Raw genomic sequence first — 72,089 nt, 5'->3', positions numbered from 1 at the left:
AACAGTGGGCTTTCATAAGTGACCCCCTGCTTCACCCTCACTTGAAGATGATGCAGTCTCTTTGCATATAATTTTTCTTCAACTCTGGTCCACTCACATCATAACCCAACTGGGGGAGGACAAGGATTACAAAGAAAGAAAAAAGAATACACACAAAAACAATGTGTAGGCGATAGCCAAAAGTAACTGGTAGGAGCCAGAAAGACATATTGATCTGAGGAACTGGATTAAAGATGGGCAAAGAGAAAGGTATATTTTAATTTATTTTATGTTATTATTTTTAAATATATGTTAACAGTTGTATTTGGCATATTGCTTTATACCTTAAAGATGTCCTTTTACCAATCTCTGCAATATTTTATTTTACAATAGAAAGCAGAATTTAGGTTGCCAGTAGTGGGCATTGTGATGCTTCAGATTAAATTGCTGCTTTGGATGCCAGCATTTCACATATCTAAGTGCTGCTTTAAATCCTCGCTACTCTGATTCTGATCCAGCTCCCTGTTAATGCACCTGGGAGACAGCAGATGGTGGCTCAGGGACTTGGATCCCTGTCACCCTTTTGGGAGACCAAGATGGAGTTCCAGTCTCCTGGCTTTAGTCTGGCCCATCCTTGGTTGTTACAGGCATTTGAGGAGTGAACCAGCAAGTAAAAGATCTCTTTCTCTCTCACTGTCTCTGTCTTCTATCTTCCCCTCCTTCAGTCACTTTGTATTTCAAATAAATAAAAGTACAATTTTAAAAATTACCAAACTTTAATATAAAAAATTTCCTGATTTATATGTATTGTTCCAATGTAATTATAAATGTTCTTAATGTTGGAAAGGGTAGATAGGAAGAATGGAGTTAGAAAAGGAGATGCCACTGTGATATCAGTGATGCCCTGTGACACGAATTCCTTTTACCATGCTCATTTTGAAAACAGAAGAGAGGCCGGAAGCCAAAGATTTGGTACACCCTTTAGAAGCTGAAGACACCAAAGATCAAAACAAAATTCAAAAATCCACATCCACAATAACGAGTGCTACTGTATAGAATCCAGAGGTAATTCATTCCTGGATACTCCTTGATTTCAGCTCAACAAGATCAGTTTCAGACTTTGATCTTCTATAAATATATCATGATAAATTTGTATTGCTCCTTTTTGTTTTGGAATTTGTTACAGTAGCAATAGGAAACAAATGCAGTGATATAGAATACAGCCTCTTGACAGAGATTCATTAGTTGGTGCTGATATTGTGCTAAAAGCATGGATAAAACAATTACCCACCCTACCTAAAGTGTTTATGCCCAATATGCTGTGGCTTACAGCTCCTGGAAGGGTAATGTTTCACTCTTCAAAGGGAAAGTGGGCTGTACATCCCAAAGTCTTCTAGAGTCCACCCTGTGGCTGTCAGGTATACTTCCTTCATGTGTTTTTTTCTCCCTCTAAATAAATCTAGGATTCTGCTTAGGAGTGTCAACTGCAGATGCCTTGCTGTTGATATGTTTTCTAGGGATTGCCCTTAAAAGAAGAGTGCTGCTTACTTATAGTCAGCACCCTAATCATAGGAAGTTTTAAAGCATGCTGGATAATAAGGGACACAGACTCAGAACCATATCCTCAACTTGGGATCCTGATGAAAGATAATTGCAACTTCAGAACTATGTGGAGGTCATTTGAAATGTCTGTGAAAACATCATTGTATTTAATCCTCTCCATCCACTCTTATATCTTATTCCTCCGGGTATTATTTATCAAAAGCACTCCTTATGAAACTTCCTACATGCAGTTCTCCTTCTTGAAGTTTGTTTTCCTGAGAATTCATCTGAAGTAATAGCTTTCTAAGGAAATAAAACCACTTTTCTTTCCCTATTGAAATAAGCAGAAACCTAAGTAACGAGTGAAGCATAGAATCTGCACTACAACATGACCTGAAATTTCCAGAAAGTCAGAAGTGGAGCTGAACTTAGAGTATGAGGCTTCTCATAGTGAGATAAAGAAATCTTTTATTTATTTCACTTATCCCAGGGGTGGAATAATAATGTACCTCATTTAAGAAGCAGTCAGCAAGAGTTTAGTGTTGGGCAGATAGTAATGCCATCAGTGGCTTTCTGGCATGGGCTGAGATGGTCTAGATTTATGCATAGAAGGCAATCACTTCACTAATTTATTCACATTAATTAATTCATCCAACAACTGTTTTTCGATAGCTTTCTAAATATTTGACAGACACTGTTTGCACCAGTTCTGAAAGGATATTGCTCCTGATTTCCAATATGGGGTACAGACTTACAAACAGGTGCTTTAACAGGGGCTGACAAGGTCTGTAATGTGGAAATAGCATGTCCCCAGGCAAGAGAGGGGGTGAAATGATACAGGCAAAGCAAACATCAAATGCAAGAGTCCAAACTTCAAAAAGAGGATAACATGGTATGTACAGTGACCTAAAAGTATTTCAGCATGTCTGGAAGATAGAATTGGAGGGAGAAAGATGAGAAAATGGGTAAGCAGGAGCCAAATTGTTAAATATCTTCTAGTTGGGTCAGATTAAGAGTTTAGACTTTATTCTGAAGGTTATAGGGAGAATTGCAAGATTTTAAATAAGGTGTGATATGATCAGATTTGCTTTTCAAAAATATCAGTGTGAAACTCTTAGAGAGCAAGGCTCGGAGGGCACAATCTGTGGCAGTTCCTGTTGCTGGCAAATTTGATAAGATCAGGGCTGTCTAAACTTTGATCTCTCAGTGCTCCATGGAGATTTAATGATATGGTTCTGGCTCTGATACCATTTATTTATAGGACGCAAGTGAATAAAGCACATCAAGAAACTCGAACCAATAAAACACCATGGGGATTATGGAAGGCAAGAACCATAGCTTCTAAACTACAACTGGTGATATAATTTGTGGCATAATTAAATTTGACGTCAGACCATGGGACTGTTGTTTGACTATGTGCTATAAAATAGTGAGCAATGAATCTTATGTTAATTTCCATCAACATTTTGAATAATTTTGTTCAAAGACTGTTAAGTATAACATTTGGTAATATTTCAGCAAACTATTTTTTATGCTCTAGTATTTTTTAGACAGCAGACAAAAAAAAAGTCCTTGTCTAGAGTTTTCTTTCCATAAGCTTTAGTAAAACTCCTAGAATTTTTTTATATTTCAGAAGCTTTGTTATTAAACCTTAAAAAGTGTTCATTTTTTCCCAGTAATAGAAAATTTTGTAACTTCTGATATCATGAATAATCAAATAGGTTGTCTTACCTATAGCTCAATGTTGCAGCACTCAATTTAGACTTACATTCTCCAGATCAAGTGGTAATAGTCTTATCCCAAACTTTTTTTTTTTTTTCAGATTTCTGATCTCCTTGAGTCTTACTCATCTGATTGGTTGCTTTATAAAACTTTTCAGGCTCTATCTGTCCTGATAATGCCAAGTGAGAAAGTGAAGGCTTGATAAGAAAAAGATATTATGAAATGTTTGCTCAATAAATCTAAAATATAAGTTAAATGATATATACTTGCCAAGAGCCAAGATCCTACTGTACAGCACTTGAGCAAAATATTAATATTGAGTTGAAGAAGTTAAAGTCGAGGAAACTGAAACAAATGACCTTCTATGTGTAAAACAGTGCCTGCTTATTAATCTATATAGTAACACATATAATAACCAATTATACATGATATATATGTTCCTAAGTATATTCTTAGACACTATAGGGAGGTGAAAAGTAGACTGATAAAATTACTAACTCAAAATAGTGAAATTTTGGGAGAGAAATAAAAATGCTTCCTAGGTTAGTAAGATTTTGAGCTATTTATTTAAATTAATGTTCAATGACTACATAAATTTTATTGACTCTGCAATTTCAAAAAGAAGCTATCAATATAGAGCAAAAACTGCCACTACATTCCCTAAATTTATTCCTGATTGAATATCTAATTGAAATTTATTTTAAAATGTAGGAATCTTGCTGTAATTCACCTTTTAAAATGCCTTTCTATGAATCATTATTTTCATGTTCAACTAGTAAAGTCTTAAATATTTTATTATAAGCCCTTATTTTTACTTATTGTATGCATCTCTCCTAGAGTAATAGCATTCACTCTATATTTTCTATGGTGCTTTTTCTATGTATCATTCATTCCAAGTCTATTTCTCTGAATCCATTTATTCTGCCAAACCTTAAGCTTGCTTATTCAACTGTCACCCAGATTTGTCCACAATTGAATTTTTATAGACTTTCATTTCCTACTATCTGTGTTGTTTTAAGTTTGGTAGAATGTATTATTTCATATATTATTTTTTAAAAGTACTGTTAGGAAAAAATGCCAGCCATAGTTTTTTAATTTTATATTTTTATTAATATAAAGAGAACAGATATCATGTACATCATAGGTTCATACTATTTTAATCATACTTCCCTCCTCTTTCTTTCCTTCCCCCAGCCCTCCTCCTTCCATCCTTTCTCTTCATTAATTTTTGCAATGATATAATTTTAATCTACTCCATAATCACAGCTTCATTCACCACTAACCATAGTATTCAACAAGTGAAAAGTAGAAAGACAATAGCTTTGGGGACAGTACTGCAGCGCAGTAGGTTAAAGTACTGGCCTGAGACACTGGCATCCTATATGGGCACCATTTCTAGTCCTGGCTACTCCTCTTCCAATCCAGCTCTCTGCTATAACCTGGGTTAGCAGTAGAAAATGACCTAAGTCCTTGGGTCCCTACACCCACATGGTAGACTCAGGATAAACTCCTGGCTCCTGGCTTCAGATCGGTGCAGCTCCAGCCATTGTGGCCATCTGGGGAGTAAACCAGTGGATGGAAGACCTCTCTCTGTCTCTACCTCTCTCTGTAACTCTGTCTTTCAAATAAATAAAATAAATCTTTAAAAATAAAGAAAGATAATAGCTTCACAGGGGTATAAATAAGGGCTAAAAATGACAATCATATCACAAGATGCCCATTTCATTCCTATACACTTTTTTTTATTCTATAATAACTGCACATATCAGAGAAAATATATGATATTTATCATTTTGAGACTGGTTTATTTCACTATCATAATGGTTTCCAGTTGCATCTATCTTGTTGTAAAAGCAGGATTTCATTCTTTTTTATGGATGAGTAGTACCCCATGGTATATAAGTACCACATTTTCTTTATCGAGTCATCAGTTGGTAGACATTGGGGTTTATTCCTTATCTTAGCTATTGTGAATTGAGCTGCAATAAGAATGGGGGGCGGGTACAAATAAATCTTTCTTATGCTGACTTCCTTTCCTTTGGGTAAATTCCCAGGAGTGGGATGGCTGGGTCATATGATAGATTTATTTTCAGATTTCTGAGGAATCTTCCTACTGTCTTCCTTAATTATTGTACTAGCTTACATTCCCACAAACAATGTACAAGGTTACCTTTCTTCCCCTCATTCACCAGAATTTTTTTTTATGTTTACATGATACCATTCTAACTGTGGCAAGTTATAAACTCATTGCGATTTTGATTTGCCTTTTCCTGATGGCTAATTATCCTGAGCATTTTTTCATGTCTCTTTTGGCCGTTTGAATTTCATCCTTTGAAAAATGTCTGTTCATGTCTTCTGACCATGTCTTAGCTGCATTGTTTGCTTTGTTGTTGTTGAGTTTCTTGAGCTCTCTATTGAGGCTCAATATTAATCCTTCTCAGTTGCATAGTTTGCAAATATTTTCTCCCACTCTGTTGGTTGACTCTTCACTTTATTGAGTGTTCATTTTTTAGTACAGAAGTTTCATAGCTTGATGGAATCCCATTTGTCTGTTTTTGATTTTATTGCCTGTGCTTCTGAGGTCTTTTCCCAGAAGTCTTTGCCTATGCCAGTGTCTTGCAGTTTCCCTGATGTTTTAATTTTATGATATCAAGTCATAGATTTAGATCCTTGACCCATTTTGAGTTGATTTTTGTATAACGTTTAAGTAGGGGTCTTGTTTCCTACTTTTGTATTCATAGATCTAATTTTTCCAATACCATTTGTTAAGGAGACTGTCCTTTCTCCAAGGACTGATTTTAGCTTGTTTGTTGAAGATTAATTGATTGTAGGTGTGTGGATTAATTTCTGGGGTTTTCATTCTGTTCCATTGGTCTACATGTTTATTTCTGTGCTAGTACCGGATTGTTTTGATTATAACTGCTCTATAGTATGTCTTGACATGACTAATATAACTGTCATTAATGTAATGTGTGATTCTTGTGCATTCTGTGATAGTGATGAAATAATCACCCAAGATCTCTAATACTGTCCCCTAAATGTTCCCGTAGAAAAATTGATTCAAGACGTATGTAAAGTATCAGGAAAAGAGAACTTACTCAGCAAGCATATTGGCCACTTTTAAAACAAGGAATGTGATAACCAGAACAAAGGCAACAATCAAAACAACCCCTATATTAATAAATAACATTTACTGAATGTTTGCAATGCTTCAAGCACTAATCTAAGGCCTTTACATGTGTTTATCACTAAAGACACTAAAACCTGTGTTGCAGTGAGTAATACTATTTTGTGGATATGAAAATGAAACATATGAAGAAGAGGAACTTAGTACACTAGAGAGAAGAAACAGAATCGAAGCTCAGTTTAGTAACAGGATCAAAACTCTTAAACACACTAAACCGTATTCCTGCTCAGGTGTGATTTTGTGTTGCAGATGGTTCTCACCCTAATGTGCTTCTTGCCACTGTTAGTCATACCTCATGTTCCCACCTAAAAAACAGGGCGTAGCCATCAGAAAGAGACGAGTATCTGAGGGGACATAAATATCTTTTCTTGAGACAGGAAGGCAATATGTGATGATATTGATTGGCAGTCTTTAGAGCATATCATTAAAGAATTATTTTCAGTTCATGTCAAAATGCCCGATGTTCTCTAGTGGAAATATGTGGTGAAGTCTTAGAATCCTGCACTCATCTTTCTCTCTTATCAACTTCTCTATTGCACCTCCTAAATTCCCTTACGAACGATTCTATTTTCATTCTCAAAATATTGTTTCACAAGACCTTTCTTCTGATTTGTTTCTGCTTGGTCATGCTTGGATCTTTCCAACGGTGACCTAAATTTCTCCAAGGGTAAAAATGTACATCTTGCAAGGTGATTCTCTGGAAACACTTGAACATTTCCTCATTTCTGAATGAATAGTGTATTTTTGTATAATCTAGACTCTGGTTGGCCATCTGCATTCATTGTTCCCACTTTCCAGCTCAAATTTTTAATCCAAATACGGCAAACTTCACAGATCTTTCATTGTATCCTTGTGCTCTTGTCTATGGATTTTGGCTCATTCATGTATACAAAAACTATTTAAGATTTTCAGAATAGTTGTTGAAGAGCCAAAGTGACTCTATTTTGAAACAAAGCAGCCTCCGTTTCCCATAGCAGACCGGAGTTCAGGCATTCCAGAGATATCCAAGCTTACCAAGGACAGCTCAGCAGACCAAGGGCAGCTCAGTAGAGGTTACCAAATGCGGTAACTTCCTGAGCCCAAGCCAAACGGAGACCCCCCCCTTCTCCCCGTTTGTCTAAGAGCAACCCGGAGCAGCCTTATCCAATCACCGAAAACTCCATACTGTAAGCCCCTGATGATGTAACCTTGTTATTTTTTCCTTTAGAAGTGCTCCCAAACAAAGACCAAGGCCTTCCTCTGATCTTTTCTGTGTCCTCTGGTCAGGTGAGGTCCCTGCCGCGGCTTGTGCTTTCCAAGTAAACCTTGCTTTTGCATTTCGGTGTGATCCGGTCACTGATAACTTTTTGGGGATCCACTTATCTGAGCATTACAGTTGTAAATTATTCACTCAGCTCCTCCTAATGTTAATAACTTGCACAACCTCCACACAATCATTAAAACTATAAATTAACTTTGGAATGATACTATTAGGGAAGCTACAATCATAATGTTCTTTTCACTGGTTTTTACCTCTGTCTCTTCCTCCTCCTCTTCCCTTCCCTCCCCCCCTCTCCTCCCCTCCCCTCCCCTTCCCTTGTCTTCTCTTCCCTTTCCCCTCCCCTCCCCTCTGCTCCACTCCCCTCCACTCCCCTTCCCTCTCCTGTCCTCTCCTCCCTTCTCTCTTGAGGATCTGGTCTAGATTTTTACATTGCATTTAAAGGTCTTGTTTCCTTAGCTGATGTCTTCCTGCATCTTTTAACTTGATAATATTGGTGGTGAGTATTTGCCAATTCCTTTGTGTAATTTCCATCAATTTAGGTCTTCGGTATATGTCATGATAAGATTGAGGTTATGTATTTTTTTTTTTTTTTTTTTTTGACAAGAAGAGGTACTGGTGTTGCAGTACATCAGATTAAGCTGCTGTCTGGGACACTGGTGTCCCATATAAGTGATTAAAATCCCTGCTCCCTGTTAATGCTCCTGGGAAAGCAGTGGAAGATGATCCAAATTCTTGGACCCCTGTCACACATGTGGGAAACCCATATGGAGTTCCAGACTTCTGGCTTTGGCCTGGCTTAGCTCTGGCCATTGCAGCCATTTTGAGAGTGAACCAGGAGATGGAAGATCTCTCTCCCTCTCCCTCCCTCTCTCTCTCTCTGTAACTCTGCCTTTCAAATAAATATTTTTTAAGTTTAAAACAGACTGTTACTGCAAAGAGGTGTTCTTTTCAGTACATCACAAGAAGTGTTCATGAAGCTAACATGCTTCATTAGTAACTTTGACTACTATGTTTAGGATTTTTCAAATATAAAGTGACTATTTTTCATTGATAATGAATATATATCTTGAGAGAAATACTTTGAATCTATGCTAACACACTCATGCTCCTTAAAATTTTGTCTATTAATGTTATTCTTGCTTGAAAAATACTATTGTGATATTCAAATGCAATGATCATTCTCCCTAATTCTCCCAGGTTACTTTTCAACAATTTGTATTTGGGGTTGGAATTGTGGTTGCAGCCGCCATTTGGGACCCTAGAATCAGCATCTCTGCTTCTCATCCAGCTTGCTACTCATGTTCTTGCCACCCACATAGGAGACCCAGATGGAGTTCCAGGCTCTTGGCTTTGGCTTGGCCCAACCTTGGACATTTTGGCTATTTGGGGAGTGAGCTAGTAAATGGAGTATCTCTGTCTTTCCCTCTCTCTGTGTCACTCTGACTTTAAAATATATGAATATTTTGAAAATAAAATAAAAACTTGCATTTGATAGTTAGAAAGAAAGAAACACACACACACACATGCACACACACGGAGAGAGAGACAGAGACAGCTCTCATTTAATGGGTCACTCCCCAAATGCCCACAGTGGCTAAGCTTAAATGAAACACTTTTTATCCTTCACAAAACTTCCTCAAAAATTCCATCATTCACTCCAAAAAGAGAAGGAGGAATCTGGTCTCATTATGTGATTCCTCATATTCTTCTCTCATGGCACTGATTTCACTATCATGATTTCCGGTTCCTCAATCCATACCTGGTTCAAAATTGAAAAACCCATGAAGAAAACAGCTTGCTGCACTGACAATGCCTATCACCCATGATAGCCATTTGTTAAGCAGAATTCCACTCTAAAAGAGAACTTCAAATATCTGCCCAACACCTTGCATCATTGTAACTCCCAGAGGAGGACTCTAAACATCTGGTCAATTTCTGCTAAGGTTCCTAGATCTGGCAAGAGGCTGTGCACAATAACAGCTGCTAGAGTATGAGTGTGGTGGGACAGAACAAGTCCTGCTAAGCAACTTTATTACTTATAGATAGACAGCGAGAAAGAACAGAGCTAGTCTCCCATGGCTCAGAAAATCTGCCCAGGGCATATAGTGTCTTCTTTGGCTATGTGATCCTTCCATAGTGGCTGAGGCACTCTGAAGCAGTCACTTTGGGAATTTTATATTCCAAGATCCACTCACTGAGCTAAAGTCTTGCAAGATATCCTGTTCTAAGAGGGCTACAGACAAAGCTTCAATTGTTCTAGGAAGATCCTCCCACCTCAAGACCCTGTATTCTCAACACACTTAACAGTTTTCCTGATTACTGCAAATGCTAGGAGAAAGAGCTGGGCTGGCCAAGGCAATTCAGAGTTCCATCTTCCTGCAGCGTTTGACAATCACGTCTATATTAAAGGTTTACTATGTTGTAAAATACAGATGGTTTAAACATGAGGCATGATATCAAGGAAGAGACACTAGTTCAAACTAGAACCCAAGAAGTCTTGAATGTTAAGTCAAATACAAGTTGCTGTCAAACTGCTGCCTACTCCAGAGAAGTGGGAAAATTCATGGGTAGAAGACAATAGATTATAAAACCAATGGAGGAAGGAATGGATCTTCCCACCCTGCCTTGTTTATGTGTTTCCATCTTCAAGTTGCAGCTGAGGAATTGTGAAAGCAGTGCACTTCAGCTTATTATACCCCAGAGGCCACTCGCTGGGCTCAAATGGTGCAGAAACAATTATTATGGATTTAACTGGAAATTTTTAGAGACAAGAAGCAACAAAGGAAAGAAAAAGAGGAATAAATACACACTTGTTATGGAAACATAATTAACATTATTAGATTTTTAATTTTATTTAAATTGTATTCATTAATATCAGTAAGGAGCTCTGTGCTACACCCTAATAAAATCCCAAATAAACTTTATATTTTGTGTGTTTCTCCAGACTTTTGCAATGATTATAAAATATTCAAGTACCAGAAGAGATGCTTAGGGAAAGGTAGATAAACTTCACAGCCAAGGAAGGTATGGTTGTCACCTGCAGGTTACAACTATTGGGACAGTCAGCAATCCAGGGCTCACAAACAGGAAACCGCATACCTGGCCCCAAGATGCATAGACAATTGGCAGCTTCCTGACACACTCCAGCATATTTCCTTAGGGAATGCATTTAATTACTGTACTAGTAAAATCAATGGATATTCGTTATTTCCCCTGAGAATTCAACATTTATTCAACATTTACACAAGAAGAACGAAGAAATCCTTCATTGCCTTCTGCTCTGAGCCACTGTTAATTGCAGTTGAACTTTCTTAATTTTTAAAATATATTTTTAATTATCATCATGAAAACGGACCTAAACATTTTAACATATCAATGCAAAACTCATAAGGCAGCAGCCTCTTCCTAGCATTTAATTGTACCTAAATTCTCATTTGGCTACAGAGAGGAATTTCAATGAATCTGCAAATATCTGTAAATACAAACTTAAAGCTCTCTGCTTTTGGCAATAAATCACACTCTCCAAAAATTATAAAGAGGAATGTGCCTATAAAACAAGGTAAAAAGGGAGAAATAAACAGGTGAAGGAGAAATAGAGAGACGGGGGCAAGGAGAGATGGGTTATTTACCCAAGAACTTGGAATTTTCCGATAGTATTGAAAGATCCAAAATAATTTTCAAAATCAATATTCATTTGTGATCTTTCGTTACCTAACAGATTGAAACTGGATTTCTGGAAACAGAGTTATCAAGGAGGACAAATATTTTAACACCGTACAATAGTCCCTAGCTGTATTTGTGAATACAAAGCAGCTTGAATAACTCCCATTACTCTTATCCCTGTCTCTGTCTCTGTACAGCCTTTCTCTTTGCATCTGTGCACATGACTGCAGAAAAGGAGGCAGTGTGTCATAGTAATTTAGAGCAAGGGATTTGGAGTCGAACTGCTTGTGGTTAGAAACCCCGCTGTGCTTAACAGATTTGTGGCTTCCAGACTCCTACAAGATCACTTTATGACTGGCTTGCTCATTCCTAAGGGATGATACAAGCATGTACTGTATAAAGTTGTTCTCACAATTAATGAAATAATTCATCCAAAGTGATATATATATATTTATGTGTATATATATTTATGTATATATATATGTACATATATATAGTGTGGAATATACAGTGACTACTCAGTAAACATTAACTGCAGTAATAATGATCCTTATATCATTAAAAGTCAGAATTGCACTATTTGAAACTTCTAAATTAGCAAAAGCAAGTCGTCATTTTCTTTCTGCAAGTGAAGAATTTATAGGAATGAGTCATTATAATAATTGTACCAGGATATAAAGGCACTTTTCCTTTTTTTTCCTAATGTCCCATCTCCCTCATAAAATCAAAAGAAAGCTACCCCTTGATGTCTTTTTTTTTTCTTATTCACTCTGCACAAGCCCATTCCAATCAGTTACCACAGGACAAGATCAATATCCCCCAATCCCTAATGGTGCCCTACAGAGAAAATCTTTCACTAGTTAATTCTTGATCTTATTGATATTTTACTACTGGTGAGAGGCTTAGATTATGCAAAAAGAACAAAAGTTTGGAACCTGATAAACCTTTGTTTGAATGCTAGAGGTGATAACTATAACCTGTATAAATCAGAAAAAAATAATCAATTTCTGCATGTTTTTATTCTGTAATGCCAGGTTAACAACATGTAGCTCACAGGGTTATTGTAAGGATAAATGATTAATAAGAACTGCGCCAATTTCATAAATGGCATCTGCTACCATTTTCATTCTGCTTTACTAAGTAATAAATGTAAACAGAAAATTAGCAAGGATTAAATTCTGCTTTTTAAACTAATTTATAATGCAAATAACTGCAGTGATTAAAAAAAACATTAAGGAACTCCTTACAAAATTATTTCTGATATTTCTTTTAAAAACCTAGAGATAGTGGCTATGGAATTTCATCAAAAATTTTTTTGAGGGAGAAAGAAAATTAAGCCAGATTTTTCAGCCTTTCCTTAGTTGTACCTCTGAAATGGTTCTGTTCAATCTATTTTAATTTTCAACCTCATTTTCAACCCTAAAATTGTCATATTTGATGGATTCAAGGATCAATACAAAAATTATTTTTTTTTTAAATATGAAGCATTTCAGGCACATGAGTAGATAATAGAATGAATACTTCTTTGCTGGCAACCCAGAATCACAGTCTTCCATATTTAATTGAAGCCAGTGGATACTTGCTATAGGTACAACTGTTCTTTTCCCTACTACTAACAAATGATCTCAAAATGATTTCCAACCTGAATTTGATGTTGTATTCATAGAACTTAACCCAAAGTTGGGTAACTTATGTGACTTTTATGAAATACTTACTTTTATTTTGGCAATTACATTTTACAACAAAATTTAATTATTATAAACATAACAATATTGAACACTGTTTTCTGGGTCTTTACTGTCTTATTTTTAAAGTAAATAATAGTACATGAATTCTCACCATTGCTAATAATTCCATGGCAGGAGCAAGCATCAAGGTCGACTGTGTCATCAAGATAAATGAATATGCCTATCTTTTATGGGAAAAAATGGAATAGCATGTGAAAATAATCTATTCAAATAAAACAAACATGAGTAAGACGTGATCCTTATTTTATATTTAGAAATAGATTGCAAAATAACTACCCACATACTTTTGCCAAATAATTTACAGAAAGATCTTGGTTTATTATTATGTACAGCCATTTTAAATGCTTGCCATTCTGAGCAAATTGGTAATGACCTTGTGTAGCTCTATACCAACCTTGGAAAGCATAATATCTTTTCTAATCTTCAAAGAATACTCTAAAAATGTTTAAAAGCACATTTGCTTAAATATGCTTTTTAAAGTGGATGCCTTTTAAATACCCTCGAGGAATTATGGTAAAGGAAAAGAGTGATAAAATGGACTTTCTTATCAGACAATTTTTTTCTGATTACAAGGAAAAATATTCTTTTATAATCAAACAAAAACTAATATATTTTTGTTTGTTAATTTAATGCTTTGGTTTCATTCATATGGTGCCATGCTCAGGTACAAAGGGGGAATGATGAGATGCATACATAGAATATAGTTAGTTGTCTCTGAATGACTTGAAAATTGCAACCACTAGCATGATAATTAAGAAAGGACAAGAATGTTTCCAAGAAAAACCTTGTAACTGGTTCCTTGCTGTTTAGAAATGCCTCAGGGCCGGCGCCGCGGCTCAATAGGCTAATCCTCCGCCTAGCGGCGCCGGCACACCGGGTTCTAGTCCCGGTCGGGGCACCGGATTCTGTCCCGGTTGCCCCTCTTCCAGGCCAGCCCTCCGCTGTGGCCAGGGAGTGCAGTGGAGGATGGCCCAGGTGCTTGGGCCCTGCACCCCATGGGAGACCAGGAAAAGCACCTGGCTCCTGGTTCCTGCCATCGGATCAGCGCGGTGCGCTGGCCGCAGCGCGCCGGCCGCGGCGGCCATTGGAGGGTGAACCAACGGCAAAGGAAGACCTTTCTCTCTGTCTCTCTCTCTCACTGTCCACTCTGCCTGTCAAAAAAAAAAAAATAAAAAAATAAAAAAAAAATTAAAAAAAAAAAAAAAAGAAATGCCTCAGAGAGCCAAACTAACCATTTCCATGTCATGAAGCACCTGTCCAGATGGATCGGAGAAGACAACACAAATAAAATAGTAAAGAAGGTGAACATGGTGTCAAGGAGACTTATATTGGATCCTAGAGCATTTTAGCCTTTATATTTTAGTAGTAAATAGAGAAACATTCTAATTTTTTTTATTGACGCATAACATATGCTTTTATGCATACTAGGTTAGTATTACAGCTCATGTATTCCATGTCTTCACTGATACAAGTCAGAGATTCATGCAAATTAAAGGATCACTCCAGCTCACAGATTTATACCAAGGTATGCCTGAGAGACATGGCTTATTTCACCTGCAATATTCCAAGTGTTTGAGATAGGAAGCAGAACTAGTTCTAGATTTAACCTATTTTTGATTTATAAATATATTTTATAAATGCTTTTCAATAAAGGGTATTGATATTCCTCACAGTCACTTGTAATTCTTTGTTCAAAATCTCGATTGTGAGAATATTCACTAGAAGTTGTGATTTAATATCTGGTATGGGGCTTGGGTAAACACGAGTTCTGGAAAGAAACCATTTCTAGGATGAGACACACATGTTTGGAGTGTCTTCAAGAATTATGATGAACAACAGCTCAGCCCCTGAATTTAGTTGCAGTTCTAAGTTGTCCAATGCTATTGACTAAACTTCTGCCCATGGTTTATTGGCCTGGACTGAAGAGGCTCGGTCAGATTTTTCTCCCCTGGAAAGTGGCTAGGGGGTTATGGATAGGAGGGTATATAATGTATTGAGGAGATGTAATGTGCAGCCTCTGTTGGATTCTTTTATGCCCTAGAGAAGCAGAAAGAATCAGTATGCAGAAGTAAAAGTGAAACAAGTGCATTAGAGAAATCAAATATGAAAAACAGCAGAATTTTTTGACTTTTTTGACTTCACTGCTAGTCTATATACATAGACTAGCTATATAGTCTTCACTGCTAGACTACATATAAATAGTCCTAATCTTTGGAATAATCTCTATGTCACACAGTGGTTGGCACTGAGATTATCCTCTGAAGATAAAAAATGTGCAGGTCTGTGGAGCCTGTAAGCAGGGTTCACTTTTCGCCACTTCTTCATGTTTGAATTACCACTCTGAAGCTAGAAAACTATTTTACTCGTCAAATGAGGATCATTTTTCTCTAAGTATGCCATATCCTAGAACACACATCTGATTAATTGTCCTGGCCAGTATAGAGATTTCCTGTAAAATATTCTCTAACAAATGGTAAGCTTATAAATAGTTCTGGTGATTGGGATCTTTTCTGTTTATGAAGGAGTATATTGTATTATTGTTATACAGTTGTGATATTTAAAAAGTTCTGTTTATATTAAAATAAAGTATTTCTTTTAATGAATGACAGACTGAAAGTTCAGAGAAAGTTTGCCAGTATCTTTACAAAATGAAGGGTTTGCATTGTTCTTGATGTCCAGTTATTGTTTTCAGAATTGCTTTCAAAAGTCTCAAAGGATTAGAATGCAGTTACAACAAATTATGTGACATCATGGGCTCGTGGTGGGTAGGACATGAAATTAAGTTGTGCAATGCTGTGAATTTAAATAAAAGTGAAAGCAATGTGGAGATGAAAATATTGAAAACTGAGCTTCTGCTCATTTTGTTGGCCCTAACTTGCTGTTAATATGGGAATATTAAATTGGGAAACTGTAATCAGAAATACAGCATTCTCAGTCTTCCCATGTTTAAGCAATCTGTCTAAATAAAAATCTCTAGGGGCCCCTTTGCATTCTAACATCCCATGGATCCATAAAAAGATGTATCACAAATCCTTAATGTTGAAACTATACTAATTGTTGTGGCATGCAGTACTCATGGAACAATGAGTAGAGAAGAGCACTGCAGTGAAGTACTTCATCTACTCTGGATTCTAACCCCTCTGTTCTTCCTGTGATCCAGGATGCCCAGATAACAGAGAGTTTCAATAAGTTATTTCTCACATCAGCACCTGTAACTTGACAGCTGGATTACAACCAAAGATCCACCAATTGATGTATCACTTTCCATTCTTAAAGTAGTACCACCTTAAAAGTGATGCCTTTGCCTTTATCCACACTGAACTTTGGATAAATCTTAACTTAGTGGTTGGCAGTGAGCTAGAAAAGTAAGTGAATAGTAAATCACTGTTACTGACTGTGACTTTTATCATTTAAGTGAAGAAGGGCACTCAGTTATGCCTTGGAGATTGTAAAGTAGAAAAAGCACACTGCATGTTTTATTAGCATGACTCCATCCTTCTCTGTGTGATTCCCCACTCACTCTTCTGTATATCCCTGTCTGTTGTATCAGTAACCTTTTCTGATGTACTTTTCTCCCATTTTGGCCTGTTCTTCCATTCAAGACTCTTCTTCATTCAGACTATGCTGCCTTGTGTCTCATATCCTTTCATTCCTGCTAAGTGACTGGCAAGTTTCAGCAGTAACTATTACACGATAGGTTCTCAATGGCTAACAAGGAATTTAATGTGTTGCTATTTAATTTAAAGCCAGAAAATGTTTATTTGGAACCTATTATTTATCAGAAACTGTATCTGAATATAGAATTTAGAACTTTCTCAAGTTGTTGGCAATCTTATTCTAAAGATATAAAAACTGAGCAAATGTCTAACATGATGTGCAGTGGGTTCCTTAATGTATATGTGAAAATGTATGTTGAAAGCATAGAAGGAAAACTTGTCTCAACTTGGAAGCAAAGGATATGAAGTAAAAATCTACAAGGAAATTTATGATTGTACTCTCCCTCTGAAAGAGAAGGGGTGACAACTGATAAGGTAGGATATCTCTCAGGAAGGAGAAAGATTATATGCAAAGCGTTGGGAAGAGGACGAGTACAGTAAGAGTATATGAATGGAAGAATAAAAAGACAAAAATACAGAAAGGACTTTCATTATTGGGCATCATATTTGTCATATTAAGGTATTTGAACACTATAATAACATAGAATATGAATAATGGAAGCCATTAGAATGGTTTCCATGTTTGCAAGTTTAATTTGATGATAGTATAGATAATGAGCAAGAATCAAGGAGAAAGGGGGCACTTGGCAGACAGAGAAAATAGTTTAAAAGCTGTTGAAATAACAAAGACCAGAACTAAGCAATGCAAATAGGAGAAGGAAACACACCCCCCGATATTTATTAGTACAACCCTTTTTAAGGTATAACTATATGGAAGAGGGGGATAGCGCCTAGAAGCCGGGTGGTTTTGAGAGTGAAAAACTGAGGATGTCACTGAAGTATTTGACTTCATCAGGCTAATTGGTGGAAAGATTTGTGGCAATCAGGATGAAGTGGAGATGCAGGGGGTAGCTAATGTGTAAGAAGGTACACAGTATTTCTTTTTTTTTGAATTTTTTTATTTTTTTGACAGGCAGAGTGGACAGTGAAAGAGAGAGAGACAGAGAGAAAGGTCTTCCTTTTGCCGTTGGTTCACCCTCCAATGGCCGCTGCAGCCGGCGCACCGCGCTGATCCGATGGCAGGAGCCAGGTGCTTCTCCTGGTCTCCCATGGGGTGCAGGGCCCAAGCACTTGGGCCATCCTCCACTGCACTCCCTGGCCACAGCAGAGAGCTGGCCTGGAAGAGGGGCAACTGGGACAGAATCCGGCGCCCCGACCGGGGCTAGAACCCGGTGTGCCTGCAAGGCGTAGGATTAGCCTAGTGAGCCACAGCGCCGGTGGTACACAGTATTTCATCAGTTATAACAATAAACGTATTTTAAGAGCATTCAAATGGCAATATATGGAAATATATATGTAGAAGTCATATAAAAGGTTATCCTAGGTTTGTATAATTAAATTATTACTTAGTGGAATCATTTATGAAAAGTACATATCTAGAAGGAGATAAGTATAGGCAGAATATTATTAAGAAGTAATAATAAAGAACATAATGACTGAGAAATAAAAGGAGATAAAAAAGGTAACATGCTACTGTAATCAAAGAAAGAGACTAATCCAAAGAAAATATAGGGTAAAATGTAAATGTTTAGGAACAGATAGAATACTGTTTGAGAGGGAAAGATAAGTAGAAAGATCATTGACTGCTTGGATGAAAAGCTGGTTCCAGTAAATTTTAGGAGCTTAATATGCAAGAGACAATTGAATGAAGTAATGAATTTTATCACTTTGAAAACTGAAAAGGAGGTGAGAAATATAAATAAAAAAGGAAATGTAAGTATATATAAGTTTTCATAACTGTTCATACTTGTACTTTTAGTCTCACAGCACAATTAGTAGAAAATTATGAGCTCAAGTATTTGTAAGTAAATAAAGAAATAAATGAACAAATGTAATTGATTAAAGTCAATTGATAACAATTTAGTAAAAAGAAAATCAGTTGCCTGCCACATGGAGAATAGACAGTGAAAGGGAAAATATTTATAAAAAGTAACAGAGGGATTAGTTTTCATTGCTGAATAACAATATTACAAAAAGCTTAGTGGATCGGCCGGCGCCGCGGCTCACTAGGCTAATCCTCCACATGCGGCGCCAGCACACCGGGTTCTAGTCCCAGTCGGGGCGCCGGAGTCTGTCCCCATTGCCCCTCTTCCAGGCCAGCTCTCTGCTATGGCCCGGGAAGGCAGTGGAGGATGGCCCAAGTGCTTGGGCCCTGTACCCGCATGGGAGACCAGGAGAAGCACCTGGCTCTTGGCTTCGGATCAGCGCGGTGTGCCGGCCGCAGCAGCCATTGGAGGGTGAACCAACGGTAAAGGAAGACCTTTCTCTCTGTCTCTCTCTCTCACTGTCCACTCTCCCTGTCAAAAATGAAATTTAAAAAAAAAGCAACAAAGCTTAGTGGATCAACACAACATATTTTTACTATCTTATGGTTCATATGAGTTATTCGCCAGAGAATAGCATAACTGACTTCTCTGTTGAGGTTCCACTGAGAAATGCCCTGCTTCCTATACCATAAGGTTGTTTGCAATCCTCAATTCCTTGTGGGATGTTGACTGGAGTTTATCTTCAGAAATTTTCTGTATAAATTTTCTCAAAATAATATCTCGCTTTCTCAGAATCAAAGCAGTGTGTCTGCTTGAGAACGAGGTTATTACCATCTTAAATATTAATTATTGTAGTGTCATTCAGTCTCACAATATCACTTAAAATTTCAAATTTCTTGCTTGTGATCAGGAGTTGTAGATTATCCAAGGCATGAGCAAAAGGAAGGGAAAAGCATGGGTATTAGAATCAGTATGCCCAGTACATGAGCCAGTGAATTCATCCAAATAAAATAGTTAAGAAGATTGAACTTAAGTTGTAGTTACATGGTTAGAATCAATAAAATTTACAGTGAAACCTAAAATATTGATCAAAGACTTTACTGATAGATTCGACTCAGGATGTGACTGATTAGATGAATTCTGAATACTTGCATTGAACAGCCAGGTAAATACAGCTGTCATTTACTCTTATAGGTAAGGTTGGGAAAAACACAGAATTGAGAAGTGTTGGAGTGTTGGTTTTAGTTACTACTATTTGATGTCCAAGTAAAGATGCTGATGAGGCAGCCTAATATTGGAGTAGGATGTACAGGGAAGAGATTAAGGTAGTAATAGAAATTTGAATTGCATGCATATAATATATACATTCTTATACATACATATGCAAATATATAGAGAAATAATGTTATCTCTGTGTCATATATACTGTATATAGTATGTATATATACGTGTGTATATATATTTACAAGATATCACTTGATTACATGTTTTACTATAATATTTAGCATACAGTGTCTATCATCTATCTATCTATAATGTATACTAAAGATGTGTAGAGTTGAGATGAGATCACATAATGAAGAAAAATAAAGTCAAAAGAAGGCGAGGATGTACCTATGGCAGCAAGAAAAAGAGCCAGCAACGTATACTTAGAAATAACCAGCTATACCATTTGGGGCAAGTCCGATTGAGCATGTCCCAAATTGTACATCTCCTCCTCTCTTATTCCCACTCTTATATTTAACATAGATCACTTTTCAGTTAAATTTAAACATTTAAGAATAATTGTGCATTAATTACAGAGTTCAACCAATAGTATTAAGTAGAATAAAAAAAATACTAAAAGGGATAAAGTATTAAGTTGTTCATCAACAATCTGGACAAGGGCTGATCAAGTCACTGTTTTTCATAGTGTCCATTTCACTTCAACCGGTTAACAGGTTTCCTTTTTGGTGCTCCGTTAGTTGTCACTGATCAGGGAGAACATATGATATTTGGTAGAGTTATAAATGTGCTAGGGGATTCCAATTCAATCCCATCAAGATGACATGTACCAATGCCATCTCACTAGTCCAAGTGATCAATTTCAGTTCACAATTCACCATAATGATAGGTCTAAGAGTCAAAGGGATCACATAAACAAGACTAGTGTCTGGGAATACTAACTGATAGAATTAAAAAGGAGAAAACGATCCAACATGGGAAGCAGGATACACAGCAGACTCATAGGATGGCAGATGTCCTAAATAGCACTCTGGTCTCAGAATCAGCCCTTAAGGCATTCAGATCTGGCTGAAGAGCCCATGAGAGTATTTTAGGCATGGAAAGCCAAGACACTCTGGGAAAAAAAAAAAAAAAAAAAAAAACACCTAAATGAAAGATCTCTGTGAGTGACATCCCAATAGAAAGAATAGGTCATCAAAGAAGGAGGTACCTTTCCCTGAAGGGAGGACAGAACTTCCACTTTGACTATAACCTTGTCTAAATAAGATCAGAGTCGACAAATTCAAAAGGCGTCCATAGCCGTGGTAACTCATGACAAGAGCCTAGGGTGATTACTGATGCCATTAACAAGAGTGTCAATTGTTAAGTCAACAACAGGAGTCACTGTGTACTTATTCCTCATGTAGGATCTCTGCCTTTAATGTGCTTTACATTGTGATTTAATGCTATAACTAGTACTCAAACAGTATTTTATACTTTGTGTTTCTGTGTGGGTGCAAACTGTTGAAATCTTTACTTAATATATACTAAATTGATCTTCTGTATATAAAGATAATTGAAAATGAATCTTGATGTGAGTGGAATGGGAGAGGGAGTTTGAAATGGGAGGGATACAGGTGGGAGGGAAGTTATGGGGGGAAAGCCACTGTAATCCATAAACTGTACTTTGGAAATTTATATTTATTAAATAAAAGTTTAAAAAAATAAAATAAAAAGAAATAACCAGCTATAAAGTAAGAAAAAAAAAACAGTAGGATTGAGTCTTAAAGAGAAGGTGTTTCCAAAGAGAGGAAGTATTCAACAGCACCAAATGTAATTAGAAGTTTAAGAAGGATAACAATTTTTTTAAAGATTTGTTTGTTTGAAAGGCAGAGTTACAAAGGTGTGGAGAAACACAGAGATGAGAGAGAGAGGGAAAGAGAGAGAGAGAGAGAGAGAGATCTTCCATCTACTGGTTTATTCCACAAATGTCCACAGCAGCTGAGGTTGGGCCAGGCTGAAGCCAGGTTCCTTGAACTCCATTCAGATGTTTCACATGGGACAGTGTCCCAAGGACTTAGGCCATTTTCCCTGCTTTCACAGGTGCATTAGCAATGAGCTGGGTTGGAAGTGGAGTACTCAGGACTTGACTTGTGTCCCATATAGGATGCTGGTGTTGCAGACAGAGGCTTAACCCACTGTGCCACAAGTAGGATAATAAATGAGAATTATTTATATGATTTGATAATGTGAGTTTTACTAGCAATTTTATAATGGTAGTTTTATGTGTCTTGTGGAACATAGGCTTGAATTTTTTGTGGTAAGGAGAGAATCAATGGAGGAAGTGAAGAGTTAAGAAAAAGGTAATAGACAGATGTGATGGGTGCATCTGTGTAGATAGGCGATGGGACAGTGAGGGAGTTCCCATCTGACTCCAGTTTCCTCCAGGAACTCATACTGATCACAAGGTCCAGAGATTTCACAAAGTGTGATGAATTGTTAGAATAACTGCTGTGGGAAAAGGAAGAAGGGATTTAGTAAAGTTTCATATAATTGCTTCCAACCAGAAAATTTCTCCAGAAATTTGATTATCTCTTATTAAGCTATTATCATCTTCAATAGAGATTTCATCATCATCTTCAATATGTTAAACCCAGATGGTTAACAGCAACAAGAGAACAAATGGGAAAGAGTTTTAGCTGGAGTCCGTCCTAGGTGCCTTAAATAATACTGAATATGTGATTGCCAAATTTTGGTTCAACTTGGGTAGCAAAATCCCAATAAAATCATTAAAATAGAATAATTGAGATAAGAAATTAGAAATGGAAATTGTCTGCAAGTAAATCGAATATTCCATTTACCAACAAAATATTAAGGCTGAAGCATTTTACTTGACAAGGCAACACAGCTAAAAGCAGGGGAAAGATTCACAAATTGGGACCTTGTATTTGCATTTCTCCTTACATGTCACAAATAGTTGCTTTTTACTAAATGTATCAATATGGAAAACAAAATGAATTATAATCAGAAAGTCAAGGTGATGGTTTTTATTCTATGTATACTCACATGTAGTCTCCCCTAGAGAATGTTGACAGTATTTCTGGAAACTGGTCTTGAGAAGCATGTGTGATTGCTCCAAGGTTAAAATAGTATTCTAGAATGTAAAGTGTGATGTTCATTAAGAACTCCAATTTCAAAATGTCAGTGCTTGAAATTTCAACTGTCGGCTATGCACTCTTGTCATAGATTCAATTGTGGTTTCTCATGTCTACATAAGTGGGTATGAAAAGAAGAAAGAACTGCATATGCAGGCTATGTCAGGTGATAAGTCTTGTATGTGTTTTAGAAGAAATACTGGAGTTGTATAGAATACAGTCCCACATGTAGAGAAAGCTTTCTGTGTGTTTCTGCTAGAAATAGCACAGAAAATACTCTGTGCACACTTTCTCCCTCTCTTAAAATAGTTGGAGAGAGGGTGCTTGGGAGACTTGAGGAAGAGATGCAAGGAACTCACTAAGAAGAAGAAGATTTTTTTCTCCTGTGCAAACTCAGGATCTTTAAACATTTTAATGACAATGAAAGATTCAAGGACAACTGGAGACACTGAAAGGCGGGGCTTTCCGCTTACTGTGCAAAATCTGAGTACATTGGGGCCAGCGCTGTGGTGGTGCAGGTTCAGCCACAGGCTGCAGCCCCAGCATTCCATATAGGCGGTGGTTCGAATTCCGGATGCTTCAGTGGAGGATGACCCAAGAGCGTGGGCCCCTCCACTCAAGTGGGAGACCTGGGAGAAACTCTTGGCTCCTAGCTTCTGCCTAACACAGCTCCAGTTGCGCTCACTTTATGGAAGACCTCTCTCTATCTCTATCTCTATCTCTATCTCTATCTCTATCTCTATCTCTATCTCTATCTCTTTCTCTCGCTCTGTGACTCTGTTTTCAAATAAATACATAAATCTTAAAGAAAAAAATGGAAGTATATTTTGGGAAAAGTTATTAGCCTAAGACAAATGGTAAAGATGAGAATTAAAATGAGATCTGAAAATATTTCAGTGCTTGTATTCTTCAGGATTTAGTACTTCTATATTAAAAGGAGAGCAGTGGAGGATGGCCCAGGTGCTTGGGCCCCTGCACCCGCATGGGAGACCAGGAAGAAGCACACCTGACTCCTGGCTTCAGATCGGCATAGTGCCGGCAGTAGCGGCCATTTGGGGAGCGAACCAATGGAAGGAAGACCTTTCTCTTTTTCTCTCTCTCTCTCTGTCTATAATTCTACTTGTCAAATTTTTTTTTAAAAAAAGGATAAAGCATTTTCTAACACTTCAGCATTTCAAATTTCGAAACATGAGGTTGGTGCTCTGGCATAGTTGGTAAAGCCACCATTTGCAGTACGATATCCTGTGTGGGCTCCTGCTCAAGTCCCAGCTATTCCACTTCTGATCCAGCTCTCTGCTGTGGCCTGGGAAAGCAGTATGGGATGGCCCAAGTCCTTGTGCCCTATACCCTCATAGGAAAACCTGAGGAAGCTCCTGGTTCCTGGCTTCAGATCGTCCCAGCTCCAACCGTTGCGGTGATTTAGGGAGTAAATCAGCGGATGGAAGACCTCTCTTTCTCTATGCCTCTGTCTCTCTGTAACTCTGCTTTTCAAATAAATAAATATTTATTTAAAAAATTTCAAAATACGAAGTGTCAGTGACCTTTAAAATCTCCCCATGTCACTTCTGAATATACTGAATGTAGCATAATATTCTATTTTATCAGACAAATTAGGTGTTGAAGCAATATAACCTGTATTATTATTCATAGTAGTTAGTTCCGGGTTGAAATATGGAAAGTCAGAAGGTTCCCATCTTGTTGCTATGCTCATGAGATCAGGCTCTAAGACCATAGGTTTGTGAAAGAAAAATGAAAAAGAGTGAAATATTTTTAACAAGGACTCCAAGTTTTATAGACTCCTTTAAATCAATCTCTCCCTCCATATCTTTCTCTATATATGTACACATATTCTATTACATGTTAATTTACTATATACTTCATATATAAATATTCCCTTATTGAAATGCATATTTAGATTATTCAACTCAGAATAATCTGAAAATGTGTATCTGCCATGTAGATACACATATATGTTTGGGACTTGGGACTCAGTAGCCCGCCTGTGTCTTCATATTAATCGTATAAACTCTTTTTGTCTTCTTTAATTGTGTAAACACTCTTTGATGCATATAGATATGAAATGTATAAATATCAGACAGAAGGGAAGCTTAGTAAGATTGCATGGATGATTTTATTATTACTCATTATATTACAGCAAAAGAAAAAGAGGCAATTTTTGACATCTCTGATGAGACAATACAGGGATCCGACCAGTCACACATATAGCTAGTTTGTAGTTCTTCAGAATTTAAGAATCTCATTGGATTCAGAAATCAGGGGTTTGTACCATTTGGTAGCAATATGGGATAATAATTCTTTTCTGTAACAATTTCTGTTATTCCAGTCTTCAATTGCATCCAAATCAATTAACAGTTTAACTGTATCTGATGGGACCACACGAATAATTTCAGGAGCCAAGTAACCTTGTGGTTAATAAAATTAATCCAACATCTTGTATCTATTTAAAAGTAAATGTACTCCTTAAGATGTCAAATCAACAGGTACTTTGTAAATAAATCACAAAGTGTTAAGCCAAAACAATATAGCAAAGGGAGGAAATAAACACTATTTTTTGTGTTAACTCACCATCTCAAGTTTCTTTTCCTCAGCCCTTGAGTAAAGATTAGTTTTAAGAAGCAGGTGTTCAACTTAGTGGTCAAGATGTATACATCTTGTATCAAAGTGTCTGGGTTCCAATCTCATTTATAGATTGAGTACCTGATTCCAGATTTCTACCAAGGCAGACCTTAGGCAGCAGTAGTAATGGGTCCCTAGCACTCCTGTGGAAGACCTGGGTTGTGCTCCCATTCCAAACTCCAGCCACAATCTGGTATCTGATTGTTGTGAGCATTTGTGGAGTGAACTAGTGGATGGAAGACCTCTCTCTTCCTCTCTTCCTCTTCTTCTCCGTCTGTGTAACTCTGACTTTCAAATAAATAAATAAACAAATATTTAAAAAAAAAGAAAAAAAATATATACACTGAAAGGGTATCACACATGGGATGAATATATACTTTATTACAATATTAATTATATTAATAATATATCAAATATTTTAGTATATAATCTTAGCTATGTCTGACTCACCATTTGCTAGTCTTAGTATATACAAGTAAATTATCTTTGAAGAAAAAATTTCTTGCAATTTAATAAGCTTCTGATTCAAATTAATGTTTGATCTTCACACAAATGGCAAATGAAATATAATCAAGTACATATATATAACAATAGATCACTTGAGAAGAGGAATTACTCATTTCAATATAATTTTAATATAGTTTTTTAGGTAACACAAAAACCCAATTTTTGAAGTGTTCTCTTTATGTGCAAATGTAATTATTTACAGAAAAAATCTGAAAATTACAAAATGTTAAATATATATCAGAATAGTTATAATATCTTCCTTTCTGTTCATTCATCAAGCATTGAAGTATAGGGGCATTTCCACATTGTCATAAATTTGTGTATCTTATATTGTCAACCTTGTTATAACATGCTGCTTATTGGGCTCCTACAAATTCCTATAAATCCTCAATACTCAGATGACCAAAATAGGATAACAACAACAGCAAAAATCTCTGGCAAACATGTCCATGGAAGCAGAGGAAGCAGCTTTTCCAGATGCCTAAGACTTTACCAGAGTACTTCACAGGAAATTGAATTAAAAAGTAAAAGTAAGTATCTTGCGAAAAAAAAAAATGAAATCCATGAGCATTTCCATGAACTTTCTGAAGACACCTTGTATTTTACAGTCACTCATGTGTTCTTGGTCAAGGAGAAAGGAAAGCAACTCCACTACAAAGCTCTTTGCGACTCTTTTCTCTATATAAGAAATGGAAATGAGCACATTAAAAATATGGCAATACAACCAATCTGTCTGGAATTAATGTCTTATCCTATTATCATCTAGCTAGAGCATAAAGGTTAATGATAGAAAGATGATAAATATTATAGTGCATTAGTTTCCTAAATTATTAGCAACCCCCGGTGTAATCATGGTTATTAAGTCCATTTAAGGTTTGATCATGACCTTTAGTAATACTAGTGCCTTTCTCGGAATAGCAGCAGTCACCAAGGTGAAGATAGTTTGTGTTGGGATAACACTCTTCCTTGTCTAAAGAAAGCCAAATTTTGCTGAAGATGAGTCTAAAGATATAAAATTCTGTGAATTACAGAATAACTTATTTCTTACAACAAATTAATGACTTTTATCTTATATAAGTCCCAGGAATAATAGTTGAGCTCTGTCCTTAGAAATTCAATTGAAATTTTCATAATCAACTTCTAATGATATCCTCTCTTAAATAATTATAAGACTTTTACTTTATTATTACAATAATTTATATCAGTTTGCTGTAACCCAACTTAAATACAGGCAATATCAAATCAGAGGATTAACTTTAGGGGAAAAAGGATTTTTTAAAAGCTTAAAATTAATTTTTTTTCAATGCACAACTTCCATTTCCTGAAGTAAAGAAAGGACTTTTAGAACACGTATTTGTAATTTTTTTCATTTAAAAAATTGCTTACATGGGAAATGGTGACATCATGAAACATTGATTGGTATTTATCTTATCAATTAGATTTTTAAAGCTATTTCTTAAAAACATATAAAGTAGCCAAGATACCACAGCTGAATGTACTGATATCAACACTGGAAGCTGCATGTGATTAAGTTCTAAACAAAATTAGAAATAAACCCTACATTTTAGTTCAAATCTATAATTACTGTATTTTGCCTATTTTTATAAAATAAAATCATCAACATAACTTCTATTCCAAAATGTGTTTTCAAATACTTTAAGTAAATTTATCTTTCAACAGATTTAAGTAACTAACAGAACTGATCTCCATATTTCAATCAAAGCAACTACCTTCAGGAGAAGAAATATTTCTCATCTGTGAGATTAAACATATTAAAAGCATGTCAACAACTTAAGGTGCCTTTGGTGAGAATCTCTGAACGTGTGTAATCATCCCCTATATAATAAATGGACTTTGATCTTCAAGAGGTTAGGGGAACGGAAGAAAAAGGCAGACTCGGGACAATTAAGACATTAATAATAAAGGGTTATGCATTTGGCACAGCAGTGAAGTTGCTGCTCGGAATGACCACATCCCTTGTCAAAACGTCTGATTTGATTTCTGGCTCCTCTGTCTCTGATGCAGCTGTGGACTAAGGCACCTTCAGGGAGGCAGCAGATGATGATTCAAGAACTTGGGTCACTGCCACTCATTTGGGAGAAGCAGTTGCCGTTCCTGGCCCTTTGCATTGACCTGAGCCAGCCACGGTTGTGGAAATGATGCAGTGGATGGAAATCTCTCACTTTCCACTGTCTCTGTCTCTCTGTCTCTGTCTCTCTGTCTTTCCAATAAAGTAAAAAAAAAAATAATAAATTAATTAAAACAAAAATATATTTCTCCTGTTAAGATGAAATGTTCTTACCCAAAGGCATTCAGAGAAGAAATCTTCACAGAGATAAAAAAAGAACTTTTATGTAAGACAGGAAAAGACTTTTAGAAGAAAGATGAAGTAGGACCTGATATTGAAGTTTGGAATAATTTGTTAAAAATCATTATGTACTTTTTAAAACAATACATCACATATTATCAAATGAAATCCACAAGATTAGAGTAAAAGAGATGGGTCTTCTGGTTTTTCAGACATAACTCTTTTTTGTTTCATTAAATGCTTTCTGAGAGAATAGCATTTCTTGTTGAACTAGACAATAAGAAACAGGATATAATGGAATAATTCAGTAGAGACTGAGACACAAAAATTTTAAAGGAAGCAATAGCCAGAAAAGCAAAAAACAAGAAAAATATAAGCATTTTCCTCTATTTTGGTGTGTCCTTTAGGACTTAACAGTTCAGTCATAGCAACACAGATGGATTTTCTTGTACCATCTTCCTTAATTAACCTTAGCACTAAAATAATTTAACAAAAATGCCCTTTAACAACGCTACAGATAAAACACTCAGGCTATTCTTCTCAAAATTTAACTCCTAAAACAGTTCACAAAACATGAAGAGCAAAATCTGTAAAGGTCATTTATCTTTTAGCTGTGGCATTTTCTCACCAAGACTTTTGAGTTCTCCGACCTTTCTTCCATTTTAGTTTTCTGCCTTTTCAAGCAGGTCACAACCACAGGCCTGACAGGAAAAGAAATGTGATACCTCTAATTCGTTGTGAGTCTACTTGTATTTCACCTTCTTCGCATTCTGCCTTTTGTCAGACTCCATCTGAAATCAAATCACTATTGGCCAAGGCCATGTCCACACAAAAATGGCAGAGTTAGATGTGTTCAAATGAGATCATAATTCTGCTTAGCTGTAACCATTTACACAGTCATGGGAAATGCCAGCACCATGGGTACAGAAAAGATCTGCCTGAGCTTAGAGCAATTAGTCCCATCAAATTTATTTCTTTTCATTCTACCATGAATATGTGGAACTAGATCATTTTCTACAGTATACACTTTTTCCATAAAAAATGGAAAATATACATTAATAATATTTAAAATTTGTTTCTCATTAAATATGAAACACTGTGAAGAAAAAATACTGTATCACACCATTTTAGAATCATTTTCTTCATGTAAGTAATCTCAAGTAATGTTATAGTAAATTTCCATCCATACTTAATTGTTGGTGATACCTTCCACAAAATAACTAGCTTATATATGAGTTTGTCCAAATGTAGACAAATAACTCCGCAGTGGTATCATAATAATATCAAAGTTCTACTTAGGCTCACAAGACAAATGGTGTAAAAGTACGTAAGTCCACACTTCCACCAAAGAACACCATCAATCTTCCCTTTTTAGTTCCAGTTCCAAATTGTTCTCACAGAACTCATTGCAGCCAGAGACAAAGATGTCTATCTTTACAGACATAAAAGATAAAAAAAGATGAATCCAATATAAACTTATTCTACATATGTGAGCCAAACGTGAAGATATAAGGAATACAATGGGAGTTTATAGAAGTACTTAGAATGATGTAGCCCTATTCAGTTTTTCCATTAACTTCTTTCCCCCTTTATCCTTTACTGCTAAGGACAGTGTGTTCTTTCCTAAGTGTTTTCTCTGTGGCAGATGCATTGATTTTCCATGAGAATGTGGACCAAATTTTCAGTTCTGCTGTTCATGAAAAGCCTCTTTATGACACAAAAAATACTTGTGTACCAGTTTTATTACAAACATAAAACATAAAAAAAATCCTACTGGGTAGATCTACTGTCTCTTTCTGGGTGCCTTCTGGGGGTAAATTGGCACATAGCTGCTGTACCCAGGTTTCTAATACTTAAGCTTTGTACCAAATAACTCCCAGCAGACTGGAACTTAAACACTGCCCTATGTGTCTGCGCTGATTTTCCCTGCGTTTGATCCTGACCATGTGTCAAACTCAGATCTTTAGCTACCCTTCTTCTTTTCTGTATTCTTCTCACTGGCAAGTAACAATGGGTCTCTAAAGTTCTAAGAAAACAGGAAAACAGCCACTCTGCAAGTATTATTAACAAGTCAGCAAAAGAAGATGTGTTCTAAGGACAGCATGGACCTTTAAAAAACTTGTTTGGGCAGAAGCTTCATTCAGAGTTCCTGGATTAACAAATTTTGATTATGGTTTGCAAGATATATCATTACTAAAGATGCCATTAACTAAAGCAGAAAGAAAGGGTAGAACCTCAGACTATCATCCCAACTGTAAGTCACAACATATCATTGGAAACACTCTTGCATCTTGTTTATTTGGAAAAGGGAAGCTTAAAGAGTTCTGTGCTAACTACACAGAGAAAGGCCACAATTCTGTCAAGGGAAAAACTTAGTCTTAATAACCAGGATCCTCAGAAAAAGAGTTATAAAACATCTGTCCTCTCCCTCTCTCTCTCCCTCTCCCTCTCCCTCTCCCTCCCTCTCTCTCTCTCTCTCTCTCTCTCTCTCTCTCTGTCTCTCTGCTTAACACATTTTTGCTTCTTTCTATATGAAAAATAAAATCATTCTTTCTGTCTCTTCTTTTCTCCATCCGATAGGGCACAAGGGCTACAATAATTCCTGAATCTCAAAACTTTTTCTATTAATGAGAGGGTCTATTCATTTCTAGCTTAACATGCCAAGGTTTGGGTCACTTTAGGTGCCTCTTCAGATAAATCAATAATAGCCAAAGAAATCAAAAAATAAAAAGACAGTTTTAATTAGAAGTTAAACTGGTGTTGGTTGGGAAGGAGATGTGGGAATTTTTGAATCTGCAATTTGCTGCTCTAGAGGAGGGGAGACTGACTGCACATAGGTCATAACTTAATCAAAGCCTCCTCACTCAGTTATATAGTCTACTCTTAATTTTATTCTGAAATTTTATTTTTAAACTTTCAAAATGTGTTTTTGACAGGAACACAATAAATATTAATGTATTATGGTGATGTTTTTATATTTTTATGCGATATGATGAAATCAGGCTAGCCAACAAATCCATCATCTCACATAATTATTGTGTGGGGTTTTTTTCTCATGTGTGGGTGGGAGTGAAAAGATTGAAGTCAGAGCCAGGAAAAAAAAAACTCGCACACAAAAATACTTGTAAGACCAGCCTGGGAAAAGGTCACTGTTATCTTGTAGATTTCATGGACAAACAATAAATTTCATACAAATCACTGTTCCACTGAATTATTGCATAAATTAACTCTCATGTATTTTTTAAATACTTTATTTATTTGTTTGAGAGGTAGAGTTACAGACAGAGGGAGAGACAGAGAAAGGTCTTCCTTCCATTGGTTCACTCCCTAAATGACCACAATGGCCAGAGCTATGCCAATCTGAAGCCAGGAGCCAGATGCCTCTTCCCAGTCTTCCATTTGGGTGCAGGGGCCCAAGCATTTGGGCCATCTTCTATTGCTTTCCCAGGCCACAGCAGGGAGCTGGATTCAAAGAGGAGCATGGGGACTAATGGGATGCCAGCGCCACAGGTGGAGGATTAACCTACTGTGCCATGGCACTGGCCCCAACTTCTATGTATTTTAGTTTTATATCTTTGCAAGATGTATAAATATAGGAACATGTATGGTGATACAGTGAACTAAGCTACAACCCAGAATGATGGCATCCCATATCAGAATTCCAGTTCTAATCTCAACTGCTCTACTTCCAGTCCAGCTATCTGCTAATGTGCCTAGAAAAAGCATCAGAGAACAGCCAAGTACTTGGGCCCCTGCTATCCATGTGGGAGATACAGATGGAGTTACAGGCTCCTGGCTTTACCTAGACCACCCCCTGACATTGCAGGAATTTGGAGAGTGAACCAGAGAGTGGAAGATTACTCTCACTCTTGGCCCCTCATAATTCTGCCTTTCAAATACATTAAAAAAAAAAATCTGGCCAGCGCCACGGCGCACTAGGCTAATCCTCCACCTGTGGCGCCAGCACACGGGGTTCTAGTCCCAGTGAGGGAGCCAGAATCTGTCCCGGTTGCTCCTCTTCCAGTCTAGCTCTCTGCTGTTGCCCGGGAGTGCAGTGGAAGATGGCCCAAGTCCTTGGGCCCTGCACCTGCATGGGAGACCAGGAGAAACACCTGGCTCCTGGCTTCAGATCAGCAGCGGCCATTTGGGGGGTGAACCAACGGAAAAGGAAGACCTTTCTCTCTCTCTCTCTCTCTCTCTCTCTCTCACTGTTCACTCTGCCTGTCAAAAAAAATCTTTAAAGAAAGAAAATGCAAATCAAAACCACAATGATGTTTCACCTCACCCTGGTTACAATGGCTCAAATACAGAAACCAACTAACAACAAATACTGCCGAGGATGTGGGGGAAAAGGGACACTAATCCACTGTTGGTGAGAATGCAAACTGGTAAAGCCACTATGGAAGTCAGTTTAGAGATTCCTCAGAAACCTGAATATAACCCTACCATACAACCCAGCCATCCCACTCCTTGGAATTTACCCAAAGGAAATTAAATTGGCAAATAGAAGAGCTGTCTGCACCTCAGTGTTTATTGCAGCTCAACTCCCAATAGCTAAGACATGGAATCAACCTAAATGCCCATCAACAGAAGACTGGATAAAGAAATTATGGGATATGTAATCTATAGAATACTACACAGCAGTAAAAGACAATGAAATCTGGTCATTTGCAACAAGATGGAGGAATCTGGAAAACATCATGCTGAGTGAATTAAGTCATTCCCAAAGGGACAAATATCATATGTTCTCCCTGATCAGTGACAACTAACTGAGCACTTAAAAGGAAACCTGTTGAAATGAAATGGACACTATGAGAAACAATGTTTTGATCAGCCCTTGTCCTCACTGTAGAGGAATAACTTACTATTTTATTCCTTTCAGTACTTTTTTTTTCTACTTAATACCATTGTTTGAACTCTGTAATTAACACACAATTATTCTTAGGTGTTTAAATGTAACTGAAAAGTGATCCCTGTTAAATATAAGAATGGAAATAAGAGAGGGAGGAGATGTACAGTTTGGCACATGCTCAATCGGACTTACCCCTAATGGCAGAGATAGAAATATGCCAGAGGATTCCAAGTCAATCCCATCAAGGTGGCATGTACCAATGCCATCTTACCAATTAAAGTGATCAGTTTAAGTTGATAATTGATTAAAAAGATAGGATTAAGTGTCAAAGGGATTACACAAATAAGACCAGTGTCTGCAAATAATAATTGATAAAATTAAAAAGGAGAGAATTATCCTACATGGGAAACAAGATACATAGCAGACTCATAGAATGGCAAATGCCCTAAATAGCACTCTGGCCTCAGAATCAGCCCTTAAGGTATTTGCATCTGGCTAAAAAACCCATGAGAGTTTCACAGACACGGAAAGCCAAGACACAGTGGCAAAAAAAAAAAAAAAAAAAAATGACCTAAATGAGAGATCTCTGTGAGTGAGATCCCAGCAGAAAGAATTGGCCATCAAAGAAGGCAGTACCTTTCTCTGAAGGGAGGAGAGAACTTCCACTTTGAATATGGCCTTGTCTAAACAAGATCAGAGTTGGTAAACTCAAGAGCCATCCATAACATTGGCATCTCATGACAAGAGCCTCAGGTGATTACTGACATCATAAATAAGAGTGTCAATTGTTAAAATCAACAAGGGAAGTCACTGTGCACCGGCTCCCCATGTGGAACCTCTGTTCTTAATGTGTTGTACTATGCAAATTAATGGTAAAACTACTTCTCAAACAGTACTTTATACTTTGTGTATGTTTGTGGGTAAGTCTGTTGAAATCTTTACTTAGTATATATTAAGTTGATATTCTGTATATGAAGATAATTGAAAATGAATCATGATGAAGAATGGGATGGTATAGAGAGTGGGAGATGGGATGGTTGTGGGTCAGAGGGAGGTTTTGGGGGAGGAAAAGCCTCTATAATTAAAAAGTTGTGCTTTGGAAATTTATATTTATTAAATAAAAGTTTAAAAAGAGGAATAAGTATAACATGGATGAAAATCAAGTTAAAATGAAACAACATAGCTCCTAATAATCAGGATATTTAAAAAATTATGATGTTATAAATAGACTAAGCAAATGATAACATTGTGTAAGACATGGCCCTAAATTTAACATTTGAGCATGATGTGAAATACATCTGGAAAGTTTTTTTTTTTAATCTTATTCAAAGCATTTCCTTGTTTGGGAAATGTGTAAATTTATAGAATTTAACATAATAAGCATCTACAAAAAGCTTTCAAAGAAATGCTTGTAGGCAAGATTATATTTTTTCACTATTCTATGAGTAAGTAACTAAAACTATAGATGGGATAAAAATAATGATTGTAAAGTAAAGTAAATAAAGTACTACTTTTCAGAATAAGAATTGTGGAATATATTCTTCAGTACTTTCCATTAAATGGGCTACTATTAAAAAGATGTTAACTAAAATAAGAATGTGAAAAAATGTTTTTTTAACCAGTTTGATATTTTTAAGACATATCATCTGATAAAATAGAATGAAATCTAAAACATCTACTCAGTTAAAGTAGCCAAGAGCAACAAAGAGACTTGCACTAGGAAATCAGCAATGGAAAGAAAGATAACATTAACAGGAATAGAATGTCAGTGAGTTAAAATATTTTATGACATAAACTGGGTGGGTGCTATTTTTTTTTCTTTTTAAGGCAAGGATTGAAGATAATTTTAACATAAAAAGGTACTTCAGCAAGAACTGTAGCAAGGAAATTTCTTTATATTATCCCAACTTTGTTTTTTGTTTGTTTGTTTGTTTGTTTTGACAGGCAGAGTGGACAGTGAGAGAGAAAGAGACAGAGAGAAAGGTCTTCCTTTTTGCCATTGGTTCACCCTCCAATGGCCACCGCGGCCAGTGCGCTGCAGCCGGCGCACCGCACTGATCCTAAGGCAGGAGCCAGGAGCTTATCCTGGTCTCCCATACGGGTGCAGGGCCCAAGGACTTGGGCCATCCTCCACTGCACTACCGGGCCACAGCAGAGAGCTGGCCTGGAAGAGGGGCAACCGGGACAGAATCTTGCGCCCTGACGGGGACTAGAACCCGGTGTGCCAGCGCTGCAGGCGGAGGATTAGCCTAGTGAGCTGCAGCGCTGGCTATATTCTCCCAACTTTGAATCAGAGGGAAGAATATATACCTTTAATTATATCTGTAAAAGAGAATTACCATCTTTTTTAAAAGTCAAAACTGTGTTATTTCTATAATCTATTATTATAGATTTGATGTGGAAAGTAGAGTCTTCTAGATGCTACCAGGGAATGGAGATGCTAAGGATAAAGATCAGTCTGAATTTTAGAACTGCCCATTCTTCTCAAGATCCCATAACCCGCCCTGTTAGATACAAGCTATGTTTCAAAAGTTACTGGATACTTCACTGTGGTCAATTAGGATCCCAAAGTGGTAACTCGTATCATGTCACTTAAAACAAGGTGAAGGACAGCTGCTATAAGCCCTGTAGATTGGTTCTTCAATGCTAATGTTATTTCAGAATATTAGAATAAGGGGAAGATTAAACTGGAAACTAGCAGATCTATTCTTGTGAAAAGATACCACAACTTAGATCACAACTGCAATGTTTACCGCTCCAACAAAACAGCCTATCTCTAGCTCTTTCTTTTTTTTTTTTTTTTTTTTTTGACATACACGGGTTTTAAACTCTCAAATAATGAAAATTCCAGATTTATTGATTACTCTATCTTTTAATATTCTCTAGAATAGATTACTTCAAACATTCTCTAGAATAGATTACTTCAGCTTTGTGTGTTTATCTCCTTCCTAAAAGCACAGTTTAGTCTCAGCCTTCACTATGGTTATAAAACCCAGGAGATGGAAAATTTGCTCAAGGAAGTCCTCTATCCTTAGCATACGTTGTGGCAGAGGGTGTCCAGTTATATTTATAATGACGTCTCTGGTTTCATATTTTATCAAGCAGCATGTATTTATTCTTTCAACCATGGATGTATTATTTATAACAAGACTAGGAAGTCATTGCTTCTGAATCCCCAGTCTTTTGTGTTAAGGAGCTCCTGCTCCTGTTCAATATTGCTCATAGTGCCCTACAATGATTTAATTTATGTTTGTTGACTATTGGCTTGCTGTGTGTCAGAAAAACAGAAGAAACATGATAAGTAGATTGTTCCCAAGAGATAAGTAGGAAGATATCAAAGATACATTAAAGATATCAAATACATTAAATTTACTTGTGAATATGAGCACCAAAATGCATAAAGGAGAGAATAGTTACAAATATATCCCTCAGATAACTCAGAATTTTCCCATATTTTATGATCTCACATATGTTTTCAGTGAAAAATGAATGAATTGAATAAAGGCTTGTCATATAATTACTTATTAAACTAATTTATTTACTGGTAGGACAAAGAAAAAGTAATGTTGTGTAGCAGATGTATAAATTTTTGAGTTCCCCACAATTACAATGAGACTCAGGTTTTTGTACAGTGAGATATAGAAATCAACAAACGGCAAATACTGGTGAGGATGTGTGGAAAAAAGTACCCTTGTCCACAGTTGGTGGGAATGTAAATTTGTGTACCCACAGTGGAAGACAGTACAGAGATAACTCAGAAATATGAATATAGGCCAACCATAAGAACCGGTCATCCCCCTCCTGGGAATTTACCCAAATCAAAACAAATCAGTATATGAAAGAGTTATCAATACTCCATGTGCATTGCAACAGAATTCACAATACCTAAGATATGGAATCAACCCATCAACTGTCGACTGCATAAAGAAATAATGGTAAATATACACTATGGAATACTACCCAGCTATAAAAAAAATGAAATTCTGTTTTTGTAACAAGATCGACACAACTGGAAACCATTATTCTTAGTGAAATAAGCCAGTTCCCAAAAGATGGATATCACACATTTTCTCTTATCCAAAATAATTAGTAGAGTACCTGAAAAGTAATGTATTAGAGTAAAATAGACATTTTGAGATTTGATGATTGTTTACAGGCTTTGTATTTTCTGCTGAGTAACAAGGAACAGTGTTTGTCTGTTTTTCTTCATACTCTTTGTTGAACTCTTTTACTTAGTGTAGGGTTAACTATATGGTCATTAAGTAAACTGAAAATAGAGCTTATAAAAATTAAGAGTGGGAATGTGAGAGGGAGAAGGAAGAGACAGAGCATGGTAGGAGGAGAGACAGTGGAGGGGAAAGTGTCACTATGTTCCTAAATCATTATATATAAAATACATGAAACTTGTATAACTTAAATAAATTATTTTTAAAAAATGGTGGTCAACAGAAATTGGCTTGAGAGCATCAGTTTGTAAACTGTTTTAGACCATCCATTTCTCTTCCCAGTACACTTGAAAATGATGCTACAGCTAGAGAATACCCTCAAGTGGAAAGATGCAATAAGCCATGAACTTGTGTCTAAATATCTGTGATACGTGCATATGAAAATATAAAAGTTAATATCAGTAAAGTAAATCATTTTACTGGAACTATGTTAAAATACTGTGCTGCATTTTTTAATCAAAGGAAAGGAGACATCTAAAACACACTAGAAGTATCTTAAATTATTTTTTCAAATACTAAATCTCCTAAATTAGAAAGAGAAACTATAGTATTTACATTCATTTTACCCCTAAACAAACTAAATTAAACTGCTTATGTTTGGTGTATATAATCGTATTAACATTATCTAAAAGAACTAAATTGAATCACTTAAGTTTGGCGTATATAATCATATTAGCATCATCTAGGAAAAGTAATTTAAAAAAAAAACCTGAAAAACAAAACAACAATTGCCTACTTATCAATTCTATCTATACTCTTAAGTGATTGAGAAGATTTTATACAGCAGTCAATGCCCTGCCTGTAGCTGAATGACACCTCAACAGACTCCATTTTAGAGCACCCAGGATGCCACCTTGAGAAAGCAACCCCCCACCATGAAACTATGGTCTGAAACTAACTGTGCTCTAAAACTAAGACAATATCAGTAGACTTCATCCTGTTTGGCAAAACATAGAAACTCCCTAGCATGATTGCTCAAGCTTAAAACAGATAGGCTGGGGCCAGCACTGTGGCACAGCAAATTAAAACCTTGGCCTGTGGTTCGAGTCCAAGCTTCTCCAACTTCTGATCCAGCTCTCTGCTGTGGCCTGGGAAAGCAGTAGAATATGGCCCAAGTACTTGTGCCCCTGCACCTGTGCGAGAAACCGGGAAGAAGGTCCTGGCTCCTGGCTTCAGATCAGCTCAGCTCTGGCCATTGCAGCCATTTGGGGAGTGAACCAGCAGATGGAAGACCTCTCTCACTCTCTGGCTCTACCTCTCTCTGTAACTCTGTCTTTCAAATAAATAAAAGAAATCTCAAAAAAAAAAAAAAAAAAAGATAGGCTGCACCTGGATTAATTTATCTCTATCTCACATATAATTTAGATCAGCTTGACCCTGCTAACCATGTATCCCCTCGACCCTAGCAACTATGTGTTCCCCTCCCCTCCTTGGGGTCTTTTCCTGTATAAATCTTGTTGCTTTGAGCTTCAGGGTCAAGAGTCCTTTAGGGCATGAGCCCACTCTCCACCTCTGTTTGCACTCGCTCAGGCACAACATAATGATGTGTTCTTCCTTGCAAAAGACATATCTTTACTAAGTCTGCAGGGTTTTTGTTTCTTGTTTCATTAGTGTGTTTAAATCAGATCAAACTGATATAAGTTAAACATAGAAAAGGAATATTAAGAGCTAATGCATTGATTTGTCTACCGTACGGTTTAAGTGCCTACTACCATATAGGAAGTTGAAAATAAAAAGCAATCACTTTAATAACATTAATTAAGTAAATTATGAATGATCTGTTGTTTTGAACTTAGTACTCTAGGGCTGTGGTTGTGGCATAAGAGTTTGAGCTGCCCCCTGTAACACTGGCACATGACATATGGGCACCAGTTCTAGTCCTGACTGCTCTGCCTCTGATACAGTTCCCTGCTAATCCACCTAGGAAGGCAGAATAAAATGGCCCAGGTCCTTGGGCACCTGAACCCACATGGGAGACCCTGAAGAAGCTTCTAGCTACTGACTTTGGTATAGCCCAGCGCCAGCCATTGTGGCCCTTTGGGGAGTGAACCATTGGATGGAAGATCTCAATCTATGTGTCTCTTTCTCTCTCTCTGTAATTCTGCCTTTCAAATAAATAAAATAAATCTTTAAAAAATTAGTATGCTTATTACAGAGTTTTTGTAAAATATCACTAAAAACAAGAAAGCATACTTATATTCTAGGTGAACCTAATAAAGAAAAGTTGAAGAGAAATAATTTAGGGGGTTTCCAAATACATAGATCAGCAGGTATTTTCATTTCATAACTTTTTAATTTGATTTTCAGTTAGACTGAACTTAAAGAACTTTGACTTCTACTATGTCTTTACTGGACATAATTTAAAAATAAATGAAAGATCAACAAAAAATGTCCATAAGGTAATAACATTTTGACTATAGTTGTGTAAGACCATAATTGAGTTCACTCATAAGCAATAAGATTATTACCTCATAAAATAGCACTGTAGAACTAAACTATTATCCCAATTGTAGTGCTACAAGAACTGCTAAAAAATGTGTGCAATAACTAGGAACACAAACATACAACTGTATTAGATTTTCTTTTTTCCACATCAAGGCATAGGAGTAACAGCATAAGAGAAATGCTAAAAACTGGTGAAAAGTAAAGAATTCAGAACAATCATTAAAAATTGCCTAATATCATATATAATTAAATTTTTGAGAGTAGGCATGTTAATAAGGAAAAATTTCCATGATCATCATATAGTTAAAAAAAATTAGGTTTATTTTATTTATTCAAAAGGTAGAATTACAGAGAGAAGTAGAGACAGAAAGAGAGGGGTCACCTGTCCATTAGGTCACTTACCGAGTGGCCACAATGGCCAGAGCTGTACCTGGCCAATGCCAGGAGCCAGGAGCTTCTTCTGGGTCTCCCAAATGGGATAAGGAGCCCAAGCATTTAGGCCATCCTCTTTTCCTTTCCCTGACGCATTGAAGAGAAGCAACTGGGACTTAAACAGAGCCCATATGGGATTCTAGCATTATACGGGGCAGTTGAACCTACTTCACTACAATGCCAGCCCATACTTACAAATTAATGATCATAATTACATTAGATAATTAGGATACAATATAAGTCAGTATGCAAGTAGGAGAATTGACAAGGATTTTAAGACCTTGTGTCTGTACATGTTCATCTGAAATATTAATTTGTCCGTGGATGGAAAAGCTAAGAGATACCATGAAGGAAATATGTGTGAGCTTTGGGAATGCAAATTCAGGTACCTATTTAAATGTATTCACTCATTTTGGAGGCTGGAAATATAATGAGAATAGAGTTGGTGTGCTTTGACTATTACCTATTGATTTTATTTATTGTTTGTTTCTTTGTCTTCTCAGGGAAAATTCATACCATGTTATACAAAAACGGCTCTGCATCTGCAATTTTCCGTGTTATTTGCATATATCATAAGAGTTTCTGAGGAAAAAGTGGTAATTTGGAAACCTAAGTTGAACTCTGAAGATTTTCTCTCCTTCCAAGATGTTTAATGTGGAAGGCACAAATCTAACACAGCCCTCAAAACTTCCCATTGAATGTGAGTATAATCACTGGATACGATCATCACCCTGATCAGCTTACTACCCAGTTGGCTTCCAATTAATCAAAGGAAAATTTATCCTCATGATCCCTTAAAGGAAGAAGTTTCAGAGAAAGTCTCCTTCTAGCCTCTAGAAGAAGGAAGTTCCTCTGTGAGTGAGGCCTGAACAGAGGTTTCTCACAGCTAAGACTGTTTTCCCGCAGCCAGCCAGCTTGGAAAGCAAAGGGACCTCGATAATTGTAACCGAAAAGAATCGCCAGCTGACTGAAAAACCTTGAACTTCAAAATCGAACTTGAGACATCCAAGATCCAGGCAACAGTGCAACTGATGTCTGTTGAGGACTCACATCCTCAAATTACCATCTTCTCATTTGTAACCTCACTTGGGAGAAGGGATCAGGGATCGTTCTAGGGTCTCTTTGTAAGGTTCTTAACCCATTCACAATATCTCTGCCTTCATGGTATAATCACTTCCCAAGGATACACATCTTAAAGCCATCACTTTGCATTAAGATTTCAATATATATGAAATTGAGAGGAGGGACAAAATGAACACTCAGATTAAAGCACTAAATGTGTAATAATCCCTATAAAACAACAGAAAAGGAATATATTAAACAAAAGTAGAATAATTTAAAAAGTATTTCTCTGGAACACATTGCTTGGAGTAATTTTAGCTAAAATTATATGTTCATGTTCATGCACATGTACTCATTCATATATCTACATATTTCTGATAATCACAGTGACACATGTTCAGTGAAGAAACGGTCAAATAATATCAAATATACACATAGAATTTAAAAGCAAGTGTAATTTGAACGGTTGCATTATTCCTCCTCACCTCTCCCCCAATATTTCCTATAAATCGTTGTTAATCACTGCTTGATGTTTTTATTAAGCTAACATTATTTTTAAATAATGGAAACGGGGGCTGGCATTGTAGTTCTATGGAATAAGTTGCCTCCTGCAAAGTCAAACTACTATATGGCTCCTGGTTCAAGTCCTGGTGACTCCACTTCTATCAACCTTCTGCTAATTTGCCTGGGAAGGCAGCAGACAATGGCCCACGTGCTTGGGCCTCTGCCACCCAAGTGGGAGACCAGGATGAAGTGCCTAACTACCAGCTTTGACTTGAACCACCCCTGCCATTATACTGGGGCCATCTGGGGAGTAAAGCAGTGTATGGAAGGTCTCGCTCTTTCTCTTTCTCTGTGACTCTGCCTTTTAAGTAATTTTTTTAAAAGAAAGCAAATGGCAAGTGATGTATATTCTGTTCTTAACTCATTGAGCTTATCTTGAAACAATTATATTCATTACTTTGTGTATACTCATAAGCATTCTTTCTACCATATTATTGTAGGAATGCAATGTTTGTCTTACAATTAGCACAAAATCTATGAGGTTCCACATAAGGCATCATAAAAAATGTTTGTTTCAGATAATTTTAGGTATATCAATTTTAATTTTTTGGTTTTTATTTTATTTTATTTTATTTTAATTTTTTTGACAGGCAGAGTGAGACAGTGAGAGATAAACAGAGAGAAAGGTCTTTCTTTTTCCATTGGTTCACCCCCCAAGTGGCCACTACTGCCAACGCGTTGAGGCTGGTGCACTGTGCTGATCCGAAGCCAGGAGCCAGGTGCTTCGTTCTGGTCTCCCATGCGGGTGCAGGGCCCAAGGACCTGGGCCATCCTCCACTGCACTTCTGGACCACAGCAGAGAGCTGGACTGGAAGAGGAGCAACCGGGACAGAATCTGGCGCCCCAACCGGGACTAGAACCTGGGGTGCCAGTGCTGCAGGCAGAGGATTAATCTATTGAGCTGTGGCCCCAGCGGGTATATCAATTTTTAATGTTCCAGCTTTGATTCTATAAACTTCCATACTAACATTTTATTACAGATTTCTATTTCTTTCATCCATAGTCTATGTTTTTGAGGAGGAACAATGATTTTCAATTATATTTCAGATATTATAATAATCTATTAGCACAGATGATACTTTTATACTTACAACACAGTATCACAACTACAAATACTTAATTTTCTAAAAATGGGCCAGAAATTGCAGAAGAAGGTCAGATATAATAAATAGCAGAGTAGAATTATCATATTTGTTTTAGGAGGTATTGTGAAAATGATATGTGCCTATGTGTACATGTATATTCATGTATATGCATGTGAGTTATAAGGTACTGAGAGGACTAAAAGGTGGGACTAGAATATTCTATAATGAGGAGAGACTAAATGAATAAAAACAAGCTTTTAAGAACCGTATTCCCTCTCATTGTTTTGATTTGGACAAAAACATCATGACAATGTAGGAATGCTAGTTTTGAAATGAATTCTGTGATAAACATAGCATCATATTATGTACAAAGGTGACTCATCACTAGTAATAAAATGGGAAAAGTTTTTCAATGTTCACATGGACATTATATCACTTTAAGGTGACTACTCAGTTTTGAAATACATGTAGTCACTAACTGTATTTTTCCAGACCTGTGGATGAGTTAATTGGTGGACTCTAGAAATTAGTAGTCAGCACCTACTAATTCTATTCTCTAGAGATTTCTATGTAAAGGCAGAGAAAGCAAGCTCCTTCTATTGCACAGAAGACAAATAGGCAGTGTAATGTCTCATTCTCTTTGTTCAAGTTCTAGCAGGAAAAATCACCAATGGCATAGTTATAAGTAATTTCCCTAAGGTTAAATTTAATATCTGTATGTATGCCTATTTACCCATAACTATTATTTCTAATTTGAAAGACATAGAGATGAGAGAAAAAAAGATGGAGAGAATATCTTGGTTAACTTCCCAAATGTAATGGCTGGAACTAAGCTATGTCAGTGTGGATGTGCATATAGAGTAGAAATTTATATACATTCAAAAGTAGAGCTTTTATATTAATTACAAATAGTAATACTAATCATATTTACACTTGTTAATATAAAGGAAGTTATTAATTACCATATAATACCATTGAGAATTGCTATTCACGCAGGTGACACATCACAAAAAATTAAATAAGAATCTATGGGTCGATCACTTAGTGAGAAGGTCCTAACTATATAATAATCTACAGTTAACTTTCTAAAAGCCTAGAACTAAAATAGAGGTGTTATGGGGACAGTGTTTAATCTAGCTATTAAAACACTTTCTATACATTCAAGATTTACTAAAATATAATGTCCAAGTTTGATTGCTGGCTCTGGCTCCTGACTCCTGGCTCCAGCTGCCTGTTAATGCAGACACTGGGAGGTAGTACTGATGGATCAAGTGGTTGGGTTCCTGCCAACCACCTGAGAAACTTGGATTGCATTTCTGGCTTCAATCTTTGGCTCTGGTTCCAGTCTTGGTTTTTTTGGGCAATTGGGGAGTGAACGAATGTATGAGAGTGCTATCTCTATCCTTGTCTCTATCTCTCTATCTCTCTCTCTACTTCTGTCTCACAGGCATTAGATGCTGAGAAAAGGATGTATACCTCTGGAAAAACTAATTAAGTATTGCTAAAAGCTACTGACAATCCTTTCCTATTGTGATTCAATGCACACAGTTTTTAGAAAAACATAATATACTTAAATAAAACCAATTTCTCAACAGCATGCTTCAAATTTCATTTTCTAATGTTTATTAACTATGAATATTTCTGTAAAGTACAAGCCTACTTCTTCAGTCTACAATATACTAAATAAAATATGTTCTTCATGATCAGTGATGACCACAGTATGTCAGTTATCTAATTCATACACTGACAGCAATGTTGCTTTCTCTTTATTATTGATTATTTATTTGTAAAAGAGAGTTACAGACGCAGGAGGAGAAGGAAGAGAAAGAGAAAGAGAGAGAATGAGAAAGAGAGAGAGAGAGATCTTCCATCAGCTGGCTCACTCCCCAAATGGCCACAACAGCTGGGTCTGGGCCAGACAGAACCCAGGAGACAGGAGCTTCAGACAGATCTCCCATGTTAGTGGCTGGGGTCCAAGCATTGAAACATTATCTGCTTTCACAGGCACAGCAGAGGGTTGGTTCAGAAGTGGAGCAGCTGAGAATCAAACTGGTGCCCATATGGGATGCTGGTGCTTCAAGTGACAGTTTAACTTGCTAAGCCACAATGTCAGCCATAAAGTGTTGCTTTGTTGTCTCCTAGTTACAAACAATGAAATTTTTCAGGAAGAAAAGATTGATAAAGGAAATCAGTCATATAACAAAAAGTGAAATTGAATGAAGTGTATTTGAACTTCCAAAAAATTGCTCTCAGTGAGAATATAAGATTTGCTATTCAATGGACTCTATAGATTTGCAGTCAGAAGAATTTAGTCTCCACATGCAGAATTATGAAACAACTTACATCTTATACAAAAATCAACTCAAAATTGATGAGGTATCTAAATATAAGATTGATGCTATGAAATTTCTAGAAGAGAACATTGGGGAAACTCTGCAAGATTGGCACAAAGTCTTCTTGGAAAAGACCCAAGAAGGCACAGGCAATCAAAACAAAAATAGGCAAATGGGATTACATCACATAAGAAACATCTGCACTGCAAAGGGAACACTTAACAAAGAAAAGAGGTAACTGTAAGAATGGGTAAAAATATTTGCAAACTATGCAACTGATAAAGGATTAATATCCAGAACATATAGAGAGTTCAAGAAACTCAAAACAAAATAGCAAAACAAAAATCCAGTTAAGAAGTGGGCAAAGTACTTGAACAGGCATTTTTCAAAAGAGGAAATCCAGAAGGCAACAGACACATGAAAAGATGCTCATGATCAGGGCCGGCACTGTGGTACAGCAGGTTAACTTCCTGGCCTGAAGCGCCGGCATCCCCTAGGTGCACCAGTTCTAGTCCCATCTGCTCCTCTTCTAATCGAACTCTCTGCTATGGCCTGGGAAAGCAGTAGAAGATGTCCCAAGTTCGTAGGCCCTTGTGCCTGCATGGGAGACTTGGAGGGGGCCCCTGGCTCCTGGTTTCAGATAGGCACAGCTCTGGCCATTGCAGCCATCTGGGGAGGGGACTAACAGATGGAAGACCTCTCTTTGTGACTCTATCTTTCAAATAAACAAAATAAGTCTTTTAAAAAAGATACTCAGTATCACTAGCCATCAGAAAATGTAAATCAAAACCACAACGAGGTTTTGCCTCACCCCAATTATAATGGCTCTCATACAGAAATCAAAAAAGCAATAAATTATGGTGAGGATGTGAGGAAAAAAGTTACTAATCCAATGTTGGTGGGAATGCAAAATAGTACAGCCATTGTGGATGACAGTATGTGTATACCTCAGAAAGCTGAAAATTCATATAACATATGACCCAGCTATCCCAACCCTGGGAATTTAACCAAATGAAATAAAATCAACATATGACAGAGTCCTTTGTACTCCTATGTTTATTATAGCTCAATTCACAATAACTAAGATATGGAATCAACCCAAATGGCATCAACAGATGATTAAATAAAGAAAATGTAGCATACACACACACACACATTTTATATATATATAAATATATACACACACATATATATAATATACACTACATTTTTGCAACAAAATGGAAACAACTGAACTATTATACATAGTGAAATAAGCCAGTCCACCTCACAAAAAATATCATTTGTCTTATGGGAACTATGGGAACAAATAGAGTACAAAAATGTAATGTATATGAGCAAAATTAGCATTTTGAGAGTTGATTATTGTTTACATCCCTTATTTCTACTACTGTGAAGCAATGGGTATTTCTTCTTACTTTTTATTTAATTCTTTACTTAGTAGAGGGTATATCTTACAATTATAAAATAAGCTGAAATTAGGTCATTGTAGAATTTAAAATAAAAATAAAAATATGGAGAAAGGGATTGTAAGGTAGGAAGTATCACTATGCTCCTAAATCTGTATATATGAAATTTGCTCATCTTACATAATAAAAAAATTTATTAAAAAAGAATTAAGTGAAAGCAAAGTTTTTAAAATAAATTAAGAAATTGATATTGATAAGAAAAAAATAAAAGCTACTAGAGCAAATGCCACTCACAAAACTCAATTCATATAAGGATATTTTATGACATTGTACTCAGTAAGGACAAAATATTTGAAAGTGCTCCAAGCATAGAGAGCAGTATGACAATTTGTCAAGGTTTAGGGGGAAAATGCATTCTGTCTATCATACCGTTAGTAAATTTTTTTTAAACTTTTATTTAATGAATATAAATTTCCAAAGTACAGCTTATGGATTACAATGGCTTCCCCCCCATAACGTCCCTCCCACCCGCAACCCTCCCCTTTCCCACTCCCTCTCCCCTTCCATTCACATCAAGATTCATTTTCGATTCTCTTTATATACAGAAGATCTGTTTAGCATACATTAAGTAAAGATTTCAACAGTTTGCTCCCACACAGAAACATAAAGTGAAAAGTACTGTTTGAGTACTAGTTATAGCATTAAATCTCAATGTACAGCACAGTAAGGACAAAGATCCTGCATGAGGAGTAAGTGCACAGTGACTCCTGTTGTTGACTTAACAAATTGGCACTCTTGTTTATGGCATCAGTAATCACCCTAGGCTCTTGTCATGAGCTGCCAAGGCTATGGAAGCCCCCTGAGTTCACCGACTCTGATCATATTTAGACAAGGCCATGGTCAAAGTGGAAGTTCTCTCCTCCCTTCAGAGAAAGGTACCTCCTTCTTTGATGACCCATTCTTTCCACTGGGATCTCACTCGCAGAGATCTTTCATTTAGGTTTCTTTTTTTTGCCAGAGTGTCTTGGCTTTCCATGCCTGAAATAGTCTCATGGGCTTTTCAGCCAGATCCGCATGCCTTAAGGGCTGATTCTGAGGCCAGAGTGCTGTTTAGGACATCTGCCATTCTATGGGTCTGCTGTGTGTCTCACTTTGAGTAAATTTTTTTAAATGAACACATTAATTCTCTAGTGTATTAAATTAAACATACTACCTTGCTATTAGTTTTCTTCTTTATTTCATTACACATGTACAAATGCCAAAGTTTTTAATAACTCAATAACTTTTTGAAGGTCACAATACAATCATGATTTTTCCATTGATCATTACAATCATTTTTGCATGATTTCATTGATTTTAAGTAATTTAATTATGATGTGGCTGCTTGTGTGTGTGTGTGTGTGTGAATGTGAGAGAGAGAGACAAAGCCATTGGTAAACACACACACAAATAATCTACAAACCTTTTGTATATATGTCATATTCTATAGAGAATAACGTGAAATTTTTATTTGCAGATTCCAATGAACAAGGAGAGACTTACGAATTTTTTTCAAACCAAGTCTTACACACACACACACACACACACACATACTTTGCTTTAAAACTTTAATGAAATTGGTAACACATTATACTTTGTTCTATATTTAAAGGAAGAAAAAACTTGAAGGAATTATAAAAATGTGTTTTGAGACTGGCATTGTGGCATAGCACATAAAGCCACAGCATGCAGAATCAGCATCCCATACAGGTTCCATTTTCAATACTGGCTGCTCTACCTCCAGTCCAGCTCCTTGCTCTTGTGTCGGGGAAATCAGCAGAAGATGCCCCAAATATTTGGGCCACTGCACCCATATGGGAGACTCAGATGAAGCTCCTGGCTCCTGGCTCTGGCCAGGCCCAACCCATGCCATTGGGGAGTAGACCAGCAGATGCAAGATCTTTCTCTCTCTCTCTCTGCCTCTGCCGCTCCTCCTCTGTAACTCTGACTTTCAAATCAACAAATAACTCCTTAAAAAAAAGAAAGAAATGTATTTTTCTTTGAATTGCTATTAGAACAATACTCTTTTTCTAAAGTCTGTGGAGTATAGGGGAGTAAATGGTAGGTGTGGGAATAATATAGTAGTTTGAGATAAATTAAAACAGAGAGAAATATGTAAGACAAATACAACTTTAAAAATATATTTTAGTGATATTTTTATGAAAATTAAACTACTATCAAAGTTCTAATATAATATCTAAATCTGATTTGGAAATGTGGAAACATTTTTAAAAGGCATATAATCAGACACTTTAGCACATCTAATATGTCCCAACTAATATTGACAGCAGAAACTGTCTAGAACTAACGTCAAATATCTCTTCACAGACTTAGAAGTAGTTGACTATCAGCCACACTAGGAGACACAATGAAACAGAAGTCTCATTCATGGAAGCTTTGTGGTAGGGCCAGGAGGTGAGCACATCACACTGATAAGGGCCAGACCAACGAAGTTTTTCACATCAGACTTGGGAGTATCACCTAGTCCTTGTAAATAAAAAGTCAAAATTGCTCTGAGCCAAAGTCTCTACAGTCTCGGAAAATCCTTGAAAATGAGAGTCACAACATAACCTTGTTAAACCAAGTTTTCTTAAACCAACAGTTTTCTTGCAACTTTCTGGCCGCCTTCTATAGGGAGCTGGGATTTCAACATGTGATTATTTTTAAAAATTTCTTTTTAAAAACATCTCTTTACAGAAAACCAATTAAGAGTGATTGGGGGAGTGGATCTCTCTGAGTTGCTGTGTTCAAACATTACAGATTTTTAAATAGAAACAGAATTATGCCAATTTTAATATGGTCTATACTTTATATTCAGTAACACATTTGGATTTGTAATTCTCCATTTTTAATTTATAAGTACCTATCTAAAATAAAAGCTCAAGGAATAATTTAAAGAAATATATTTACCAGTGAAATGATAGAGCCACTTTTTAAGTTAAAAACCATCTTAAACTATAAAGAACATGTCACGCTTTGCAGTTATTAAAAAGGAATTTTATGTTTCAGTTATCAATAAAACTAAGATTTGTGAAAAAGTCATCATAAACATTCATCATAGCATCATGTAGAGAAGGCAATAGATTTTCAAAATTTAGCAGCATTTTTAAACCTTTTAACGATTAAGTAATAGACATTATTACTATAAATGAAAAAAATAAAAATTCATACCTCTTCATAATGCAGAGACATCTATGCATGTATATATACACGCATACACACATGTACACATATTTGTGATACTTGGCAGAAGTTAGTACTGATAATTATATTGTGGCTATGTTGACAGACACAACACTGTAGAAACTGGATATTTTATACTTATGAAACAGCCGAATGCAAACAGAACATGTTCTGTGTTATTAATGAGTGTGTAAAATAATGGATTGGAAAATGTAAAACATCCCCATAAAGTATTCAAGGGCAGGTGGTGTATTTGTACAATAAATAAATCTTTAATTAGTGGTCTGGAATGTGATTTTGCAAAAACAGTACTTGTTCTTTGTTTCCTATCACAAAAAGAAAAAATACACTAAAAATATTTGTCTATCTTTTAAAACTCCATGTTGTTAAAAGCATACATTAGGAAATATACAATTATACTACAGCCTAAAAATCATGTACAATGCTCACCACAATAATCTTTTGATTGTCAAGTCTACACTTTGTGTTGCTTTTTCCTAAAATGTGAGCAACAACAGGCCAAGATAGGGTAGAAAATGAAATCTTATGTGACACATCATATCTTATATAGTACAATCGAGGGGAGGAGAGAAAAAGAGTAAAAGATGTGGAAGGGAGGTAAAGCTATTGGTTAAGACCCTCAAAGTGGCTGCCTCTTCTAGAGAATGAAGTTATACATTTTTGAGATGAAGCTCTCTGTATCTATATCTGTGAAGCCCAACAAAAGAGTGACTCAAAATGTTACAGTGACCTTGCTATATACAATCCTGGGACAGAGAGGGAGATAATGCAGAAAGCAGCTACTGTAGAAGTTAGCTCAGCTGTTGTGGACATAAGTAACAGAGACTCATTCATTTGGAGAAAGGAAAATATTTCAAGATAGAGCTCCAAGTTCTAACAGGACTTGCAGAAAGACTGTGAAGTAGCACCAAATGTTGTGTCATAGGGATATGTCGATCAAGTCAGAATATTATTGAAGCTAATTCATTTCCCTTGAAATTGAACTTAAACTCCCAGTTTCCTTGTGCTCAACCACTGGTCTTGGCTGAAGGATTACCAACTGCTATGAGGCCAGTCACAAATAATTTATTACTGACATAAAAATAAATATGAAAACTAGCAAGTGAAAATAGTCTTAGCATATGGATAAAAAGTCTATCTCATTATCAATCAATAAGCTTTCAGGAATAGGAGAAATAGGCCAGTGCCGCGGCTTACTAGGCTAATCCTCCGCCTTGCAGTGCCGGCACACAGGGTTCTAGTCCCGGTCAGGGCGCCGGATTCTGTCCCGGTTGCCCCTCTTCCAGGCCAGCTCTCTGCTGTGGCCCGGGAGTGCAGTGGAGGATGGCCCAAGTGCTTGGGCCCTGCACTCCATGGGAGACCAGGTTAAGCTCCTGGCTCCTGCCATCGGACCAGCGCGATGCGCCCGCCACAGCGCGCTGGCCGCGGCCATTGGAGGGTGAACCAATGGCAAAGGAAGACCTTTCTCTCTGTCTCTCTCTCTCACTGTCCACACTGCCTGTCAAAAAAAAAAAAGAAAGAAAAAGAAAAAGAAAAAGAAAAAGAAATCCATAAGGAATAGGAGAAATAGAGTTGGAATTGGAATTGGTTAGAACTCCTAGAAACACCCCTAGCAAGTGACAAATAAGTGACTCATTTCTGAGGTGTTACATGAAACTGAAAATGGCCGTAGCATTCTGCTTAAGAATAAGCTTAAGGTGTACTAGCATCTGGCAAACAATGGTGGCCAAAGACACTCAATAATAAGCATATTTATTTTTATTAAACAATACAAATCAGGTGCTATATTTGTATAACAAAATGCACAACATACCCTTCAAGATCAAAGAGTTTATGAACTACTAAAAAGTTAGGAGCTCAAGTAGTTGTCTCCAAATTTGTTTTGATTCTGGGTTCATTGCCAACCTTTTACAACATCCTGGGGTACTGTAGACTTGAAAACTTGCTGCTTACCAGTGATGTGATAAGGATGAAAAGCAGGTAGCTTGATTCTACAGAAAAAAATTTAAAAAAAAGCATACAGTTAGAATGCTCAGCCAAATCATTGCTCTGGATGTATAGAATAGTCTGGCAGATGTCCCTTAATGTATGGCTTAAGAAACTTTGGTGGCCAGCGCCGCGGCTCACTAGGCTAATCCTCCACCTTGCGGTGCCGTCACCCCAGGTTCTAGTCCCGGTCGGGGCGCCAGATTCTGTCCCGGTTGCCCCTCTTCCAGGCCAGCTCTCTGCTGTGGTCCGGGAGTGCAGTGGAGGATGGCCCAAGTCCCTGGGCCCTGCACCTGCATGGGAGACCAGGAGAAGCACCTGGCTCCTGGCTTCGGATCAGCGCGATGCGCTCGCCACAGGTGCGCCAGCCGCGTAGGCCATTGGAGGGTGAACCAACGGCAAAAAGGAAGACCTTTTTCTCTGTCTCTCTCTCTCTCCCTGTCCACTCTGCCTGTCAAAACAAACAAACAAACAAACAAGCAAACTTTGGTTTTCTCCTTAGCAAAATGGCAGTAAAATTTTCTGCTTTGTTATTTAATCTCAAGATAAAAGATACCATACAAAATTACTAGTTTTGACTAATATCAAGCCCTTCACATAAGTGCTTGCATATAAAATTAAGGGTTCATAATTCAAGAAATGACACTCTCCATTATGAACGTATTGAAGCTTTCCTGGTGACAAGACCAAACCAGAAATTTCTTAAACAGATCTATTATTGACTGACTTAATTAATTAGAATTGTTCCCATTTTCTCTATTAACTAATGTAGCTCTCCATTTCTCACTCATAGTTCCAAATTGTCCTTCTTTCCCAGTTGGCTACCCATATTGCCCCTTCAAATTGAAACTACAAACATAAATGGTATTTTTATATGCACACAATAAAATTCTCCTCCATTCTGGCATCAACTGATTCTATTTGAACATTATTTTATATCATCTCTCTGTGTATTATCCCTTTAACAGGAAACTAGACATGTAAATATCCATGAGACATCATTTAGATGAGAATATGCAACAATTGGATGGTCCATATGAAGGATGTCAGATATTTCAAAATAGAAGATTGTGTAAAATTCATATGATCTTTTAAAATCCTATTTGGGGCCGGCACCGCGGCTCAATAGGCTAAACCTCCGCCTGCAGCACTAGCACCCTGGGTTCTAGTCCTGGTCGGGGCACTGGATTCTATCCCAGTTGCTCCTCTTCCAGTCCAGCTCTCTGCTGTGGCCCGGGAGTGCAGTGGAGGATGGCCCAAGTGCTTGGGCCCTGCACCTGCATGGGAGACCGGGAGGAAACACATGGCTCCTGGCTATGGATCAGCATGGTGCGCCGGCCACAGTGCTCCTGCCGCAGCGGTCATTGGGGGGTGAACCAACGGAAAAGGAAGACCTTTCTCTCTGTCTCTCTCTCTCTCACTGTCCACTTTGCCTATCAAAATAAAAAGAGAGAGAGAGAGAGAGAAAAATCTTATTTGGATAACTATGAGATATGCATGCAGTGCCAAGTTCATAGTATGATTTTTATCTGTATGAATTCTATTAGGTAAGCCACAACTTTAAAGTAACATTTTTATATAATTCGAAATAAAATGTTTTCCTATAATTTGAGAGTTAATTTCAAATACCATATATCCTTCTATTCTTGTTATAATTGGCATTTATAAAATAGATGGTATTAATCAGGTGTGTCCTCCAAATCTATGATTTCAAAAATAACCACTATATGCTGGATAATTCTATAGAAGAAGGCAAAAGTATAGCAGGATAAAAGAGATTTTGATTTTAAATTGTTCTCCACATTTCTCATTATTTTGGAGTCTTAATGTTAGTTTGTTTAACAAAAATGCAGGGGCAGGTAAAAATATAATAAAGAGTTCCTTTTAATAGAAACGCTTTTCTCATAGAATTTCAGAACCAGAAAAGAACTGAATTGTAACAAAGTAAGTTAAAATGACAGGTTCAAAACTATACATATTTTAATTACTTCAGAAGGTTTATAACCATTTTATTTTACATTCAGTCCCAATGTCTTTCTAATGTTTAACGAATTGACCTTTATATTGCAAAATTGAACTTATAGGGTGACAAAAGATCTATGCACCATTTATCACATTTTAAAAATTGGTAGTTGTGTAAAAAGTGATTATACCAACTTAAATGCTGCTTGCAATAATGGTTTTCTAAAGCAAACTGCTTTTAAAAGTTTTAATGGAATTAAAGCTAGTTTTATTATTTTTGATGGAAGATAATTTTAGAATGCTGAATTTCTAAATTTCAAAGAAAAAATTAAGACCAACTCTATTTAATCACATAGAGGAACAGTTAAACCTATATATGAACTATTTCTTTCTGTGTTTAACAGTATTGATAGGGCATTATATGTATGCTCTTTTAATTCAATGGATTAATTTGAGAGAAAGTGTCTTGTCCTTATCATTAATTCATCATTAGCACACAATTCCCATAAGACAAAGCGCATTTGCTGGAGGTAACTGAGCAGTCTCCTACAGAAGAGTATTACAAGGGCTGTAAGGTTCTTATAAGCTTTTCAAGCGAGTGTTTCATCTCACAAGTTCAGAGTGCTTTATCGATATTAGCTCATTAATCTTCACAGCATCCTTGCGAAAAAGACAACAGGTATTATCACTGTTCTACACATGGAGCAACAAATAATAGAAAGGTCAACTGCCTTGTCTGGTTTATAGTGAGATCATTGTGAAGCTGAGTACATTGCTAGGTACAGTGAAAGTAGGTGCCCATGTACTCTGAGCTCAGTCCCTCTGCTCTGAGGTACCCATCTGCTTCAATAAGAATACATATTTATCCTCAACAACCATGTTTTAATGAGAAAAAGGGAGCTTAAGTGACAACCCCTAGTTTAGAAGACCTAAAAGAAATACAAATAAATTAACTTTAAATAGACTGTGATTCAAAAAAATGAAAAAAAAAACTGTTTATGAAACAACAAAAAATTGGAACACTTACTTTCTTTTTAATAACATTTAGTAATTATTGGCAGGTTTTTAGGTGTGATACTATTATTGTGATCATGTTAAAAGAGGAATCTTGCTTATGAGATTCATTCTGAAACATGTATGGATGTACTGACAATGATGTTTGGGATTTGCTCCAGAAATAATATAGGGAAATAGAGAGGCTGGAATATTAAATGCTATCTTGTTTCATTATGAGCTGGTAATTGTTGAAGCTGAGTGTATGTGAGTTGTTATAGTAACCTCCATAGAGACAGATGAAAGAGAAAGAGAGAGGTAGAGAGACACACAGATAGAGAAGTATCTTATTTGAGAGGCAAAAAGAAAAAAATGGGGGGGGGGATGCTCCTATCTGCTGGCTCAGTCCTCAAATGCCCATGATGGGTAGGCTGGGTGGAGACCCAATCCAGGCATCAGGAACACAGTCAAGGACTCCCCGTGTGGGCAGGGACCTAATCTCTTGAGTCATCTACAGATTCCCAAGATCTTCACTAGCAGGAAGCTGTAGCTTGAAGCCAGAGGCCCATATCAAACCTAGGAAGAGGGCACAGATGTCTAGAGCACTAGGCTAAACACATGCCATTAAGCTTCATATTTTCAATATGTTTGGAATTCTCTTACACATCAAGTGTTTTAAAAAGGGGAAAGCATTCTCATCCTTGGAGCTCAAGGATCCTTATTTATTCATTTGAAAGGCAAAGTTACAGAGATGAGAGATGGGGAGTAGAGGGAGAGGAGAGAGAGAGAGAGAGAGAGAGAGAGAGAGAGAGAGAGAGATTGAGAATATGAATCTTATTTTCCATCCACTGGTTCACTCTCCAAATGACCACAATGGCCAGGGCTGGCCAAAGCCAAAATCAGGAGCCCATAATCCATCCCGATCTCCCACATGGTTGGCAGGGGCCCAAGTATTTAAGCCATCCTCCACCCTTCCAGGCTCAGTAGCAGAGAGCTGGGCTAGAATCTGAGTAGCCAGGACTTGAACCAGTGCTCATATGTGGTTCTAGCCGAGCAAGTGGAAGCTTAACCTATTGCACCACCACAGTGTTGGCCAAAGAATATTTATTTTTACACTGCCCTCAGATGATTATTATTATGAAAGTGTTCTTAAAAATTTTGTTCAAAATTTTGTCCCATGTGGGAGCCCCAGTATCAAGTTACCTAGTTTCTACCTTCTGCCTGGCCATCCCAGGCTGCTGTGGGTATTTGGGAAGTGAACCAGCAGAGGGGAGTTCTATTGGTAGTCTGTCTCTGTCTCTCTGCCTTTCAGGGAAAAAAAAAAGAGGTGTATTTCTCTATGATAGTAAAATTAATCATGATTTATATTTTTGATTGTGCATTTATATGTAATTCTTTTTGGCTCAAAGTTAAAGATTCATATATAACGTTTCCTACCCATTCATGTCATCTTTGATGCCTTTTTCATGTTTTTAATCAATGGGAATTCTGCAAAGTAGTTAAAGTGGGCAATAAGGGAAGAGGCAGTGGTGATTAAGTGCTTTCTCCATATCTGAAGCCATTAACATGAAAAACTATCATATTCTAACTAAAATCTGTTTCCAAAATTAAATTTACTGCATTAAGTGTGCCTTAGAAATATGTTTTTATGAACTGATGGTTTTTAAAGCTATGTATTTATCCTATTTATGTTCTTTGACAAAAAGCATTCTGAACACGTAAGGATTCCCTTGCTTGGGTTTGCAAAGTTATGTTTCTCACAAGGGAGCTGAGGAATCACAAGTGAAAGGGGCGCATTTCCAGAGATGGAAAATTTATAATTCTGGTATGGAAGTAAAACCTTCAGGAAAATCCTGGATAGCTAGATTGATTTCAACCATTTTTTTCTATCTCTCCTTCACAAATAGTAAAAGGATGAGCAGAATTTGGTTCTGTTTAGTCTGTATCAGCTGCCATAAAAAAATGCTAGACTAGGGGAACTAAATAACAGAAACTTCTTTTCTCTCAGTTCTGTAGGCTGGAGTGCCAACATGTCAAGTTCTTTTTTTTAAGGAATTTTTTTCAAGATTTGTTTGTTTGAAAGTCAGAGTTACAAAAAGAGGGGGAGAGAGAGAGAATCATCTATCTGCTGGTTCACTCTCTAGATGACCACAACAGTCAGCGCAAGGCCAGGCTGAAGTCAGGAGCCAGGAGACTCATCCAGGTCGCCAATGTGAGTGGCAGAATCCCAGATACTTGGTCCATCTTCCATTGCTTTTCCTCATTCATTAGTACAGAGCCTGATCAGAAGTGGGGCAGCCAGAATACAAACTAGCACCCATGTGGGTTGCTGGCATCACAGGAGTTGTATTAACCTGCTACTCCACGACATGGGCCCAGGTCAAGTTCTTACAAGGGCTGTGTTCTTGTTATATAGACAGGCATACCCTCTCTGTATCCTCACATGTTCGCGCCACTATAAGTGTGCATGTAGATATTACTCTCTATGTGCACCTCTATGGAGAGATATACAGGGAAAGTTCTCTTCCTCTACCAACAATGACATGAGAAAATCTTAAAAATACAGAAAAGACCAGTGAAAGAAGGAACGAGTTGAAGTGGTTAATGTGGCTGAAGGGATCAGCCATGACATGGAAATCAAGATGGAAGAATTTAAGGACCAATTTTCTAATGATGAGTACAACAAGCTAAAAGAAGAGGTTTCCAAAATGATGGAGCTCCAGGCTCCAAAGGACAGAGAAACAGGAACAAACATTAGTCAGGCAGCACCTTCGCTTCAGCATGCATCATTGAAACTCTTTGAAATGGCATCCGAGTGAGAAGGCACTGGAAGCTCTGGCGCTGGGGAACAAAAGGAAGATCAAAAGGAGGAGAAGCAGTAATAACAGCAGTAAAGTTTGAAGTTGAAAAGACAGCATACAATGAAGCCTGGAGTGCAGGAACTTCCTGGACAGAAGAACAGCTTCAGCCTTCTCACTGTGTATTTGCAATATTTTCTATATAGTTGCTTTAATACATAAATTTAGTGACCTTTAGCTAATGAGCATTTAATGGGTGATAATTGCAACAATGCCGCATTCACAATGTTTTGTCTCTAGCTTATCGTCATTTATTTAGCTTCAGGTAGAAGTGGAGGCAGTATATTTATTGGTCATTATTGGTGTGTATGAGGGGTGAAACTGTCTCACACACAACAGTAAAAATAGTCAGCCAAGATCGAGAGTAAGACAGTGGGAAGATGAAACATTTCTAAGTTACAAGCACTGCCCACCAGCCTGTGCATAAACGGGGTCCCTTAACTAAGGCCTTACAAGGCAAGCTAGTAGATGTGCCATGTTTGTAAGTAGATGGGTCAAAACAAGCTACATGAATGGAAAACTAAGCATGGCATTTAAAACAACAAAACAGTGAGGCTCTCTAACTTTCCCTAAGGCTTTGCTAGTTACCCGTGGGTCTGTGTCCAGGCCTCTCCATCCTTTATGATCGTACTTTTGGATCTACTCTGCTTTTTTTTTAAATAAATATGGAACAATTCTTATCTCTTGTTAAAAAGAAACAATTCTATCAGATTATGACTCCACCTCATTTGATCTTCATTAACTCCTCTAAGCTTTATTGTTTCTGCAGATACAGTTAAACTGAGGATTAGGGGTACAGTGCCTGAATTTGGAATGACAGAATTCAGTGGATGTCATTAATTTTCAATCCAAATCCTTATCAATATTGTCTTGTGGAGGTGTAGTATAATATTGTACAGTCAGTTGATGATACAAGATTTCCAAATGTGAGACAGAAACACCTGGGTGGACATTCCGTCTCCCTCAATTAATAGATGCAGGCCTTTATGTAAGTTAAATTCTCTAGAGCGTAGTGTTCTCATCTCTAGATTAGGAATGATGGTGCATAGATATAGATTTAAGTTTGATATTGCTGATAATGATTTTGGAACAGTGTTCAGTAAATTCTAGGTCCTTGGTTATTCTTGTTAATTTGTTTCCTCTACTCTTCCTCCTCCTTTTTTTCCTCTTACTTCATATGATCATAATAGAAAGAATAATAAAATGGTTAAATAGATATACCTCTGCATCAGAATTTCCAAGTTTCTATACAATTACAAAATGAAGTGAATTTATGAGAGTACTTTTCAAAAATTCATGAAAAATTGAATTGAAAAATAAATTTGTTTTTCATGACATTTCAAAGACCCATATGTGTAAGCATCAAAATTTTCACCAAAATGAAGTTAGGTTTTAATTAAACCTTTCCATGTACTGTATGAAATATATGCATATATGAAAAGATATATGATTAAACTCTACAGCACAGCCAGATGGTCAGAATGAGGCCATCTATCTAAATAAATTAAGAATTTCAATATAGATGTAGTGACAGGCATCTAGAATAATGTGAAGACAATTATATTAACCTGATTGGGCTATCATAACATAATACCGTAGATTGGATGGCAAAAACAAAAGAAATTTATTTTTCCATAATTCTAAAAGCTGAAAGTCCCAGATCAAGATCCAGCATAGCCAGTTTTTCTTTAGGTTCTCAGATTATTTTTCACCCGTGCATGTGTGCTGGAGAGAGATCTTGTGTCTCTTCCCCTTTTCTTAAGGATACCAGCCTGAAAACATTAAGGCCCTACTGTTTTTCTTCCCATTTTTTTGAAATAACATAGTTTAAATTTATATTATAGTTAAAGGCTTAACGCTCCACCAAATAAAGAAGTGAACAACAAAAATAAAAATGTAGTTCAGCAGGAATATAGACAGAGGCTTTAAAAATTAATCAAATGAAAAAAAGTCTATCTCAGTCATATATAGTAGATTTTAAAAATTGCAATTAGAATTATAGTAATATATCATTCTAAACCCTTTTGTTTGACAAGCATTTAAATCAAAGTTTGACAAAACACTACATTTGCAGGAAAACTGATACACAGAGGTATTTATTTCTTGGTTACTTTGTTTTGTTTTTCTGATTTTTAAAAGATTTATGAACTCATTGAACTTTTATCACCTCCTACTTGGCCCTATCTCTACAATGTCTTCATGCAATTTGGGGGAATTCAAACCACAGAAATCTATCCTGGCCCTTCAAAATCCATGTCCTTTATTCTATGCAAAATATGTGTATTACTTCTCCAGTTCTAACAATTCCATATCTGGAAGGCAACAACTTGAGAAGTTTTGATTCATCATCATCTCTGAAGCCTAAAGTTCAAAGTTTTATTTAAGTACCATTTAAATTACCACAATTTCTCCTTGCAATGCTGGCATCCCATATAAGAACCGGTTCAAGTCCCAACTGTTCCATTTCCAATCCAGCTCTCTGCTATGGCCTAGGAAAGCAGTAGAAGATGGCTCAAGTCCTTCATCCTCTGCAACCACATGGGAACCCAGGAAGAACTCCTGGGTCCTGGATTGGCCCTGCTCCAGCCATTGCAGCCATTTGGGGAGTGAACCGCCAGATGGAAGACTCTCTCTCTCTCTCTCTTTCACTCACTCTGCTTCTGCCCCTCTGTAACTCTGCTTTACAAAATAAATAAATAAATCTTTTTAAAAAAGAGCATATATAATGCACATTCCCATTCAAAAAGTGAAAGCATAAAATAAGGACGGTGTGACACATTCCGTGCAAGTCTAAAACTTAACATATAAAAGTATTTGATCTTTAAGTTCAAGGATAATCCTCCTACTGGTGGGCATTGCCCAGCAGTTAAGAAGCCTACATACCTGGGTTTGATACCTGGCTCATGCTTCTTCCTGCTAATGTAGACCCTGGGAGGCAGCAGTGATGGCACAAATGATTGGGTTGCTGAATTCCACATGGAAGACCTCAACTGAGTTCCAGGATTTAGCCTCCAACTTGGCCTTGGGAGCATTGCAGACATTTGGGGAGTAAACCAGCCAAAGGAGCTCTCTTCTCCCCTATCTGTCTTTCACACATGTACATTAAAAAAAATAAAGAATAATCTTTGACTTGATACTCTGCACTCTGGGGTCATTAAGGTCATCTGCTTATCCTCATGGTTCTGCAGGATTCTTCTCCAAGGCACTCTGTTCTCTGAAACAGAAGAGGAGGCAGACTTTGCCCCTGGGACAGTGCTAGGAATTGAAGTCCTGATGATTTCTGAATCTCCTTTGAGTTCTTTCTTCCCAGTTCTTAAATGCTAAAGCATATTTGCAATTAAATAGCTCATCCTTCAAGTATGATAGTCTTCATTTATTCTCCTCAGTATTCCCCATGTTATTTTGTCTCTTTTAATCCCATCTGGCAGTATTTCTGCTAATATTATCTCATCCCTACTCCTGGTTTCTGCTGTGGTGGTTGAATAAATTTTCAATTCAAGACCATACTGATCTTTTCAAAGAGTTATTCAACCCTACCCTTAGTTTCTCATATGAACATGCTTTCTCAATGTTTTGCAATAGAATTAGGTTCTATCTCTTTATTGCATTTTCTTCTTAAATTCATCTCTTCCCTCTTACATTTCACTATAAGCAATCAAGAGATATCAAGAAGCTCCTTCAACACTTGCTTAGAATTCTTCTCAGTTAAATATCCAGTTTCAACACTTACAAATTCTATCACCCACAAAACATTAGAGCATAATTAGAACACAATTCATCCAAGATTTCTGTCACTTGTATTTTCTCTAATTTTCAATAAACTTATTTTTGTTTCCATCTGAGATCTCACTAGAATGGCCTTCAACATTTGTATTTTTTACTAGCATCATTGTTGTTCATCTACCATTCTCTAAGAATCTTCCTATGTGTCCATTGTTAGCCTCTACCCATTATCCAGTTCCAAAGTCACTCCACATTTTTAGGTATTTGTAAATATTTATTTATTTGTTTATTTGCAAAGCAGAGCATTAGAGTGAAAGAGAGAGAGTGTGCAGTTCTGTGTTTGGGTTCACTCCTTATATGGTCACTACAGTCAGGACTGGGCCAGGCTAAAGCCAGGAATTCCACTTAGTTCTCCCAAGTGGGTAGCAAGGGCCCAAGTACTTGGACTAACAAATGCTGTTTTACCAAGTGCATTAGAAGGAAGCTGGATTGGGAACAGAGCAACCAGGACTCAAACCAGCACTCCAATATGGGATGCTGGCATCACAAGCAATGATTCAACCTGCTATGCCACAATATCTGCCTGTTCAGGTGTTCATTACAGCAGTACTCCAGTTCTCATTACCACGATCTCATTACCACAGTGAACAGTTTTCAGAGATACAGAGCCAAGAGTAGTATATAGATGTAGAAATAGAATTATTATAAGGAACTGGCTCATATGGTTATGGCGGCTGAAATATTCCAAGATCCGCAATTGGCACATCTTCTGGAGACCCAGAAAAGTTAATGTTACAGTTGCAGTTTTAGTACAAAAGCTTGAGAATCAGGAAAGTGGTTGGTATAAACTCCAGTTTGACAGCCTGTAGCCTTGATGTCTAAGAAGTGTCAAAGTGTCACTTCGAGTCCAAAACAGGAAAATATTGATGTTCCAGTCCAAACAACCAGACATGAGTTTGCTTTTATTCACAGGAGTGTTATCATTTTGGTTTATTTAGGCCTTCAGGTGGTTGTGTGAGGGATAATCGTATTAGGGATGAAAAGCTGCTATACTCAGTTTTAGTATTAATACTAAGCACAAATACCCTAAGAGACAAACCCAGGATAATGTTTGACCAAATATTTGGATCAAATTGATACACATCATTAACCAAGACAATAATGATACAAAACTTTTTAAACATCTGTTTAGGTTTTGTTACAAGCATATATTTGAAAGTGTTTTGATTATCACTTTTTTTTTTGGGGGGGGGGGCAAATTGTGAAATGAGTAGGAGCAAAGATATTCCTAAGAAACTTCAGCTCCAGTATCATAAATACAACACTATCTGTGAACATTGTTTTGTCCTCTGTTGCCTTAAAAGAAAAAAAGGAAGAAAGAAAACAAAGACTGCCCTAAATTAAAAGCTAATTTCTGTTTTATATGATATGAGTCTTCATATAAATAATTTTATATATTTAGATTTTTCTTTTTTACAAATATAACATTTTATTTTATTTTATTTATTTGAAAGACAGTTACAGAGAGAGGTAGAGACACCCAGAGAGAGATCTATCCATTGATTCATTCCCCAAATTGCCACAATGGCTGGGGTTGGTCCAGGCCGAAGCCAGGAGCCAGGAGCCAGGAACTTTATCCAAGTCTCCCAATGGGTACAGAGACCCAAGTACTTGGACAATCATCTTCTGCCTTCCCAGGTGCATTAGCAGGTGACTGGATTGGAAATGGAGCAGCCATGACTCAAACAAGTGTCCATGTATGATGCTAGCATGGCAGGCTGGAGCTTTAATCTTCTGCACAGCACAGCTGGCCCCAATCTTCATCTTTTTCTTAATACTTGTTGCTGTGGATTCATTCTGAGAGAAGGAGCATGGTGGGGGCAAGAGGCACAGAATCATAACACAGACACCAGGAGTCAGGTGAAGGTGGGCTCAAGGTGAGCAGCTTGCAGACTCATTTATTTCAGTTGGTGCAGCAGCTTATATAGCCAAGGAAGCCAATCCAGTCAAGGGGCAGTTTATGTCACAACTAATCACAGCCTGTTGCCAGGCAGGCTCCTTTGCCAGGTGGGTTCCAAAGCCATTCCTGAGTAACTGATGCTCGCTTGCCAGCAGCCATCTTGGTGCAGCCTTCTCATTCCACCACATTTCCCCCTTTTTGTTTATTTTTGAGCAACAGGAGACATGATCCTTGACCCCATTTCCATGTGGTCTCCTCATGCAGCTGTGCCTATCTTACGTTGTACCCCAGGGGATCTTACCCATCATTGACTAACCAGTCCTCAAAACAGGAGACCACAGGAGTGCTTGCTCAGATGGGTTAGGAATGAAGAACAATGGTCATCAGGAATGGAGTGACTATACGCAGGCTGTTGGCTGTTCTAATGGCTGACCAGAGCTAAGTGGAGTATAAAGCAGTAGTGGATGTGGCTGTGGGAAGTTCTTCAGGGTAGGATGATAGGACAGCAGCTTGATAATAGGTAGCAGGTGTGTCTGCTCACAAGGTGGGTTCTCAGTCTTGTTCAGCTGGTTCTGGTTGACCGTCAGTTGCAGGCTTGATGTCTCTGGCTGGTACCCAAATGGGCTGTCCCGCATTCTCTGGAAAGACACAAGCATATCCTCAGCTGCCCTGAGAGCCTGGGGTGCCTGGGGACTGCCACAAATGTGGAGATCCTCACTGGGTGTGGATGAGATGACCTCGCATGGGTTGCCTCAAGGTCATCTAAGTTCATCCCACAGATATTTGGGGGGTGGCTGACTAGGCATTGCTACATTGTTTACTGTCATGTCATTTTAACTTTCAGATATCTCTCTCCCCAAGTCATCAACTGTTACCTGTGAGGCAGAGGCCTGGAGTGACAGGCTCTTATCACTCACAGATTCATTACTTTTGGTAATCTGTGTGGTTTTCTGAGAGGGGGGTATCTTTCCCATGTTTGAGCACCTAAGAGCAGTGTACCATGCCAACTCTAACCAAAGGAAAGACACCCACAGCACTGCTGCCATAACCAAACAAATTCCTAGCACCTCAGCGGCTGATGGCGTTATGCAGGGGGTTCCCTACCTTAGACGAATAGACAGTAATGTGTCAGATCGTAAATATGTCCTATGCTTAGTGGGGGACTTCCTTGATTCATTAGGTCAAGGCTGTATGCCCACACGGTGTCTCCGGAGCATCACCTCTCTCGAGTGAGGGAAGATGACTTGGTTCCAAATTCTAGGATGATCAGTCCCTTATATGAATTCACCGAGCAAACCAAAAATACAAGGAGGAGGCGAGAAGTGGCCTTACGTTTCTGGGCAGTGTGTGTCTAACCTGGGGTCACTTAGACAGAGGACAAGGACAAGGACAAGGAAAGGAGCATAGGAGGGAGTTCTGTGCTCACCCTCACAGAACTGAATAGCACACAAAGCACCGAGGGGCCTTCTTGCCGAAATCAAGGGGGGACCTTGCCGAATCCAACACGTTGTCTCTCTCTCAGTCATGTTGGGCTCCAGAGGTTGCTGTGGATTCATTCTGAGAGGAGAAGTGCTGTGGGGGCAAGCAGCGTGGTGTCATGACACAGACACGAGGAGTAACTGACATTGAGACATTGAGTGACTGAGTAACTGACGCTCGCTCACCAGTAACCATCTTGGAACAGCCTTCTCATTCCACCACAAATATTCATAGAAAATTTAGCAAAGAATTTTGAAATACATTCAAAAGCAAGAATAACAATAATAAGATGGCACAGTTATGCTTTTGAAAGGCCGACAATGACAGAATTTAACAAATTATTTCAACATAATATGCTTATAAACATGTATTAACATACAAAATTTATCTTTTCCTTCCATTTTTTCTATAACCCATAGCTAATATGCCTCTGGTTCTCCTTTACTATACTGATTTTTCCATAGTCACTAATACATTTTCTTTTGCAAAGGTCAGCAGTGACTTTTACTTGTTAAAAAATAAGAGCTTTTCTTTTCAATTTTTATTTTACAGCGAATTTCTAATATGTTTGATGCAGTGTTTATTTTATCTTTATACATTTTATATGCTTGTCATATCCATCAAATTCTTGAGTTTGTGTTTATATGCAAATTCCCAATATTTCCTCCTCAGTTAATTTTCAGTCTCTTTTTTTGTCCCATTCACCTTCTGGCTTGAGAATTCATTTTCGTTTTCATCCTGGATGACTTGGTTCATGAAGACCTGAATGATGACTTTTCCAACATACATATCAACTCCATCTTTTCAAATAAAATATCCAATACAATTTCAGTAATGACTAAAATAAGTATTTTGTTTAAGATTTTTTAACAGTTTTCAAAGTATTTATTATTTACCCTTAATGGAGTAATACAAAAATATAAAGCAAAACCAGCATCACATATGCCATTTTCATGTTTACTTTTTTTTCCCTAAGGGGAAGGGTCAAATACTGAATTTGGTGTGTACCTCACTTAATAGACTGAGAACAACATGACAAAAATTAGTATTGAGTTTAATCCTATGATAGGAGAGTGTTAAAAAATACCCTATAGAAGTAAACCTCTCATCTTAGTAAATTACCTCTGACTGGGGCTTAATAGTGTTAAATTGTGGTTTGGCTTCTTGTATCCTGGAAGGAGCAATTTACTTCCAATGAACAAAAATTTACCTTCAAAATAGAACTCTGTTTTTATGACTTTAACTGAGCCTGGTATCAGCTAGTAAAAGAGCAATGCTAATGATTCTCTTTGGGAAAATCTTGGGCATTCATTTAAAAGACAACAGTAATACTTTATATATTTATTCAATTACATCATTATTTTAAAAATTCTTAGTGGAATGTAAAGAAAAATTGATGATTATTACATTTGCCCTTATCTTCACATAGATACCATTCCACATTCTGAGCTAGATAAATCATTCAAAAATCCAAATGGGTTTCTTTTCTTTTTGACTATTTTTCACTTAATTCCCACATTAATTTTCAATGATTACTGAGTACCTCTTATTAGCTAAAATCAAGTTCAATACCAGACCTGTGAGAAAGGGACAGAGGCTCAGCACTGCAAAGCTGTTAGCCAGAGAGGCTACAAACTGGCAGTTAGTGAGCGCAGATCTCACCTGCAGATATATTTGCTTGATCTGCTTAGGTCATCACAAATCTCACCAGCCGATATTGATTCCCACCCCTGTCTAGACCATGCACCATTGTGTTTACAATCTCTCATCATGTTTGTTAAGCCTTGTGGCTGGGTTGCAGAAAAAAAAAAAATGGGAGAGTGAAATAAACGTTCATGGAATATCTAGCAGTCAAATCCTAGTATGAAGCAACATGGTGAACTTTGATTTGATTTTAGTAGCTTCCTTTATCTAATTATGTATCTAGTGAGTCCATCTGAGAGAGAAAGTATGGGTTTTTCAGTAGGTGCATTTGAAATCATGATAATAGAGGAAGTCACATCAGCACTGGAGTATTCCTCTTTGGTTTTGCTCTGTTTCTTAGTTCAGCTCTATTCTACACAGCATTTTAAAAACAATGTACACTGCCAATAAAAACAGAGCTGCTATGCTTGAGATATTTGTGCCAAGAAGAAATATTCCAGACTATACATAGAGTCTGAAGATACAGAAAGAAAAAAGGGTCAAGAATGGAGCTCTAAAGTATTCCTGCATTTCAGTGTGGAAGAAATAAAAAAGAGCAATAGAAGAAAGTACAGAAGTCAGTGAAGTAGAAGGAAATCCCGAAGCTAGCCTGAGAAGGAATTTCAAATGAAGGCACTTGATCTGGCAAAGATATTTAGAATGAAAAATTTAAACAGCCTTTTGCATTTGGCTATGCATTCACCTAAAACAATAACAGAAAAGGAGGTGGAGAGAATCAGATAGTAATGGTTATAAAAGTAAGGGGAGAGGAGAATGTAGAATTTTATTGAAAAATGGAGGAATGTGATGGGATAACAGTTTGAAAAAATAATAGAGTCAATAGAAGATATTTTTATAAAGAGATATTTATAATGTGAAAGGCAGAGTTACAGATGGGGGAGACAGAGAAAGAGGGAGGGGAGAAAAAAAAAGAGAGGGAAAGTGAGAGTGAGAGTGAGAGTGAGAGTGAGAGTGAGAGTGAGAGTGAGAGTGAGAGTGAGAGATTCTTCCATCTGCTGGTTCACTCCCCAAATGGCTGCAATGGCTGGGGCTGGATCAAACATTTAGGACATCCTCTGCTGCTTTCCCAAGCACATTAGCAGAGAGTTAGATTGGAAGTGTAGTAGCCAGGATTCAAACTAGTACCCATATGGGGTGCTGGTGTCACAGATGGCGGTTTAACCTGCTGCAGGAAGATATATTTATTTGTTGTTTGGTTTCAGCATATTTACAGATTGAGGGAAATGGAAATTATTGAGAATTAAAGCCATGGAAGAAAGCAGTGAAATACACATAGCAAGATCTTAGATTTGGTAACAGGTTGTGGGATACAGAAAGCAAAAGGAAAGATTTATAGGAAAAAGACAGGATTTATGAAAAAGACAAGCGTCTATTCATCCATGAAAACATAGAAAGCTAAAGAGTTTGGTGAACTGAAGGATAGGTAATTTGGAGGGGTTTATACTTAGAAAATATGGGTATCATATATGGGAAGATGGAGAACTCAGGGACTGGAGGAAATTCATATTGGATAGCTTTTATTTTTCTGTGATATAGAAAACAAATGCTTATTAGAATGGAGTGGCTACAGATGGGTTAAAAATTAAATAAATTATGAAAGAACACATGAAAAAGTAACAAAATAAAATTTTCCAGAACCAACTTAGAAAGAGTACTTAGAAAGTACTCTGCTAAGGATCTGATTATTATTATAAACCATATAATTTTTAGTGGTGTCAAAATTAATCATTATCATTTCCCTATTTTGTGTGTGTACATATTTATCCTATATATATACACACATATATATACACAAAACACATACACACACACATAAAGACATACATACACATGCACCTATGTACACATAGACACATAAAACACATACATATTCACTCACATATAAACACACATATATATCACATCTCTAAACACATACATGTATACCTGTTTCTATATATGTATGCATATATTTTAAAATTTTATTTATTTGTTTATTTGAGAGAGAGATAGATTGAGACCAGCACACAGAGATTCCATCCAATAACAGAATGTTTCATTCCTCCCCCCCACTTACTGGGGTTAGCTATGAGCCAGGAATGCAATTCAAGTCTACCACATGGGTACTTGAGCCATTACCACTACTTCTGAGAGTGTGCATCAGCAGGAAGGCTTGTGTCAGGAGTCAGAGTAAGGAAATTTAACCCAGGTACTGTCATGTTGGATTTGGGTGTCTTCACCGCTTGGCTAAATGCCCATTCCAGGTCACATATTTATCATTGCTAAAGTAATAGAAATTATAGGAATTAGTGTGATTTTGGAATCAAATAATTTTGCCCTAGGTATTTCATGTGCCTTATAGTGCTATATCAATGTAGAAGCTATAATTCTATTTATATCAAATCATACTCTATATTCAAGTGTTTCAAAATCAATGTTTGGATTATTTTAGCCAGCAATTCATTTTGGAACCCACAACTAAAGTCAATCCACATTACAGTCATATACTGGCTCAGCTTTGTGGTGACTTTCAATCAATTCCATTTGACAGTTGAGGTAAAACAAAAAATATTTCTGTGCAAAGATTCATGTATACATGAAAAGAAAGTACTTTATATGGTGTAAATTTTATGGTCAATAACTTCTGATCTTTAGATGATATGCAATCCAAGATTATCTCTTCTTAAGAATATGAGTTTCAAACAACAATAAATGTAAGCTATTTTTGCATTCATGATTCTGACCATTCTGAGATCACTATTTAAAACATATTTATCTCTGTATGTCTTTTAGCAAATCACAATTCTATATTGCAAGGTTGGAAATCATTATGCATAATACAATTATTTCTCATAGTTATTAAAATGAGCTTTTCTTCACATGCACTGATGCTATTGCAGATTTATTATTAGATCTATTATTCCTAGGGTATGTACTTTAAATTACCTTCCCCAGATTTATTATAAGTACTGTGAACTGTTTCAATCTCTTCCCTTCTTCTAATATGAATCTATAGGGTATATTTGCAAAAGACCTAGACTATCAATAGATCTGTTATCCTAAGAAGGAGTGTTTTGTAGTTCAAGGCTAACTGACCCTTATTTGGATCTATGACCTTGGCCTCATTAGAATGGTCTTTAACCATCTGAGCTTACTACTTCAGGCCACAATTATTATGCCTTTCTTGCAGAAAGTTCCTCAATCCCTATTTGAAATGTTCTAAGTTTCCTAAGTTATTTCAGTGACTTTTCTCACTTTCTCCACTTAGAGCCCTCCAACCAGGATAGGTGAGGTTACTTAACCTCCAGTTTTAATCTAATATCCACAGAAATCAAGTTCTGGAACAAGTTGCAAAAACAATTTCAGCTTATCCATCAATCATCCATTAGATCAGTGCTGTCACCAAATCACACTTGAATTTTCTTTCTGGCACCAACCTCATTTTACCGCATGCCCTGAACTCCATTCCTCTCAGAGACTGAGTTACTTGGTTGGCCACATGGGTATCTCATCATTACCTGTGTAACAAAAAAAAAAAAATTGAATAACCAAAAGAGATGTTTTGCCAGTTTAGAGCTAGAGACTTTAAATTATTAGCTGCTGAGTTATTGATAGAAATAAAGGTAAGTATAAGTGAAATAAGAAATACAAATGAATAAGAACAGCAGTATCATAGGAAACATGCTCCATTAAACAATGGTCTGTGACAAGGAATTAATAATGTCAATGCCCTCAAAGACTGAATAATTACCCAGAATCTAAAACTGTTACCATACCACCTTGGTTTTCTTTTAATTAGCCTTAAAAATGCACACATATATATAGAATGGAGAATGTGGGGAAGGAGCAGAATCTTGGCCTTGATATATAATCACAAATACAAAATGTTTTACATTTTCTCCCTTTGAATTAATTAAATGGATTAATTATTTTATGTAAATATATATCAAGGGGCCAGCGCTGTGGCACAGTGGGTTAATGCCCTGGCCTGAGATCCTGACATCCCATATGGGCCCCGGTTCAAGTCCCGGCTGCTCCACTTCTGATCCAGCTCTCTGCTATAGCCTGGGAAAGCAGTAGAAAATTGTCCAAGTCCTTGGGTCCCTGCACCCGCATGGGTGACCCGAAAGAAGCTCCCAGTCCCTGGCTTCAGATTGGCGCAGCTCTGGCCGTTGCAGCCATTTAGGGAGTGAACCATTGGATGAAAGACCTCTCTCTCTCTCTCTCTCTCTGCCTCTTCTCTCTCTGTGTAACTCTGACTTTCAAATAAATAAATATTTAAAAATATATATATATATCAAAAGAACTTATAAGTCAGTACTTAGAAAGTTTGTTGTTCTGTTCAGCAGTGCACACGATGGGTTACGGCAAAAATGTTTTCACTCTTTTATTTAGGAGGCTTCATTTAGTGTCTATTATGAAGTCTAGTATGAGGGACAAGTGTTTAGTATTCAATGATGTACAATGTGTACTGCTATTGAAATTAGTGTGGACATTTAATAAGCAGTCCCATTTAGCAATAAGAATTGAAAAGCAATAAAACTAAAGAGAAGAGCTAGTACTTACAAATTACAATGAGTTCGGGGCCAGCACTGTGGCTCACTTGGTTAATCCTCCACCTGCGGCGCTGGCATCCCATATGGGCGCCGGGTTCTAGTCCCGGTTGCCCCTCTTCCAGTCTAGCTCTCTGCTGTGGTCCAGGAAGGCAGTGGAGGATGGCCCAGGTCCTTGGGCCCTGCACTCTCATGGGAGACCAGGAGGAAGCACCTGGCTCCTGGCTTTGGATTGGCATAACTCCAGCTGTAGCAGCCATTTGGGGGTGAACCAACAGAAGGAACACCTTTCTCTCAGTCTTTCTCCCTCACTGTCTAACTCTATCTGTCAAATAAATTAAAAAAAAATCTTTGAAAAAATTGCAATAATTTCAATGAAAGCAGTAAAAATGTTAGAGAGAGAGTAGAGTGGCAGAAACCAGTAAACTTCCTGAAGAGAAAATTATATGAGTCTCCAAGGTCAAAACTTACATATGGTGTAGACAGTATAATTTATAAGAAATAACTATTAGTGCAGTTATCTGAATGGAGAAAGGACCTGGATGAAGCTCCTGGCTCCAGGCTTCAGTCTCACTCAGCCCTGGACATTGTGACCATTAAGGGAGTGAACCCCTGGATGGAAGACTTGTCTTTCTCTGCCACATCCTCTCCCTCTCTGTAGCTCTGCCTTTCAAATAAATGAAATTGCTTTTGTTTAAAGAAGTTTTAAAAAATCTAAAATGCTTATAACACAGTAACACAGAGAGCTAGTGATTAAGTGACATTAAAAAAAAAAAAAAAAACTGTGTAGTGGCCAGAATTTATAGGTTATAGGAAGCATTCAAAGAGCAAAACTCAGAACAAATGG

Source organism: Oryctolagus cuniculus, chromosome 4 (genome assembly GCF_964237555.1).
Source record: "Oryctolagus cuniculus chromosome 4, mOryCun1.1, whole genome shotgun sequence".
Classification (NCBI taxonomy): Eukaryota; Metazoa; Chordata; class Mammalia; order Lagomorpha; family Leporidae; genus Oryctolagus; species Oryctolagus cuniculus.
The sequence above is the reverse complement of the archived record's forward strand: the minus strand, read 5'-3'. Positions refer to the sequence as shown.